The sequence below is a fragment of the Carassius carassius genome, chromosome 10 (assembly GCF_963082965.1).
Source record: "Carassius carassius chromosome 10, fCarCar2.1, whole genome shotgun sequence".
Classification (NCBI taxonomy): domain Eukaryota; kingdom Metazoa; phylum Chordata; class Actinopteri; order Cypriniformes; family Cyprinidae; genus Carassius; species Carassius carassius.
This window is the reverse complement of record NC_081764.1, coordinates 20,599,803-20,671,224: the sequence shown is the minus strand read 5'-3', so window position 1 is coordinate 20,671,224 and position 71,422 is coordinate 20,599,803. Positions and strand designations below refer to the sequence as shown.

The 71,422-nt window shown below is 37.8% G+C and overlaps 4 protein-coding genes and 1 pseudogene across 6 annotated transcripts in view; 4 read left to right on the top strand and 1 right to left on the bottom strand.

Annotated features, from left to right (window-relative positions):
* Window positions 1–7,849, top strand: part of LOC132151957 (protein disulfide-isomerase-like) — a 10,092-nt gene extending 2,243 nt beyond the window's left edge. The window contains exons 3-10 of the mRNA XM_059560528.1: window positions 288–421; window positions 495–632; window positions 2,739–2,843; window positions 3,030–3,155; window positions 4,708–4,908; window positions 5,096–5,216; window positions 5,896–6,077; window positions 7,664–7,849. Of these exons, the coding sequence (XP_059416511.1) occupies window positions 288–421; window positions 495–632; window positions 2,739–2,843; window positions 3,030–3,155; window positions 4,708–4,908; window positions 5,096–5,216; window positions 5,896–6,077; window positions 7,664–7,834 (1,178 nt within the window). The 3' untranslated portion in view covers window positions 7,835–7,849. The remainder of the gene's footprint in view (window positions 1–287; window positions 422–494; window positions 633–2,738; window positions 2,844–3,029; window positions 3,156–4,707; window positions 4,909–5,095; window positions 5,217–5,895; window positions 6,078–7,663) is intronic.
* A 7,470-nt stretch (window positions 7,850–15,319) lies between these two features.
* On the top strand, window positions 15,320–16,989 carry LOC132151322 (protein phosphatase 1 regulatory subunit 27-like; annotated as a pseudogene).
* A 4,210-nt stretch (window positions 16,990–21,199) lies between these two features.
* Window positions 21,200–21,816, bottom strand: anapc11 (APC11 anaphase promoting complex subunit 11 homolog (yeast)). Of its 2 annotated transcripts, XM_059560526.1 has the most exons (3): window positions 21,668–21,816; window positions 21,362–21,503; window positions 21,200–21,247 (listed from the first exon to the last, which is right to left on the bottom strand). In XM_059560526.1, the coding sequence occupies exons 1-3, from the start codon at window positions 21,774–21,776 to the stop codon at window positions 21,232–21,234; spliced, it is 267 nt and encodes an 88-aa protein (XP_059416509.1). In that variant the 5' UTR covers window positions 21,777–21,816; the 3' UTR covers window positions 21,200–21,231. The 2 variants fall into 2 exon arrangements, with proteins under 2 accessions (XP_059416509.1, XP_059416510.1); XM_059560527.1 differs by lacking the exon at window positions 21,200–21,247 and having other exon boundaries at window positions 21,358–21,503.
* Window positions 21,817–22,149: 333 nt separating this feature from the next.
* ccdc40 (coiled-coil domain containing 40) lies at window positions 22,150–45,717 on the top strand. 2 transcript variants are annotated; one of them, XM_059560524.1, is made up of 19 exons: window positions 22,150–22,637; window positions 22,733–22,824; window positions 23,012–23,197; window positions 23,321–23,404; window positions 23,614–23,833; window positions 24,206–24,363; window positions 24,475–24,597; window positions 25,840–25,961; window positions 26,041–26,284; window positions 26,404–26,586; window positions 26,831–27,076; window positions 27,272–27,485; window positions 27,946–28,115; window positions 29,507–29,598; window positions 40,403–40,523; window positions 40,608–40,796; window positions 43,658–43,816; window positions 44,203–44,340; window positions 44,683–45,717. In XM_059560524.1, exons 2-19 carry the CDS (start codon window positions 22,735–22,737, stop codon window positions 44,797–44,799), a joined length of 2,856 nt encoding a protein of 951 aa, XP_059416507.1. In that variant the 5' UTR covers window positions 22,150–22,637; window positions 22,733–22,734; the 3' UTR covers window positions 44,800–45,717. The 2 variants fall into 2 exon arrangements, with proteins under 2 accessions (XP_059416507.1, XP_059416508.1); XM_059560525.1 differs by lacking the exon at window positions 22,733–22,824 and having other exon boundaries at window positions 44,683–45,716.
* An 11,708-nt stretch (window positions 45,718–57,425) lies between these two features.
* Window positions 57,426–71,422, top strand: part of card14 (caspase recruitment domain family, member 14) — a 17,362-nt gene continuing 3,365 nt past the window's right edge. Inside the window, exons 1-16 of the mRNA XM_059560523.1 lie at window positions 57,426–57,858; window positions 59,228–59,365; window positions 59,484–59,690; window positions 60,571–60,689; window positions 61,404–61,556; window positions 61,677–61,796; window positions 62,268–62,393; window positions 63,757–63,906; window positions 64,695–64,829; window positions 65,803–65,903; window positions 66,962–67,011; window positions 67,788–67,860; window positions 67,954–68,170; window positions 68,510–68,636; window positions 70,275–70,512; window positions 70,709–70,772. Of these exons, the coding sequence (XP_059416506.1) occupies window positions 57,648–57,858; window positions 59,228–59,365; window positions 59,484–59,690; window positions 60,571–60,689; window positions 61,404–61,556; window positions 61,677–61,796; window positions 62,268–62,393; window positions 63,757–63,906; window positions 64,695–64,829; window positions 65,803–65,903; window positions 66,962–67,011; window positions 67,788–67,860; window positions 67,954–68,170; window positions 68,510–68,636; window positions 70,275–70,512; window positions 70,709–70,772 (2,229 nt within the window). The 5' untranslated portion in view covers window positions 57,426–57,647. The remainder of the gene's footprint in view (window positions 57,859–59,227; window positions 59,366–59,483; window positions 59,691–60,570; window positions 60,690–61,403; window positions 61,557–61,676; window positions 61,797–62,267; window positions 62,394–63,756; window positions 63,907–64,694; window positions 64,830–65,802; window positions 65,904–66,961; window positions 67,012–67,787; window positions 67,861–67,953; window positions 68,171–68,509; window positions 68,637–70,274; window positions 70,513–70,708; window positions 70,773–71,422) is intronic.

Genomic DNA, 71,422 nt, shown 5'->3' with positions numbered 1-71,422 from the left:
ACTTGTTTAAATGGAACATAAGACTAGCTTTGAAAATGTGACATGTCATTCGCATTGTCAGTCCTGCCCTGATAAATTATCAGAAATGGATGGGGATACATTGAATGAGCACTTGAGTTATATTTATTTATTTTTGTTCATTGTTTAATTAGTATTTCTGTAACTCAAAGAGTAGAACATAATTAGCACACCAAGGTCACATGTTTTTTTATGTACACGTACAAGAGTTTGCTTGGTACCACAAGGTTCTTTTATCTCACTATGACATTTTAATGCTATGTCTACAGCTGGCCGACAGGCTGATGACATTGTCAACTGGCTGAAAAAGCGAACTGGCCCTGCAGCCATTACTTTAAGTGATGTGACACAGGCAGAGTCTCTTATTGCTGATAATGAGGTTGCAGTCATTGGGTTCTTTAAGGTAAATGTCATTTTATTTGGACGGCTAGTTTAGTTTTTTTTTTTTTTTTTAACTTTTTTTTTTTTTTCTGCAGGATGTTGAATCAGAAGATGCCAAGGTCTTCATTAAAACTGCAGAGGCTGTGGATGACATCCCCTTTGGCATCACCTCGGATGATGCAGTCATTTCAAAGTTTGAAGTTGCCAAGGATGGTGTTGTTCTTTTTAAGAAGGTACATATGTTCTCTGTTACTGTGTAACTCTTGACTAAATTTCAGAAGACTTTATTTGCTTTTTAACTTATTAATGGGTAGTAACTTGGAGTGTGACAAGATATCACGCTACAAGGTTTTGTGTTATTAAAACGTAACAATATTTCTCAAGGTGAAAATCTGTTCCAAACAATGCCACAGCAGAACTGTTGTGCATCTCTGATCAACACAGAGGTGTTTCGTTACTGAAGGAATCAAGTGAGCCAATGATTTAGTGAACCATTCATAGCCACTTTCTGAATCAATCCATTTAAGGTTGAATGTGGAAAAAAGGAATTTTCTTTACATTTTATTCAGTGTTGAATCAAAAGATGCTTTTTGTACAATTTAATTCTTGTCTAGCACAATGATTTTAAATTGTATCTTTTGGGCTGTAACTTTTTGATAAGCAAAGCATGCAATTCCACTTTAAAAATTTTAATCGATTGATAGTCCTGTTTGTTAAAATTGTGTAAAAGTATTCTGTTAGAAGCACACTGCTTCAATCAGATTTTAGCTCTTGTATGGTTGATGCACAGTTATTAGTTCTGACAAAACTTGTGAAATCATACAGTAGGAAAGACAATCAGTGCTTGGATACTGGGCTTACTGTAAGTGACTTTCATTATAAGGTAATTTTAAAAATGCGGCAGCATTGTTTTGCATTGTGACTTTCAGACAGATAAAAGAATATTTCTTAAAAATAGTGTTAAATCTTGTCTTGTGAGCTTAGTGTATTGTCAAACCCCTAGTATTAGCAGGGTTCCCGTGTCCCAGGCTCGAATAGTGGCCTGGAAATTTAGTGCGACTCAAAAGTGGAGCCCTCGATGATGGTTCTGTACCAAGCCCAATCATTTTTGAATGCAGCCCTGGGTAGTTGTATTAAAGCGTATAGTACTATTCAAAACAATCACAGGCATTTTTATATCTTTCCTGAATTAAACTTGCAAAGAGGTGACATTGTCAACTCAATATCAGGCTTTTGAGAGGCTATTTGGATTATGTAATCCTTAAGAGTCCAGCATTTTTCATGCCCGACTCTTCAGTGCAGCCATGGTAACATGATCCTGCTGCACTTGTGATAGTCTCATCTGGCAACACAACTGCTGTTGATATTATTGGTCTTTGTTCCACAATGCATTTTGTTTGCTGGTTTAAGCAGACCACAGATTTACCTCTTGACCTTTTGAATGCATTAGATAATGATGGGTTCCCACTGCGTTTGTACCATCGTCGTGTATCTAGTAGATTAAGTATTTGTATCATTGCTTAGGAGTCCTATCAGGATCGAATAAACACACTACGGTTCAAAAGTAACAATATACACTACCGTTCAAATGTTTGTCAGAAAAAAAACTGATTCCAAATGTTTGATTGGTAAAGTATTCAATGGTTCTTCGTTCAGAATGTTAGCAACAGACAGAGCATGGTACTCCTGAGCTAGATGAGCTCCATGATGAAATGAGGTCTTGTGGTAATTCAGATACATGACTCTCTGATCTGATCACAGGCACTACACTTCATGAAAACCTGGATGCATCAGGGAATTTTGAACTGTGTGTTTACCAGACATGAGGAAAGTAATTGGAATTGTTTAAAATATCATGCCTAGTCATTTGTTTAAATACGTAGGAATCCATATTAAAAAGTTTTTGCATAAAGATGAAATCCACATACTTTATAGGAATGGGCCTAAAATAATTCATTCTCAGCAGGGTGGATTGACATGTTTTAAATGTATAATCAACAATGGGCTAAACTTCTCATTGGCCCCTATTCCCTAAAGAGGCTTTGAGGTTCATGTGTTTCACGCCCAGACACACACACACTGAGGCAGTAAGGGCGAAAAGTTTCATACAAGAATGCAGCTGCTCTTTATGCGTTCTATTAATGCCCACTGCATGTCGAATCTAGGATATTAGCTGCCCTATGGCCAACAGCTGTAGCAGTCACGTTTCTATGCTTGATTCATAGTTCCCTAGTTAGCTCTCAATTACAGTGAATTTTGTTGCCATGTACACCGAAATATATTGTATATAATATGTATTGAGGCTGAAAGGAAGTCTTTCTCTTTTATTTTTTATTCAGTTTGATGAGGGTCGCAATACATTCGATGAAGAGATCAGCAAAGAAAAGCTACTGAACTTCATCAAGGCCAACCAACTTCCCCTGGTCATTGAGTTTACAGAGCAGGTAAACTTTAGCAACACATTTGGCTCTTGATGTATATAGATTTTACAGATGTGTGTTTGACCTGTTGCATACAGGGCTCAAGTTGACCTATTTACATTTCCATTGAAAACTTGAATGCATTTAAAAATTGTGAGGGGAAACGATGGCTTTGAGTTTTAATTTTTTTTTTTTTTTTTTTCTTTGCAGACTGCTCCAAAAATCTTTGGAGGTGAAATAAAGTCCCACATCCTAATGTTTGTGCCAAAAACAGCCACGGACTTCCAGGACAAGATGGATCAATTTAAAAAGGCATCTAAGGGCTTTAAAGGCAAGGTGGGTATGTGTGTGTGTGTGTGTGTATATATATATATATATATATATATATATATATATATATATATATGTATGTATATGTTAACTTTTAACAAACAAGATTATTTAAAATTTTAATTGCATTTAATTTGAAAGGTTATGTCTCTGTGACCCATTAAAAATACTAACATTTGTTTCCTGGGCATTAATTCTACATGCGCAAAAAGCATGTAAAGCAAAGAACATGAGGATTCACATTAGTGTTGGACTATATGGTCACTTTTAAAATTGCCATATCGTCAGCCTTTGAGATCGACGATGCACGATATTATTGTGCATGGGTGGAGCAAGCGAGACTCTGTTCTTTAAATAGCATAACTATTCGGTGTTTTAAACCACGCAGGTGCACGAGAGCCTATGGAATCACCAAGAATCGAAAAAATATACTTTCAAACATAATGATGAACTAACGTTAAATATAAAAACTGTATTTAAAACTGCTAATTCATATATAGTTGGATGCAACTGTCATATTGCACGTCCTATGACAAATTTTCTGCATCTGCGCATGGAAATTAACAATCTAAATTTCCTGCAAAGTCAGTCAACGGTGAAAATTAATAGTAGATTTCATGTAAAGTTTCATTTAACACTAATATTGGATGTAAACAAACACGTTAAATATGAAGTATTCAAAACTGGTAAGTTCATATAGTTGGAGTAAAGTTCAATTGAACTGCTGCATCAGTCATGCAGTGCTCCAGACTGTGCGCCCCATGACGAGCCTGACGCACTGCCACAGAAACATTTTTGTTTAATACATTAATAGAAGAATGAGCCTAATATAGTCTTGACTATCGAAAGCGACATCTGCTATAGTCAATACACAATATCATCGTCTGTCGGCACAGCCCTAGTCTTCATAGCACACCACGCACCTGCAGTGCTTGCGTTATATCCGTACCGCTGTAATGTTATGCAAAACATTTTGTTCTATGTGGATATTGAAACGCGAGTGAAGTAGGCTACATAATAAATAATTTGGCATTTAATTACATTGCGAATACGTAAACATTTGATTTTGTCGAATGAGACCAAATTTAGGATTCAGTTTCGTTTTAGCCTAAACTAAGTATTTTTTTAAATGGGTTACTGTTAATTGAAAGGATTTATTGTGGAGTGAGGGGCACTAAAATAGCATTGCTATGTTTACAGTGTTTATTACAATGTTTGTAAACATTTTGCATCGCATTAGGCCTATTTCTGTATGAAATAATAAAATGTGACGTATTAATAGGCTATGTGATGTAGTTTTTTTTTTCTCTCTTTAAAAAAAAATTATACACGTGGTGTAGCCTATTTTAGCAATGCAGCAAACCTTTTTAAATATTTTGATAAATTACTGTTTTTTTTTTTTTTTAAACAGTTTAACTGATTGTATTATCTGGTCAAAATTATTAAAGGTCAGTTAATGGTTAACTGGTTAAAATTAACTTCCTTTTATACTTTTATATACTTACTAAGTGTATGTTTCCTGGATATGTTAGTTTAACACTACTCTCTTTCTCCACAGATTCTCTTCATCTTTATTGACAGTGATGTGGACGATAATCAGCGAATTCTGGAGTTCTTTGGTCTTAAGAAGGAAGAGTGCCCAGCAATCCGCCTCATTACCCTAGAGGAAGAGATGACCAAATACAAACCAGAAACCTCAGAAATCACAGCAGAGAACATCATCACCTTCTGCACAGACTTCACAGAGGGAAAGCTTAAGGTGGCTGAGAACTTTGTTTGTTCGGGTTTAGGTTTAAACAATGTCTGTGTTTGAAATGAGGAAATTAGTCTTTACGGTAGATCTAGTAGTTATTTTAAAATTGGCACTTAAATGACCAAAGAAAAGGTGTTCGGTCTTTTTGGAATGATTGGGGTTTGTGTTTTGAATGATTGTAATGTCTTTTCAGCCTCATTTGATGAGTCAGGACATTCCTGACGACTGGGACAAGAACCCTGTCAAGGTCTTGGTGGGCAAAAACTTTGAAGAGGTTGCCTTCGACCCTGCTAAGAATGTCTTTGTAGAATTTTGTACGTATTTTGTCTCCATATATAATTTTTTTTTTTCTTGGATTCTGTGGTCTTGAATATTGCTTGTTGTTCCATTAGATGTTTGACCTTGTTTTGAGAGATCACTTTGCCTGGTATATTGCCTGATTTTATTTTGAAAGTTGGATTGCCCCTCCCAATAGCCTGGCATTGCAAAACCTACTGCTAATCCTGGAACCCACAGGATACTTACTTGATCTCTTTCCTATATATCCTGAACTTGCTATAATGGGAACGAGTGAGAACCTCACAATCTAGCACTTTTATTTTTTAAATATATTTATTAAATATCACCAGTATCAATGATTACTTGTACCTTTGCTGTTATATTCAAGCTCCAGTGGGGCTTTGTATAGTCGAGTTGTCCGCCCAAGTTTACATTATACAACATGTAATCACATTTTTATGATTATATCCATGTTGCATGTCTCTTCTGTCTTGGAGAGCAAGTGCAACAGCTTCTAGAGATCTTAGTTTAATTAAAACGACAGTTCTGTCATGTACCAAATTATGATTTCTTTCTACGGAGTATAAAATAAATCTGTAATCCAAATGCAAATCTAGTGATTTTATCCAATTAAATGGTTTATTCACTCTATAATTTTGGCCTGTTCATCATACAAAGTGACCGTAACGCATTCCATTTGCTTTTCCTATCCAGATGCCCCATGGTGTGGTCACTGTAAGCAGCTGGCCCCTATCTGGGATCAGTTGGGTGAGAAATTCAAAGACAATGCAAACATTGTTGTGGCCAAGATGGACTCCACAGCCAATGAGATCGAAGATGTCAAAGTGCATAGCTTCCCCACACTGAAGTTCTTCCCTGCTGGCGATGACCGTAAGGTAAGGTCATGAGACAGTTTTTCCCCCTTTTAAAAATTTATATTATGCTAAAAATACACCTAAAACAAACAAAGGAATTTCAATGGTCAGATCATCGATACACATAGGGCTGGTCTGTATGTATGATATTTATATTCAATGCTTTATGATAAAGCATCAATGCAAAAAAAATGCCTATGGGGTTGTTTCAGTATCAACTTTTAGAAAAACATTATCTGACAAAGAATGCAGTGTCTCTCAGCTGAAAGTGTAATTTCTACAGAAATAAAAATAAAGGAGTCCCACAGGGATCTATTTTAGGTTTTATTTATTTATTTTTATTTATTTATCTATTTTTTAGTTTTATTTTCACTTTTTAATGACCTAGGTCAAGAAAAATACAGCATAAAATCCATTTTATATGCTGATGACACTTTATACAGTTGTACGGTCTATGAATCAAGTCAAAGAGATGTTACAAGATTCCTTAGGTTGCTGCAGTTATTTTTAAAACTGAAAATTGTTTTAAATGCTTAAACCAAATATATGGTCTTTACTATGGTGATGTGGTTTATATGCATGCAAACTTGCCCTTACTAAGGAAGTTGGATAGTTTATATCTTGCAGCAGTACAATTTGTGACACATCTTTACGTTCCCATCAAAATAGTACAAAATAGTTGGTTGGTCATCCTTGTACCAAACGAGGAAAATGCATGTTATTATTTACTGCCAAGGCCTTATTAGATAAACTGTCAGCTTATATTTGTAATCTTTTATCGTATTATATTATACTAATTACATTTGACTGTTCCTAGAGTATGCTCGGAGTTTGGCAAAACTGCCTTTCCCTTCTATTGTCCTAGGGTATGGAATGAAATGCAGAGTGTTTTGATGTTAGAAACCATTCCATCTCAGAAATATTTTTAGTTCTACCTGGAAGAAACTTGGGAATGTTTTATGTAATTTTTTTTAAATATGAAGTTGGATTAGATTTTTTTTTTTTTTATGCACGTCTAATCTGTATGTGAAACTTTCTGTGCTGCCATTTTGGCCAAGACTCCCTGGTAAAAGGGAGTTTTTATACTAAAAATTAAATCAATGATCAAGTTCAAATGAACTCCCCACATGATATTTTGTAACTGTTATAAATTGCAACAAAGTAATTAGCTGATAATTAGCCTACAGACTTTGAAATAGTCAGATATAGCTTGCCTCACAACATGTGCAAAGGAAGCAAGACGTTCCCGAACCCAGTGAATTCACTGCTTGTCAAGATCCTGGGAGCTCCTGGGGTGCTGCATGGATCTAAATTTGGATCTAGAAAATAAAACCCCATTGTGTCCAAATTATGCTTTGAGGAAACCGAGCACTTACTAGAAGACGTGTTGACAGATCACCATGTAATTGTTGGTAAACGAGTGATGGGTTAATTATTATTTTTTCTAAATCTAGAAATCTCGAGCACAGTTTTGCAAGGTCACACAGCTATGACCAACACCATAAAAAGTTACTAATGTCTTATCCAGACAACTTTCAAATGCAGCATTTGTTTTGCTAAGTAATAAAAATAAATGGTGTGTGTTTGTTATTTTTCTTCTCTCATAGGTAATTGACTACAATGGTGAGAGAACGCTAGATGGATTCACAAAGTTTTTGGAGAGTGGAGGAAAAGAAGGTGGAGCACCAGCAGGAGATGAGGATGAGGAATCTGTATGTATAACTTGGTTGCAATTATTTTTTTCTTCAGTCGTTTGGTTTAACTTATTGAATTTTTAGTTTTCATACTATAAACATACTATACCATAATCTCAATTAAAGATCGGGCAGCTTTGGCCACAGACAAATCTCTTTCTACTAAGTTGATGCGTTTCTTTACTAATTAAACTTTGGATGTGTTATGCATGTGTGCACATGGGGAAAAAAAAGATCTATGCAGTGTCCTAAAGCTTTACCAATAGTTGGCATAATTAATAATTGTAAACTTGAGTTTGCTTATGGATCTGCAGTTGTTGGCTGTGTGTCTCATGGGCATTCCTGGTTCCGGTCCTCCTCTGCAGAGGGTAAAAGTCCCTGTTGCAAATCTGTCAGTCAGGCACTTTCCAAGAACCCTGAATGAGTGTGGCCCAGTTTCTCCAACTTTGAAGTTTTAACTTGATTCAGGGAGATGTGTGTGAGTGTGTGCACATCAAATGCAAGCATTTACATTATTTTCAGTGGGACTTTTTTTTTTTCAGATTTGATGCTGATTTCCTTAATTTCTGGCACCCCAATGAAATGCCTCAAAAATAACTGCCTACTGCATGGCCCTTTTACTTTTGAAGCTTCAAAGGATAAACCTTTTGACTGTTTTATCATTAGGAAATAATTGGTATTTGTTTTTGCAAGTACAACGATTGTCATTTGCAAACAGTTTGTTCTGCACCAATTAATATTAATCCATAAGGAATGCAGTAGTATAAAACTGGTCCTGGAGTAATTGTTCTCTAGAAACGTGTGTTTTTTTTTTTTTTGATCACACAGTAGTTTGGTCACACAGTATAGACGATAGTATCGTGTATCGACGAAAGTATGAGATATCGACATAAGCAGATTTCTCTGTCAATAATCAAGACGATATTAGGCTCATTTTCCTATTAATGTATTAGATTATAATAATAATAACTATTTTTATTAGGCTGCTTATTAAAATAAAACTGCCCAGCTATTTCATTTCAGCATCGCATTTCACACACACACACACACACAGCGCGTGCGAGCGCAGGATGATTAGAGCCTGTAGTCACTGAAACTGTCCGCCTTGACTCTGATAACTCGTTAAATCCATGAAATGAAAGAGATAGAAAACAAGGAGTTTATGTCCCACACATTTAATGGCTGCTACACGACAACATGCTTTTCTCATACATGACAGATTAACTCTTTCTTGGCGTTACAAATAAAGTAAAGACAAAATATTAACAAGGCGGCAGAGCAAACTTATCATCCATAGTGGTTCTCACGTAGACCTTCTATTAGACTTATCACTTATCATCCATAGTGGTTCTCACATAGTCCTTCTACGTCATCACCACATAGTGAGTGTTATAAGTTTGCTCTGCAGCATTGTTATTTTCATGCACACCGCACTATAATGTGATGCATGCAAAATACAGAGTTTTGGCCGTTACTAAGTCACCATCCACAAACAGACGTACATCGTCTGCAGATATAAGGTGTTTCATTGCACTTTAACAAGTAATCTGAACGGCCTATATATGTGCATTATTTTAAACGAGCCCTCACTGAGTTTAATGCCACCGTTATGTTAGAATGCATCTCATTCTAGTTTCTGTTGCGGTGCGTCGAGCTCGTCATGAGGCGCGCTGTATGACTGCATCAGTTCAATTCAACTTTACTCCAAATATATGAACTTACCTGTTTTAAATACTTTATATTTAACTTGTTCGTTTATGCCCAATATTAGTGTTAAACTGTTGGACTTTAAATGAAATCTAATATTGATTTTCACCGTTGACTGATTATGCAGAACATTTAGACTGATAACTTCCGCACACAGATGTGGCAAATTGTCACAGGACGCACGATATGACAGTTGTGTCCGACTATATGAACGTAGCTGTTTTAAATACAGCATTTTTATATTTAACATTAGTTTATCAGTACGTTTTAAAGTATATTTTTTCAATAATTGGTGATTCCATAGGCTCTCTCACGCACCTGCACGGTTTAAAACACAAGAACAAAGAGTCTCTCTCTTGCTCCACCCATGCACGATAAGATCGTGTATCGTCGATCTCACAGTGTTGGGCGATATGGTCATTTTTCAAATCATCATATCGTCAGCCCATCACACAGTCTGGGTTCTGAAATGGAGAAGCGTTTCCTTCAGTCTCTATTTAAAAGCTTGACGTGAACCTTTCTATGAGGTCTGCTTTTCAAGTAGCATGGGGTGGGGTGGGTGAGATAGATAGTCTATGGATATTAACCATTTTAACAATATATTGCATCAAACAACCAGTTGTCAAAATGCTCATTTAAAACTAAAGTTACATTTCAAAACAATGCATAGTCTTCACTGTAGGAATCAAATATGCATTGATATATTATTGAAGCTACTTAAGTTATTCAGTGAGTTTATTTATTTATTTTTTATTTTTTGAGTAACATTAATGACAAAAACCCTAATGCAAATACCTGCTGCTGTCCAAGACCAATCTTATTGCAAATACTTTCCAAGATCGACATTTTGGAATTTGTGAACATTTATCAGAGATGGAGTGAAACATGGATGATCAAAATACACTTGGACATTCAGGTATGTGCCTAAATGCAGTGCGCATGCAGAAAGCGATTGGGGGAAGGAAATTAATGCCATGTGCCACAATCATTTTATCTTTATCACTTTTCATAATTGTTGGAAACCAAAATTGGGTCCGAAACTACAATTTTATTATTTGCTCAGCCCTACTGCTATCTTACATTGAATTGCATTGATCATGGCGCATAAGAGACGCATGAGATAATTTGGCCAGTCAGCACAGCCATCTAGTTGGCAGTCAGCGCTGTATTTCAAATATTGGGTGTTTGTAGTACTACACAGACCAATTGGTGCCTGACATCACTTATTATGAAGACATAAGAAATCACAATCCCTACAATTCACTTGAAAGGTAGATTGTGGACCTCTTCAAGATATCGCAATATAAAATTGTGAAATCGCCCTCCCCGAAGTTAGAATAGACACTACAGCAATGACTAAATCGCACTAGGTCAATCTTTTAGGTGAAGGGGTTTATTAGTTGGTCACTTTTTCCACTTCCACCCTCCTTTGCTTGCTGACTTCTCTGATGTCCGGATCATATTAGATCAATGGCCAACTTCTATTTTTTTTTTTTTTTTTTAATCATTCAGCTTAAAGTTTCTCAAGTTTATCACACAGTTTAGGCACAATCCAAGACCATATAAAACCATCCAAAGAAATGCTTCTAGGAAGTTTAATTTTAGAATATTTATCATAGCCACTAATGCTCAACACAACTGTTATAGCAGTTTACCTTCCAGTGCCCCCACTATGACCCCTTTTTTTTGCTGAATTGAAGTCATGCTAGTACACATGGCCTTATGGTAGGGATGGCTATGATTTGGTGCGAAAACATTTGTTTTTTCGGTGAGCTGACATGAAAGTTGTTGCCATTGCACTAACATGTGTCTTTACATGTATTCTAAAAAGAGTATTTCTTTCCATAGGATCTTGGCGAAGCAGGGGAGGATGATTCAGATGTGGAACACGATGAGCTATAAGAGTCAGGAGGAAAAGGCGAGACAAACCCCTTCACCAACACCACCGCCTCCACTTTAAACCTCCCCGTCTGTGAACACTAAAGCCTTTCCTAACTAATCCAACAGCCACCGGGCGTTACAGGGTCCTCTGTCAGCCAGTAGTCATTACCAGTCCAACCGAACCATCTGCAGTCCAGAGAAGTGCCTCTCTGCCTACAACTTTCTCTTTGAAGTCTTTTACTGTACAGTTCTTTTTGCTTTCAAGTGTATTTGGTTTTTAGTTATAATTCTAATGGTAATCTGTTGAACTGCTCTTTATACCTGCCCACTGCCTCCTTTTGTGATCCGGGAGCTCAGTGTTAAGATTTAGCAGTTTAATAATGGAAATACTTGTCTGATGAAGGAGGGGGAAAGCCAGTTATTCTGCCTTAATTCTGTGATCTGAGTGAGTGGACATTTCGGGGCAGAGTGGCTATATGTCATGCACCATTGGCTGGACATAAAATGATAATGGCTGCTATTAAAGTGTGAACAAAACTTAGCAGAGACCAAACTGAGGTACCTTCCCCGTTTCAATAGTCAAATCACATTTTCATATTCCTTATTTTCCAAATTAAGTTGCTACTGAATTATTTTTAAAGCTGTAAAAGTGGAGAACTTTTATTTAATTTTATTTTTCAGTTATCTTTTTTTATTTTTTTTAAATATTACATGCAGAAGGGCCCAGGAACGACACCTTTTGTTGAATTACCTGGGGGAGAGTTGGCCCTCTCAGCTTTCTGGTCATCTGAGAGGGTGATTTTGAAACCTTGTTTTGCACTTAATTCAGTGCCATCAGAGATTCCATATCAGTTACTGAAATGAAGATTTATCATCTTTTAAGGACAAGAACTCTCCCATACCCTTCCTGCTTTCCATCGCTTTAGTGGAAGATTTCTTTCAACCCGGAGGTATGCCAGTTGATGACATCTGAGTGGTCAGTGTGACGGGGAGGAGAAAGTGTGCTTGTAACCAACTTAAACAGTCTTTTCCCCTTCTTATGCCAGGGTTCAGGGTTGTGTGTTTGATTTGGTTAACCCTCATGTTGTCTGTCTTTATTTTTCTAGGAGGGGTGAATTTCAGGGGTGGGTTCCTAAACCCTCCCTTAACAGAGAGGGAGGGTTTTGGAATTCTATTGGTAAGGATTTGGGTTTTGAAATTGGTCAACATGTTTGAGACCAAGCATTCCATTGCATTGCATTGAAATTGATTAATGTAAACTGGTGGCCAAATAAACCACAGAATGGTGATAAATGTGTATGGTCTTTTATTTGATTGTTGTTTAGACCCTATCCCAGACCGCTCCTCATCTAGGCCCTGTGAGCAGTCATAATCCAGCAAGATTATTCCAATATTTATGGAGCAATATGCAGTTTCCTGATGTTTGGTGCAGGTTTTCTTATTTTTATTTTTATCATAACCCTAACACAAAATGGTTATCTATTCTCCCCATTCCCAATTTTTTTTTTTCTTCTCCCATATAGACTATCTTCTGGTTGATGATAAATTACTTCCATTGGTTAGCTCACATATTTGTTAAACTTATTTCAGACCGTGCTGCGGTAACGTTTGACCTGGTTTTACGAGGTCTTTCAATGTCATGGTCTCCATGGCATTTTATCTTCTTGCTCAATGATCCTGATTTTATAGCAGTTATTAATGATCGTATTGACCACTGGGCATTTTAACTAAGACTATTTGGGAGGCATGTATTAAGGGAGGAAATGATTTCAGATTCAGCTTGCAAGAAAAAAAAAGCTACTAGTGAAAGGAGCGCTAATCTTTCTAACACTTGGCAGATTTCCAGTCTAAATGTGTTAATTCTACAAACTACAAGACTTAAGTTTCTCACAGAGGCAGGGTTTGATTTACTTGATGCAAACAAAGCAACTGAAGCACTACGTAACTCACTGCAATTATGATTTTGGTGATCAATCAAGTAAACTGCTTGTGTCGGTCTGCTGTCTCGCACCTCATTACTCAAATTTTCACTTCCATTGGGTCATAAGTTAATTCGCTAACTATTAATGTGCTTTGCATTGATCCTGATATTTCCTCAAATTTATTAGCCCCTTTTACATTAGATGAAATTGATTGCTCTTAGTCGAATGCAGAATGGCAAATGCCCAGGGCCTGATGCCTTTCCTGCAGAGTTTTAAGTTTTTTTTTTTTTTTTTTTTTTTTTTAAAGATTTTTAATTATCTATGTCTTTGGCATAACATGTTTAATGTGTCCTACAGATCCGGTATCCTCCCTCACTCTTTACAGCAGGTTTCCCTTATTCTTAAGAAAGATAAAGATCCTTCTCAGTTCAGTAAGTGAATTAATGCCCATCAAAACAGGCTCCTTGGATTATTTATTAACACTCCTGCCTTTCAAACCTTCTTTGCACCGATTTAAATATTTGGGCATATATATGTGACAGTTTTTCAGATTTATTTGACCACAATTTTGTACTGTTCCTTAAGTCTTGCACAGGATTTTAATCATTGGTCTCTCCTTCCTATATCCCTGATAATTATAGGGTTAATTGTATTGAGTGTGTTCCCAATATTTGTTACACTTGATGATAGCTCGATTTCCACTTTTCTCTGGGAAACTTAAAAAAAAAAAAAAAGTCTGCAAAGGCAAAACCATTGGGTGGACTGACTCTTCCTAATTTTCAAATGTTATTTGGCACAGAATATACGCTCCACTCTGTATTGGTTCCATTCAAGCAGCTTTGTCCATTCCCCTTTCTGGCTGCACATTGAGAATGTCTCGTGAGTTATTCTCCCCGGCTGCTCTTTTATGTCTACCATATACATTATCCCAAATGAAAATTTTAAATAATATCATTGTAAAAAAAAAACAGACTTTGGATCCAATTTTTGCAGCATTTTGGCCTACATAATACCCTCTTATTGTCCCCAACACATTCTAACCCTTTGTTTTACTCCTCCATTTTGGACTGTGCTTATGCTTCCTGGAGGGATCTTGGATTGGTTTCTATTGCTAAACTCTATATCAAAAGTGTTTTTGCATTTATTATTATTTATTAATTTTTTATTTTATTTTATCTCTTGATTTTAATATTACTAAAAGCCTTTTTTTTCAGATTTACACATTTGTGACTATGCAAATGTACTTCTCCCTTCAGATTTGGACACCATTCTGGTTGTGGATTGTTGTTTAAAGTGCACTAGTTTATATTCATTAAACTAGTGAATATAATTTTTAATTGGCAATTTTTCTCTAACTTATGCATTGTCTGGTCCCTCTAATTCAAATGCTCTGGCCCTGCCCTGCCATTCTTTTGGATGCAAATTTTTGTCTTGTCAGCCATTACCATTTTGAATATCCCACTGTTTCCAAATACTGGTTTATGAGGTTCTCCCACCTAGCCACTCTTTACCTTCTCATTTCTCAAACTTTAACTTTTTAACTCTTTTGGCTAGGCATTTAATTCTGTTGAACTAGAGGAGCCCTCACCCTCTATCTTACACTCACGGACTAAGAGATATACTCAGAACATTTAGAAACTTCTGGACCTAAGTAATAATAGTGGCTGAGTAATAACTCGGCTCATAAAATAGAAATTCAGGTAGATTTAAAGTAGAAAACACTGTCAGGCCTGCTGTCAGAGATCATGACATATTAATGTGATTAAACAGTCCTCTGCAAATAGAGCAAGAGCATAAACAAAGATAAACGGCAAGCTGTTTATTCAAGTGTTATTTTAAAATTCTAATTGTGACCATCAACATGTCCTTCATGGCCTTCACGTTTGGCAGGCCATACTTATAAACCATTTTTATAGCCCTTTCACTGTGGAGGAGTTGGGGTGGGGGAAAGACTTGCATTAAATGTGGTGTGTGAAAACAAGCTGAGGTTATGGATCTCATTGCTAAGTTGGCTGAGAACTGTAGGGGTGTGACTCCAGATCACAGTCACTCATCCAATTCAGTAATCTGAGCTATGAGATGACAGTCTCTTAATTTAGTCAAGAGGGGGGTATATATAGGGTACACATAGAGCCCTGACATCAGACCAACTTCTGAACGACTGTCTAGGAAGGTACTATACGCCAAGAGACAAACAAACAACCAGACAGACTGCACAACTGCATTTTTCAAGACAAGCACCTTGGAAAAGAAGAAATTCTGAAGACCTCTGATTGTGCTGAACATTGAGAATTGGAATATCTCATCCAATTTTAGGAACAAGAACATCAAAGAATGAAGTACTATCAGTGTCCAGTTTCCCAGAACATGTGCTATGAGGGGTGCAAACCAAATGCCACTAGACCAGTATCACAGCCTTCCATCAAACCTGTTCGCAATGTTCACTTTCCCAACGATATAGTTTTTCAGGATTATGTCCGTCAAGGAGAGCTGGAGTGAATCGGATGCTTCATTAGAACCAAAAGAGTGAATCTGGACACTATCTATCATTCAGGTAGGAAAATCAACTACTTGAGTACTCAACTGGACCAGCTATGGAAAGTAAATCTTTGTTAAGACTCAACTACTCTGCATGCAAGTAATTAAAATGCAGTTATGAACACAAAAGCATTCCCTGGTCACTAATACAGACTATTTGTCCTAATTTGTCCTGTCCATTTTTTGTCTAGGCAGCTCTTGACTATTTGATATCATAATCAAAATTGTCTGAAGCTTTAATCCACTGATAATTAAGCTGTCTGAGCCTGTCCTTTAACATTAACTCCTTGCTGATTGTCCAGGCATGGCAGCCATTCATGAAGCAGTCCTATCTGGAAACCTGGAGTGTGTGAAGCTTCTGGTAAAACTTGGGGCTGACATCACCCAGAGGGACGAGGATGGATGGACTGCCCTCCATATGGCCTGTAGTGATGGCTTTCCAGAAATAGCGAAGTAAGCAGATTTCTTAATTCAATGTATTATTTGGACTTAGGGAAACACAAATTAGACCTGGACATTTAATAAATGATTACTATTTCTAGTAAAGGGAAATAAAGACAAGCCTTGAGTTGTGATTTCTATTTTTAAATAGCTCTCTATCAAAGAAAACCTGAAAGGCAAAGTATTTAATCAAAGAAGAATTATACAGAAAGAAAGAAACAGAACTGTATTCTTTGACCTCTAAAATGTGCATTAGTAGTGGAACCAAATCTGTCAAGAAACTGGTGAAAGATTTAAAGAAAGTTTTGTTGTTGTTTGTTTGTTTCAGGTACTTGCTTTCTTTGGGTGCAGACACTGAGGCTGAAAATGACTGTGGGGAGAAGCCTGCTGACCTCATTGACCCAGAAAGCAAAGAGCTGCTTGAACTCTTCGGTGTCGGCGGTGACTGATCTTGCCTGACACTGAAGTTCTGAATGCTTTCTTCTTTTATGCCATTTGCCACGTTAAAGGGATAAAGCCAGAAAAGGTGTGGAACAGGCACTGTGTATGCAGTGGAGCTGGTAGTTGAGACACCTTGACAGAGTGTCCGGTTATAATTGTCTGGTCCTGCGCATTTGGACCAGGGACAGTGATAGGATGAGAGCTGTACTTGCCTCCGGCAGGAAGGAACTCTTTCAGAGTTGAACATGCAGTGTGTTCTTGCTGTATGCTAATGACAGTCAATTTGTTGCTATTTTGAGACATGATTTTTAATCATGAGTTTGATAGCTCACTGTGATTTTTAAAAAAAAATCCATTTACATGTAAACCTTGACTGTACATAAAGTCTTAATTTTATACATGCCTGGATTAAATGTTTTTATACCTAAATATACATACAAATAATGCTGCCTGTTTTATTTTAGCTGTTGTCTGTGTCCATAGCTCCTCACACAGTAGACCTTAAATAATACATAATGGGCTTCAGACTGGCAAATTTATTATGCATTTGATCTTTCTTTTTTGTTTATTTCCAGCTTTTCAATGTAAAATCAAATATTTGTATGCCACTTGTTTTGAATGAAATACTGTTGTATGACACTTGTTATTGAACGACATAAGTTTTGTAGAAACGTAAAAATCCTTCTGAAAGGCACAAACACGTTTGACAGTTTACCGAGGATGTGCTGTAAACAAATCGCGAATGTACTGTGGGAAGTCGTTTCTACGAATCGGCTCCTTTGAAACACGTGATAAATGAATCCATAAACAGAGTCGGTGATTCTTCTACGGTTACATACGTGATTCAGCTTATTAAAAAACAAAGTCAACAATTTAAGTACTAAATTTACTTTTCGACACATTGAATTTTTTTCGGTAAAATTCCACAAACTTCACTCATTGTATCTCGGGTCAAAGTCAGACATGTCTTCAAGAGACAGTTCCGGGTTAAATGTGGCAATAATTTCATAATAAAGCACACTGGTCCAACCCATAGACTGTATAAAAACAATACAACCATAGATACGTACGTATATATATATATATATATATATATATATATCTCTCTTTGGTTCCAACAATTTCACATGTCGGTGGCGAACCGATTTTGTGATTCATTGAAAAGATCCGATTCAACAGAATGATTCGTTCTCCAATCTGACATCACTGATTGTGCTAGACACCGCTGGACATATCATCGTACGTTGTTTTGACAAGTGTCTTATTTTTGGGCTGGGAAAAAGGATTTCAACGCCACATTGTAAGCCTCAAATGCTCAAAAGTTTTAGTCACATTGATCTTAATATATAAGTCATGTTTGTTTTGATCCCTTGTTTATGCATCGAGTTTTTTTGTGTGTGTGTGGAGGGTTTCTGGGTTTTGACGTTAGCTTGCCAAGCTAGCCGGGTATCATTTGCGAAAATATGTCGTTATGGTATGGGAAAATTTAAAAACACATTTGCTATTTCAGTGCTATTCAACGGCCAGTTAGTATTTGTTTGTGAGACTGACCTTAAACTACGTATGGCATAGTTTAGATTCCGAGCTAGTTGGCTGTTATAGTTTGAACTGAGCAGCTAGTATTAAAAATAGATTATTTATGTAATTAACTAAGATGGTATCACGTTAAAAAACAGACCAGCGCTAAAAGCTAAAACCAGCTACATTTCAGGTTTTAACCAGGTAAAAATAATAATAGTAATAATAATAAACATGTAAATACACATTTTTTTTTGTGCTTTGACACTTAATAGGGAGCACAGCACACAGATAGTCAGGAAATTAACTCTTTAGCTGTCAATTTAACAATAGTAAACTTGGATTTTGACAGTGTTTTTTGGCAGCTCTCCATCTTTAAAAATGGTTCAGAATTACAAACAGACAACTGGAGCCTCTTCCCCAACCAACACTGATGAACTACTCACACCAGCACATGAGGAAAATGTGCGATTCATTCATTACAGTAAGTTGCCTCATAAGAAATATATTCAAATGTCAGACACCCATCAAAATATCCTATTTCTATGAGAAGTTTTTTTGGGGGTGTGAATTATAACATCAACTCTTCCTCCAACAGCTTGGCAGCGCGTCATGAGAGAAATGCAGACTTGCCAGGGAAATGAAAACAATAATCAGGGACCTCAGAAATATGTGGAGAGGACACCAAACCCTGCACTAAGCTGTATGTTCAACTGGTTGATTTATCCTGATGACTGTATTTTGTTGTTGAAGGAACATAAAAGTGATAAATTATATTGGTTGAAATATTTTGGCAAAGCTGTTTGAACAGTTGTTCCTTTATCTTTCCTTATTTTTCTTAAATACCGAATTAATGAAAACTGATTTTTCCATTTTTCCAAAGGCTTACCTGAAATAAGATGTTGAAAGTGCATGCATGCTCTCTAACTGTTTGTTTCTACTCTTCAGCTTTTACACCAGTGGACTTGAATGATATGAAAAGGAAAAACACACAAGACCCCAAAAAGTCTTTATGAAACTATTGGATTTATCCAGCATACAGACTAATACAGCATAAATATCTTGCCTGGTGCACTGATGTTTATTCAGGCCATTTATTTGCCAATCCCTAATATTTTTTAAATGATCAAAGTTGTTCACTGATAACGTCTTTGACCTGTATTTAAGGACAAATGTTGCTGCTTTAAATATGTTCTCATAATCTCCATTGCATTTCATATAGTAAGTTTATTTATATAGCACATTTCGTACACAATGGTAATTTAAAGTGCTTTGCATAAAATAAAGTAAATATAGGGCGAATTCCAAACGGCAGTGAGCATCCCTATGCCCTACTTCCTTAGAAGGGCAGGCCCTTGAAGTGCGTTCTTTGAAGGGTGCAGGACATTACTGTCTAGTATAAGCTTTTAGAACTCCTTTGGCAAAGGAAATGACTGACCAAATGCCAAACCCTGCATGTACTTGTAGCATTCAGCACTTCATCAGTTGTTGCAAATAAATATTTCTTCTTCTTATTATTTTATTCAAATATGTTCTAATTGTGTCTTATTTACTAGTAAACTTTTTCAAACTAAACCTGCTTACACTACCATCTTAAATCATATTTCTATCACTGGCAAAAACATTTAGTATAACATTAAAGACAAATTCAATTCACCCTTTTCCACTTTTGATTGTATGTGAAGTCTCCTAACCGAAGATATCACAAATGGAAATCACTTTTGTGAAGTGACCACTGCATGTTTCCTTCGATAGTGGACTTCTGGAAGGGCCTTTCAATTCAGTTGTTCACTTTTGTTTGGAACGTCCCTACAAATGGAGCCTCCTTCAAAAAAGTGCACTTCAAGGGCACAAAAAAGCCGTTGGGAATTCGCCCATAGAGTGCTACAGATGATGTATTTTTGTAGGTGACAAATGCCTGGATTTATCCATTGCAGAAAACAAGCTCTAAGACTAACTAAAGTTATTACATTAAGTTTTGTTCATAATGATAATTTTCACATATTAACACAATTTAGATGTAGAGTATATTTCCTGTTCCTGTTTCACATTGAGACGTTTAATGACCCCCGAAATCCTCCTTTAGCCATATGTTAGCTCATTAAAAAAAAAATTATTCTAAATTTTCTACAACATAAAATACTGATGATGTATTTTATGTGGTAGAAAAAGTTTGAACCTGGGTTATCCTATTTCAGGCATTTAACCAAATACCCACTGACTTGAGGACAATAGAAACGAGAAACTCATTTTCAGGATTTGGCCTACAAAAATATGTCATCCCTACAGCACTCTTTTTATGCTATTTTAAAAACACATCAAAGTGTACATGTCAAAAAGCATGTTTTTTTTTAATCTATGATTTTTAACATCAAACCAACAAAATAATTAACGAAACAAAATAATAAAAATCTTTTTTTTTTAAGTAGTTATATTACGTTGCAATAAAATGAATAGATTGGAGTAAGATTTGCTCATAGTTAAAGTACTGAACCTCGTATCTTGATACTTTTTTGTATTTCTTTTATGTTAATAAATTTAGGAAGTGGCCAAATAATATCTAGCGGTCTGTGATTAAGGGAAGAGTATGGGGAAATGTGCTATATATTTTAAGTTTTTTATTCCAAGCCTACCATTTGAATGAACCATTTTGATGATATGCAAACACAGAAATGGTAATTCTGGGGCAATTTGAATCAGTGGTTCAACTTTCCTCCAACCTTATTTTAATCCTCTGATATATAAAATGTTATTTTCATGTAGCACCATTCCTCCGAATAAAGTATATATTGTTTCTGAAGTGTCCTGTAACATTCTGTACTGCGTTCATAATTTAAAATGACTGTCCCTTGGACTGCAAAATTCTGTCCTTTTATCTGTAATGTCAGCTTCTTTGTTCAAAATAAATACCATGTATATTTTCATTTTGTGGGATATTTAATCACAAAACTACATTTGTAGGATGTAAAATATACTATTGTATAAAAAACATACAGAAGAATCAATCTGAGAGTGTGAATTTATTTAATCTCCTCAGGAAGTGTCTCCCCTGAAAAAAAAAAGAACATTTATTACTGTGATAGAAGTTGTCCAAAAATCATATTTAAGAATATATACAGAGATCACAGTGAAAATCCAGGTGTTGCCTGATGGGCGAGCTCACTCTTTAAACTTCCACTCCTGACGGCACATTGGGCACTGCTGCTGTACTTGCTGAGAGTTCAGCCACTTCAGGATGCAATGCATGTGGAAACAGTGAGAGCACTGACCCCAAACCAAAGGGCAATCATCTCCTGGGACCTTACCTGTTAAAACCAGAGAGTACATTTCATTTTATTACGCTGAATACGTTTTGTTCAACTACACGGAACAATTTAAAATGAAACAGCAACAGGATTTCAAGACAAAATGGCACACACACAAAAAGGCACAAGTGGCAGTCTAGGTAAAGTTAAATCAGGTTACCCACAATCTGGGCAGCAGCCGTTGAAAGGCGCTCTGCAGATGCCGCAGTTCTCATCGTTGGCTACCCACAACCAGGACGCCACACCATTCCACTGCTTTATTTTAACCTTCATCTCCTGGAAATTCACAAAAAACAAAAGAGACAGGACTCAAATAGTAATTTTTTTATAGGCTTCCTGGATTTGCTGAATGAAGCTCATGTCCATGTACATGGTACTTGAAAGGAATTCTAAATGACTAAAATACTACAGTAACGTTACATGTCATGAAACCGCTTTTGATGGTCATAATACTACGACACATCACTGTACTATTATGGAATTATTATTTTTCATGGTTTTTGTTAGAAGTGATTGACATATCCACTCATGTCAGCTAATCTATGAATGAAACACTGGCCTGTTAACACGAACGTAATACGAATCTAAACGTAGCGTTTCCATGTATGATAGAGAGCATATAATTTAACTGGGTTAAATACTGACCGACAGGAGTGTAATCATTGATCAAGCTCACTATGTTGATTTCCTTGTATCCATTCTTCGTAGTAAGTGCACACTCACTGCCTCTTGAGCTCCGCTTTCTTGGCGCTGTCTAAAGCCAGTTGAAAGCACAACACTGCCACCTACTGTGTGGGAGGTAAATACAGATTCTTCAAAGAAGGTAAACAAACAAGATTACAACGAAGTTATAATAAAGGTAACCCTAATTTAAAAGAACTCTACTATGTTTAATATCTTGCTGTTTGAGATTTTCTTTCCAGACTGATTGTATCATTTATAAAGAGCAACGAATCCGGAAGTGTGGCGTTTCCTGGCAACGGAGACGCAAAAGAAACGATGAAAAAGGTCTCGTACTGCTAAATGGTGATGCCAGAAATTATTGCAAATTGAACGATACATTTTTATAACTTTGAGGACATATTGCTTCACAATAGCTCTCTGCCACTCAGGACTAGGATATAAAAGAAACAGGTGATAATTTAAAATGATCTCAAATGCAATTACTCTGTACTGTCCTGTATTAAGTGTCTGTGTTGAGTTACGGTAATTTATTTTTGATTATGAAGAGATGGAAGGTGGTGGGTGTGATGGAGGTCTGCCGGAGGATCAGATAAACAGACAGAAAGAGGCTCCTGATGAATTTACTGAGCCTCAGGAGGTCTAGATTCATACACGTACCTTACAGTTACTTGAATCAGTTTAACTCTAAACACTAAAGACATATCAGAGTTAAAAACAGCCTTTTGCTTTAGTTTTCCCATTGTACCAGCAATCAAGGCTTGCAGCGTGAACTAAGTTAGTTTTAATGTAGTACAATGAATGTTTGTTAATGATTTTATTCATAGCGGGAATCGATGGAGCGGTCAGACCATTATGACAGAGGCTCTGATCCTGCTGGGACCAGTGGACTTGCAGCTGGGACCAGTGGACAGCACTCCCTCCAGCTGGAGATCAGTGACACTGAGGCAGAAGAGAGAGCCAGAGAGGAAGATGTGGAAGAGGAAGAACTTGTAGTGCTGGATCCTGAGCATGTGTGTAAACTTGATTTTTTTTGTTACATTTTTTGGCCAAAGCAACAAAAAAAAAAAAAGAAAATACCCCTTATTTTATTCTTTACAATTTCTAAAGAATTTATTCTTTACAATCTCCTTCAGCCTTTAATGAAAAGATTCCAGTCTGCATTGAAAAACAACCTCAGTAATCAGCTGGAGAGATTGAACACTGAGCTCCGTGAGAAGGTAATAGAAAAAAAAAAAGAGGAAAAAAAAAAACCTGGTGAATACTCTTGGTACATTCCTCTTTGAATTATTGATATGATCCATTTTTGTATAGCTACACATGTACTCTGGGCAGAAATGACAAATTTCTTCTGTACTTTGGGAAATATATGCATACACTTGTATAAAAACAAGAGCTACGGAAACTAATTGTTACTGCTCTGCTGCAGATAGTAGTGGAGAAGGGAGAGGCTCAGAAACGTCACAAACTTGCTGAAGAAGTATACATGGTGCATGAGATGTTGGCAAGACTCCAGGCCTCTCTGGAGACAAGTCATGAGACCAATGCACAGGCTGCTTCTCAGCGAAGACAGGCCCAAGACCAGTTGGATGGGGTAAAAAATCAGTACCAAGATAATGCCAGTCAGGCCAACAAACAACGTATGCAAGGTGAAAAGAAGATCTATGAACCAGTGTTATTTTTTTTTCTTGTTGTAGTTTTCTCAGAGTTTTTTTTATGCTTTTGTAATTTATTATTATTGTTGTTGTTGTTTAAATATTACTATTCAAGTTTGATTTATTTTATTTTAGTTTTAGTTCAGTTGTAGTTTTTATTTATTTCCAGTTAGTAATTTTAGTTCTTCAACTTAAAACAGTGTTTTGGGGTGGACTACCTGTTGAACAATAGCAGATAGCAAAAATGGTTTGAAAATCATTATTTTACAATTCTTATATTGCAGACTTCATCTTTAGACAATCAACAAGTTAAATTCAATTAAATCTCATTTTGTTTTACCTTAAACATTTGTGCTCTCTTTATAGTCTCGGATTTACAGTCTAAAGTGGACAGCCTGGCCCTGAAGTTGCTCTATATGCAGGAGGCCAATACTGACCTGCACTCAGACATCAAAGCCATAATAAATGCTTCACACAAAGCCCAGAAAGAGAGAAGTCAGGCAGAGGAGCATAAACACCAGCAGGTGGAGTTTTAGAGCACTACTGTGGTCAAATGTTTGCATTTAATGTGTTTTGCTGTCAATCACTTTATGCATTCTCATATAATTATTTAAACCTTTCTTTCTCTCTGTCAGGATCTTTATGTTGAGCGTTTGACCAAGCATGTGGAAAAGCTCTCAGAGCAGATCTCTCTGTATGATGTTCAGAACATCACTCAGACTGAGCAGACAAAAGCTGCAAAGGAAGCTCTTTCTGAGGTTAGACACATCCACAAAAGATCAAGTGAAGCATACACACTTAAAGTTATGATTTTTTTAAGAACTTTTAACACATTTCACTTGAAACATCACAATTTTGGTTATGATCAAATTTAAACATTATTGGGAGCAACAGTACTGACTTACTGACTTTTTGAGTGAATTTCAATACTGGTCCATAATGAGTTCATTTAGTACCATTGGTTCTGGAATTAAAGGGAGCCAGATAAGATTTCATCTCTGATGTCATGACATCGATCAGTAATAAAAAAAAAAGAGAAATGAATTGTTCTTCCACATTAGATAAAGTACAGATATGTATAATTTAATGAAAAGTTTACACTACCACTCAAAAGTTTACGGCTGGTAAATAGTTTTTATTTATTTATTTTTATTTATCTATTTATAAAAAAAATAAGTCTCTTATGCTCACCAATGCTGTTTATTTGATCAGAAAAACAGTAAAAACAGTATTATAGAAATATTAACAGAAATATTACTACAATTTAAAATGTTTTTTTTTTTTCACATATTACATGTAATTTGTTCCTTTACTGGCAAAACAGAATCTTCAGCAGTCTTCTGCATCACATTCTAATATGCTGATCTGGTGCTCCAGAAACATTTTATTATTATAAACGTTCAAAATATAGTTCAGTATTTATTTCAGTATTTTTTGATGAACAGAAAGTTCAAAAGAACAACATTTCTTTGGATTAGAAATATTTTGTAAAATTATATATTTTTTTATTGACAATATGGACCAGTTTAATCCATCTTTGCTAAATAAAAGTATTCAATTTTTCAGATAAAAAATCTCACTGACCCACAGTTTTAAACTGTAGTGTATATTTATTAAGTACAAACTGGTGACATTAAAAACAAAATTGTTTGTTTGTCTGTAAGGCCTGTAAAACCTTTCATTTGAACTCTTATTTAGAAAATGATTTAATGTATTATATTTATTTAAACCTTGCAAATTCCTTTTGGTGTTACATTACAGTTATTTAAATGTAGTTATATATAATTTTAGTTGATTTTAATTGTACTTCCATATATAAAGGATCAGTTCTGCATACTTTTTTTAAATCTCCATTCAAATTAATTTGAGATTCAGAAACTTAATTGAAATTTTAAAACCCTTCTCAGTGAAATTCTGAATGGTTTACAACCTTCCAGGCATATGCTACAAAAAATAACATTTGTAGGTCACCTGTGGCTATGTGTGTGTGTGTGCTATAGGCGCAGCTAGAATTGGACTCTGTGATTGTTGAGCACAGGCAGTTACTCCAGCAATGGAACAGCAGCCTGTTAATGATGAGGAGGAGGGATGAGGCTTACACTGCCATGCAGGAGGAACTGAGGTGAACATAATGCTTAAGATTTCTGTGTGTTTATGATCCAAACAACAGTATTGATTTGTACTGATGGTCCCTCCTCCAGGTTGGCCAATGATCAGGTGCGCTCTCTGGACACAGAGATTGAGGGCTATAAAAAGTCCATCACACAGGAAGAAGAGCAGAATGAGTGTCTCACTCTCCGTCTGAACCGGGCCCAAAATGACTGCACCACCTCACGTAAACTTATCACACATTCCCAGAACCATCAGGAGGTCTTGCAGGCCCAGTACAGCACATATACACGAATGTTGCAGGAGACAGAAAAGATCCTCAGCACACTGCGTGAGGTACTTCATTCATGTCAACCTACAGCTCAAATAACCTGATGTGTGCAGGTTAATGAGCATGGGTCAAAAGCTTTTGTCTTTCTTTAAAGAAATGTTATATCTATCTCTCTTTTTTTTAGGACCACGGGGGTCTTCAGTCTGAGATCAAGGGTCTTAGAAAGCAGATGGAGAAAGAGTCTGAAGTGCGTGTGGATCTGGAAGACCAGATCATGAACAAGATGCAAGAGCAACTTACTCACAAAAATGCAGCAAAGTACTCACGTCGACTGACCGATAAAACCGCAGCGCACAGGAGAGAAAAGGTAGGATGTTGTCAGCTAACCCATAAATGTTCACCATTCGTTTTCCTGTTTGACACTGTAAAGCTGCTTTGACACAATCAGTATTGTATATAATGCTACATAAATATATAGGATACTTGACTTAATGATTAAGATAATCATTTGTAAGTTGTGTGATGATTTAAAAAAAATGATCTTTGGATTTTATGTGTAGTTTGACCTGTATATGTTCAATTCAAACTTTAGCATTTATGTAATTTCTCAGGAGGCTCAGTTAACTAAGTTAGAGAATGACAACAATGCAGTAATTCTGGAGGGGCAAGAGGTGGCGACACATCTGGATTCTCTGGCTGCATTTCAAGCTGAACTTGAGCAAGAAATGAGCCAGCGTCATTTGCTCCTGTCTTCTCGCGAGGCAGAGATTGCTAAACAAGTCACTGATATTGAGCGAAGACAGACCACAATCAGCATCTACAACAAGAAGATCAAGGATATTGTGTCCAGTACTGGGGTTAGAGCTCACATTTCACAATCACTAAATGTTTTAATGTATGTATGTTTTGAATAAGACAAAGACATCTCTCCTCTCTGTTGATGCTAATGATTAATTGCATTTTCAGGTTACTGTATTCAACTCTAATTTCAGTTAATTTTGAAGTTACTATATAAACTGTATATTTAAACTTTCCAATGTGTGTGAGAGTAGCATGAAGACCTAGGTCCTCTGGAGATCCGTGCAGCCACTCTGTCTAAGAAACTGGAAGAAGTTGGTGCTGAGATTAAAGAGCAGCAGCAGTTGTGGCTCTGGCAGCAGGGGGAGCTAGTGAGATTCACCCAGGAAAAACAGGCCCACAGCTCTTCTGTACAGAGCCTACAAACACAACTCACAATACTGCAACAGAGCAAGATCAGGAGAGAGAGTATGCATCGCTTTTCACTGACTCTGTACATTTGGTACATTTAATGTGTAATAATTGGCTCTTTATCATGTTATTCCAAAACTGTAAGATATTTCAAAGAATTGTAAACTGTTTTTGTCTATACAGTTGAAGTCAGTGGGCTCCAAACACAAAACGCTGGACCCCACTGGCTTTCATTGTATGGAGAAAAAAGGCTGATACATTTTAAATGTTTTCCCCTAAATATCTTCATTTGTTAGAAGAAAGTAAAAAAGATTTGGAATGACATGAGAGTGAGAAAATCATGAGTAATTGCTCATTTCCTGTTGAACTATACAGTACCTTAAGTACAATTAATATGGAAAGCTTTTGTTTGCCATTTGTACAAAGAGAACAAACAAACAAAGTACAAAGTAATACAATGAGTCTGAGAAATATATACATTATTGATATCATTCTCTGCATATGTGTGTGTTATCAGGTGAGATGGAGCAGGATCAGCGTGAGCAGGCAGATCTGGAAAAACAGATTAAAGCTCTCATGGCAGACATGGTCAAACTAAACTCCCTAATCAGTAAGAACAGTGATCTGAATCAAGCCCTGCAGCAGAGCAACAGTCTGATGGAGACAGAGTTTAGACAGCGACTCAAGGTACAACACTATGTGCTTTGTAGCTTCAAATTGTGAAAATCAGGCCTTGACCTTATCCATTAATTTATTTGTGTTCTTCTGTTTTTACTCTTTCCATTTTGTCACCTGTAATGCATTAGTTTCCAGAGCTCACAGTGTATAGTAAGAAATAACTAATGTTCCTTTGGGATTACAGTAATTTACTGTGTAACAAATGGCAGTTTTTTTTTATCTTTTAAAGTGTACTAGTAATTACACAAAAGATCAGTAGTAAACACTATACTGCATTTCCTAATCTATAACACAAATAAAACTTGATAGTATACTTAGCAATTAATTTTCTAAAGGCTAAACAATACATTTTTTAGCATCCCATTGTGTTTTAGCAGCTATTTCAGCCATGTACGCACTGCAGTGAAAAATTTGGTTGTCACTGCATCTGTGCTTAATCCTATTCTATACATACAGTTCAGCAATTTAAAGGAGTTATAACAGCATTCTACAACAGAATTAACTCTAAAGTTGCTGTCACCAGCCGTGAAATCTCAAGTCTAGCACAGGGCACAGCTTGCTGCCAATGGTGGTTTAGTTATAACAGGGTCCCTGCTGGTCCTTAAAAAGTCTTACATTTAATTTTAAAGGCTCAGCAGACATGCTGTATAATAGCCAGATTAATGTATGCTACCCATTGGTACCTAATATTACTTTGGTCAAAAATATCGAATTGCACTTTTGGAAATCATGTTTCTCATTCACAGCCGTGATGTTGCAATATGGCAATCATCACAATTTCAGTGTTCCATACACACTTGGAACGATTACTTAGTGGATTCACTTTAAATGTGGTTGTCACTGTTGAAACTTTCCAGTGTGTATGTGGCCTTCAAGTATAATGATAATGTAGAGTGGAAGAATTCTATGCCCCTTAAGGTCCATTGTCCTGCAGAGTTTGAATTGGGTTGAAGCTAAATTCTGCAAGACAGTGGACTTCAGAAGTTGAGAAACCCTGATCTAAACAGACATGTAATATAAGTCACATGACTTTAGTCCTGTTCACACCAAGGACGATAACTATAAAGATAACTATAAAGATAACAATATTAGTTTCCACACCAACCAATGATATCGTCCGTTTATTCTAAACAAATGCGCCTCTGCCGCTTTAAACTCTCGAGCTGGTCACAGCAGGATTGATTCTGATTGGCTGTCAGTGTTTTTATTGTTCATAAGCTGGGGAAAAAATTGGTTCTGAAAGTTAATCATATCTTTCTGCCTTTATTGTTATGAACTCTTTAATATTGAGAAAGATTTTTAGAACTATAGCTTTATCATATCTTGCTTGGTGTGAACAGGCCTTTATTGTGTAAATGATATTTTGAACAGTTTATATTGTATCTATCTTGTGTGTGTAGGAGGCTGAAAGGGATTCGGTTGAGACTCAGTTGAAGTTGGAGGGGTTAAATGAAGAGAAAGAGAGACTTATAAACAGCCTAGTGGAGGCAGAGTGAGTATAACACACTTCACACACACTTTACTAAAAGGTTAAATTTTCTAACATTAGTTAACTACATTATGTAACAAACTAATACATGAACAATGTATGAACCCATAACTTGATTTATTTATTGCGGCCAGCTACAATAGATTTTTCAAAAGGCTTTGACTTAGTTGAATAAAGATGAACACTGCATGTTTCAAAATCAAAACGTAGAGCGGGTGTTTCATATGAGTATATCTTTGAAGGGAACTGATCTTCTGAAATATTTTGATGTCATTTAATCCTTCCTTTAATGCCTTATGAAGTAGCGTTTATGAGCACAGCGTTGCCTTGTTTACAGCCATTACAGGGGAAACCGCTAGTTCTGCTGCTCTAAAAGTGCCTCCTGCTGGCAGAGAGTCAAATTGCATTTTCAATAAGCCCGTCTGCTGTTTTATATTTACATTATATACATATATATTTCCCCCAGGGGAAGTGCCACAACGCATAGTGTTAGTCTGTGGGAAACACTGATATCTCTGGAAAAAAATTAAGAGACTATTTAAAAATGATCAGTTTCTCTGGTTTTACCATTTATAGGTATGGGTTTGAGTAAAAAAAATTTTTTATATAAACTACTGACAACATTTCTACCAGAGTCCAAGTAAACATATTGTCATTAAGAGCATTTATTTGCAAAAAATGTCATCTAGTCAAAATAACAAAAAAAAGAGGCAATGTTTTCAGACCTCAAATAATTAATATTCATTTTTAAACAACACAATACTTATGTTTAAACTTAGAGTTCGTAAATCAGGGTTCCTCAAATCTTGCCCTGAAGGGCCAATCTGCTGCGGAGTTTAGCTAGAACCCTTATCAAACTCACCTACCTGTGATTTTCTAATGATCCCGAAGACATTGATTAGCACGCTCAGGTGTGTTTGATTAGGGTTAGAGCTAAACTATGCAGGAAAGTGGATCTCTTGGGCCAGATTTGAATATCCCTGTCATAAATCAATACATTTTCAATCACAGCTTTCATTGCATGCTCTCCACTAGTTGGGTGACTTTATGCCAATCCTGGCATAAAAATTCATGCAGCTAGGCATCATCCTCTTGATCACATTCTAGAGGTTTTCAGTCAGGTTCATGTCTGGAGATTGAGCTTGCCATGACAGGGTCTTGATCTGGTGGTCCTCCATCCACACCTTGATCGACCTGGCTGTGTGTCACGGAGCATTGTCCTGCTGGAAAAACCAATCCTGGTTGGTTGAACTAGCCCCCAGATCATCACCGGTCCTCCACCTAATTTCACAGTGGGTTCAAGACCGTGTGGCTTGTAGGCCTCTCCAGGTCTCTGTCTAACCATTAGATGCCCAGGTGTTGGGTAAAGTTGAAAATTGGGCTCATCAGATAAAGTCCAATCTTTATGGTCTTTTGCAAGCCTCAACCTTCTTTGCTTCTGTAACATGGAGTCAGAGACGTTTGTATCCATATGCAGTGGTTCAATAAAGAGAATGGTCAAACAGGCAATGATCAGAGAAAACAGTGTCAGGTATGTCAGGGATATCCAGAATCAGCAACAGTAACAAACAGAGGTCGGGGCAGGCAGCAGAGAATCAAAGTCAGTATAAACAATCCAAAGTCAGACATGGGAGGAACAAACACAAGGAGAAACGCTCAGAATTGACAGACTAGGCTAGAACAAGACTTCGCACTTTATGAGAGTCAAAACACAGTTTATATAGGGGAGTGGTAATGGGGAACACCTGGTGGTGAATAGTCCTAAGCGTGGGATTCTGGGGAATGGAGTTGGAAACGAAAATACAAAATGCCAGAGTCCTGAGTGGAGTGCCCTCTATAGGGGTTCATGGGCACTTCAGCTGATTATCGTGACAGCTTCTCATGAAGGATTTTTTTTTAGCTTTGCTAATCAGTACTTCATTAAGCAGAATGACGTGTACCTGTGTAGGAATTTAACAGACACTGGAATGGAATGGCTGTGACACATTTAGAGATTTCACTTATTTCAGCTTTCAGGCATTAACGGTGCATTACAACACGGACTAGAAGATTTAAGGACAGTTACTTTACCAGAGCCAAGATTATGAACTTCAATATGCATTGACCTCATAAATATTCTCAATCTAAATGTCGGTTTGTATAATACAATTTGTGTATACAATATAACTCTGTAATTATTTATTTATTTGTGTTGAATGTAAGTCTTAGTGCAACTGAACTTTTTAATGTTCTGCTGTATGTGTATTATGTGATGTACGTTAAAGAGAAGCTATTCTACTTTAATTGTACATGGCATAATGTAATTAAAAGGAATTCATTCATTCATATGCTGATTTGAGAAAAAATTGGATTGGTCTCTTAATTTTTCCCAGCACTTTACTTCTAGCAGTCAGTAATCTTAGTTATTGTTAATTTCACTATTTACTAATAGATTATTACAATCAAAAGTTGTATCTGTTAATGTTTTTAATGGACTTGAGCTAATATAAATTAACAATGAACAGATGTTAGTAACACTTTACAATGAGATTCCATTAGTTCATTTTAGTTTATGTATTAACTAACATGAACAAATGATTAATAATACATTTATTACAGTATTTAATGATTTTTGATAATTTTAATGAAAATACAGTCGTTCTTTGTTAGTGTTACGGCTGGCTCATATACCGCAACATAAAAGAGGCAAACAACCAAATGCTTTAACAAAAAAACAAATTTATTAACAAATCAAGCAAAACCAGTATTAAACAATAAAAAAAAAAAAACGACGTCTAGGGGAAAAACACACACGTGTGGTTACTAAAACAATACCTGGCACTAGAAATAAATATGGAAAAACAAAGACACAAAGGAAATAAGTGAGAGAAAAAACAGACCTCTCACTCCAAGTCACAGGTCTTTATACCTATGGTGAGTTAATTAGGGATGGAATACACCTGTTGCCCAACTAACGTCTGCACTGTGTAGCAGAGCCAGTAGGGGTAAACAGGCAGGCGTAACACCTCCCCCACAAAATGTATTCCTCTAAGGAATGCAAAAAACCCCCAAAAAAACAGCAGCATTCTCCACGATTTATCCCACTCCACTTGGTTCCTAATTCCTGCTTCCTGGGCCCTAGGAAACAGGATAGAAAGAGAAGAGAGAAAAGGAAAAAGGAGAAACACCAAAAGATATATCCTCATGCGCGAGATAGGGCATCAGCGATGACATTTTCACTGCCCCGGATGTGTTTAATGTACAGGGAAAATTGTTGTAAGAAGAGACTCCACCGCATTAACCTCTGATTACGATCCTTCATTCGGTGTAAAAACACCAGAGGATTATGGTCAGTATAAACCACGATTGGACTTGCAGACGATCCCAGATAGATTTCAAAATGTTGGATGGCCAAAACAAGAGCAAGTGTCTCCTTTTCCACAACAGAGTAAACCCGCTGATGGGAATTGAATTTTTTTGAAAAATAACTGACTGGATGTTCTACTCCATCCTGACTTCTCTGTAGGAGAACAGCTCCAGCTCCAGTATCACTGGCGTCGACAGCTAAACAAAAAGGCTGAGAAAAATCTGGCGCAACGAGCACAGGAGCACTAGCCAACAGTGCTTTGGCTCCCTCAAATGCCTGTTGGGTAATAGTGGTCCAATTAAAGGATACTTTCGTACTTATAAGATCGGTCAAGGGTGCTACAATAGAGGCAAAGTTTGGGCAAAACCCACGATAATATCCGGCCATTCCTAGAAACCTATGCAATTCTTTGCGATTTGTAGGCACTGGAAAAGCACAGATGGACTCAATCTTGGCTTCAATGGGGCGAACATGTCCATTTCCTACTATTTTACCTAAATAGGTAACAGTAGCTTTTCCAAATTCGCATTTTGCCAAATTTAAAGTTAAAGAAGCCTCAGTCAAACGAACAAATAACTCCCTTATTTGGACTAGGTGATCAGACCAAGATGAACTATACAAAACCACATCGTCCAAATAAGCATCACAGTCAGATAAACCAGACAACACCTTATTTATAAGGCGCTGGAAGGTGGCTGGAGCATTTCGAACCCCAAATGGCATAACACTGTACTGGAGAAAGTCGTCAGGTGTCACAAATGCAGACAGTTCCTTTGCTCTAACAGTCAGTGGAACCTGCCAGTACCCTTTTAAAAGGTCAAATTTGCTCACAAACTTCGCAGACCCCACTCTATCCACACAATCATCTATTCGGGGTAAAGGATAACAGTCAGGCTTAGTGATAGAATTAAGCTTGCGATAGTCTGTACAAAATCTGTAGGATCCATCTGGCTTATTTACAAGGAGACAAGGTGAACTCCAAGCACTAAAGCTGGACTCAGCCAAATTATGATCTAATAAGTAAGTCACCTCCTTTTTCAACAAGTCCCGTTTCCTAGGGTTTACCCTATACGCATGCTGCTTAATTGGTAAAGCAGAACCCACATCAATGTCATGTTCAATCACTGTAGTGCAAGTAGGCACATCAGAAAATAAGTGAGGAAAGGACTCCACTAACTGAAGAATGTCGTTTTTCTCAGAGGGAGATAGATGGGGTAAATGATGGGCCAATTTTGAATACATCTCAGAGTTATTCAATCGTCCTTCGACAACTCCTCGAGAAGGAAAATTAACGCAATCATCCCCCATACAATTCAAGGAGGAACTCTCTGAAAAAGAAGTTCCCTCCCCACTCAAATGTGAAGAATCATCTGACACAGTGGTTACTAACCCCACAAAAGATGCAGGAGGAAAATAAGGCTTCAAAAGATTTATGTGGCAAACCTGTACTCCCTTGCGTCGTTCTGGGGTTTTCAAAAGATAATTCTGTCCAGAAAGGCATTTGAGGACTGGATAAGGACCCGCAAAACGGGCTTGAAAAGGATTACTTACAAGTGGCAACAAAGCTAGTACTTGGTCTCCAACCTGAAATTTCCGAGCCACTGCTTGTTTGTTAAACAACCTCTCCATCTTACTCTGTGACTTTCCCAGTTTCCTCTGAGCAATTGCTCGAGCCTCATGCAGCCGATATCGAAAACCACTCACAAAGTCCAAAACATTTTGGGAGGGTTCAGAAGGAATCCAGTTATCAGCTAAAACCGCAGTAGGACCACGAACTTCATGACCAAATACCAGATCATTTGGACTAAATCCAATGCTCTCCTGAGTAACCTCTCTAACTCCCATAAGCAGCCAAGGCAGCCCATCCTCCCAATCGGAACCAAGCTCTACACAGTATGACCGTAGCAATGACTTCAGGGTCTGATGAAATCTTTCGAGGGCCCCTTGACTCTGAGGGTGATATGCACTGGAAATATTATGACTGATTTTCAATTGTCGCAAAGCCTTAGCAAACTGACGGCTCATAAAATTTGAGCCTTGGTCAGACTGGATAACTCTAGGAATGCCAAATGTTGACATGAAAGAGGTTAAAGCTTTTAGAATTGATTTTGTAGTAATGGACCTGACAGGATATGCAGCTGGATACCGGGTAGATAAACACAACTGTGAGTAGATACAAATGACCAGTCTTGGATCTAGGTAAAGGACCTACGCAATCAACCAGCAAATACTCAAATGGTTTTGATATAGCTGGAATAGGTTGGAGAGGAGCCACAGGGATTTTCTGGTTTGGCTTACCAGTGAGTTGGCACACATGACAAGTTATAATAAACTTTGCCACGTCTCTTTTTAAACCAGGCCAGAAAAACTTGCGTTGCAATCGATCATACGTTTTCCTCACTCCCATATGTCCAGCCACTCCATCATGTGCTAACCCGATCACAGACTGCCTAAATTTAAGAGGAACTACCACTTGAACATAAACCTTAGTAATGGGTTCAGATTCACTGACCCACCGTCTAAGCAACATTTCATCTTTCAGGAAGTAGCAAGAGGGTAGCTGAGTCTCAATATCCACCTCGATACAAACCATTGAGAACAAAGGTTTAAGAGTTACATCAACTAACTGTTCTTCAATCAAGTCCTCTCTAGAGACATGAAAAACAGAGGATAAAAGATCCTCTGATACTGCTTTCTCCTGAGAGACAGACTCCTCAGAAAAGAAATCAGATGAATCAGAAATGTTATCTGCCAAAGTCATACCAAGTGGTTCCCCTTCAACTGTCTCACCAACCACCTGTTTTGAGGGAACAAAACTAGACCCATCTACATCATCCTCCAAATGAACGGGTAACCCTTTTTCCATAGTTACCTCAGGATGTAAAGAAACTTCACCTTCACACAGTCGGTCGGTTTTAAGTTGTTTTCCTCTGGCTCGGGTGACAGCACAGGAAGGAAACACGTGGGGAAATTTCAGACCACATTCATCAGGAACATCGGCAGACATAGGTGAGGAGACTACAACAGTAGATGGTACAGGTTTTGATGCTCCCCAGACATTTCCCTGAGCAAGATCGTTCCCCAAGATGAAAGAAACCCCTGGCACAGGAAGGGAAGCCCGTACTCCCACAATCACATCACCAGTTACAAGATCAGAGATAAGATGTACCTTATGTAAGGGAACTTTTAAGAAAGTCATTTCTTCACCCTAATCAATACATCCTTCCCAGTCGCAGTCCGACCTGAGAGTGGAAGAACTCCCTCTAGCAAGAATGATTGAGAAGCTCCGGTGTCTCTCAGGATCCTCAAAGAAACTTTTTCTTCTTGTCCTGGCAAAGACACAAAGCCGTTAGTAATAAATGGAGCATACTCAGTATAATTATCCCCGACATCTACCGGTTTCGAGATCCCCTTCCTAATCTCAGAATTCTGTTGGTGAGCATGAATCTCCAGCGGTTCAAGTCCAACCAATCCGACTGGCTTGGCAGACTTCTTTAAAGCATTACATTCAGATATTTTATGCCCTACTTTGTGACAGTAAAAGCAGATCACCTTACCCTTCTTATCTGATGAAAAATTCTGACTAACAGGGGGCACACTTGCCACGGTGTTCGATGTACTCACTGGAGGCGTCCAACGATTCCGAAATAACTTTCTACTCTGATCACTTGAACCTCTATCAGGAAAAGAAACTCTGTGAGTCAGAACAAATTCATCAGCCAACACAGCCGCATTAGCTAATGTAAGAGCCTTCTGCTCATTCAAATAAGTAGACACAGACCCTGGTACACAGTTTTTAAATTCTTCCACAAGAATTAACTCCCTTAATTGGTTCAAGGTTTCTACTTTCTGAGACTGACACCACCTTGTAAACGCAACCTCTTTTTCCCGAGCAAATTCAACATATGTTTGTCTTTCAGGTTTTTTATAACCACGAAATCGTTGGCGATAAGCCTCTGGTACTAACTCATACGCTCTCAAAATGGCTGTTTTGACTTGTTTGAAATCTACACTTTCCTCTTCAGAAAGAGAAGAAAACACTTCCTGAGCCTTCCCTGTCAGAACACACTGCAGAAGTAGAGTCCAGACTTCTTCTGGCCATTTTAGAGAAGCAACTCTTTCAAAATGGGCAAAGTACTTGTCTACATCACGTTCACAAAATGGGGGCACCATCTTAATGTTTCGACCAACATCAAATGAAGAATGCACAACCTGAACGGATTTTGAAACTTCCGCTTTTTTTACTTCCAGTTCAAGTTCTAACTTCCTCATCTCATACTGCCTATGTTCACGTTCACTCTCACGTGCATACTCTAACTTTCTCAGCTCAAATTGTGTACGCTCACGCTCCTGTTCAAACTCTAATTTTTTTAACTGAATACGTTTTTCCCCATTCCCTATCTTCTGATGCTTGAGTACCTTCAAACGATAGTCTCTCAGTTTCAAACTGGGTTTGTTTCTCTATGGAAATTAAATCTCTCCCAACCAGTGGATATGCTGCCTTACCAAGACCAGCTTCATCTCCTACAACCAGAATTCCCTTGGCTATCAACTGGCTTTTAACAGCTCCTAACAAATCCTCTTTGCGCTTCTTATCAGTTCCCGTCAAAATGATTGCATGACTCTCTGCGATTTCTAAAAGTTGTTCTTTGGTGCACCTATCTAGAAACTTCTCAGAAAGTTCTACACTCAATCCCTGAATGGAAGTCATTTTGGACTTAACATACAATTCACACAATGAAGACTTGACCACAACAAATCCAAAATAATTTAATAAAAACTCCAAAAAACAAAAGTGCCAGAAAACAGCCTAAGCCCAAATGATGTAAATGTAAATCAATGCTCAATTACAATAGGAAAAACCCTGCATAACCACTCAATGCAGTGTTAATTTACTCACAGTAAATAACAATCGGTCATACTCAGGCTACACTAGCTGTGACAAACTTATTTACTCATCTATCAACTCTATTGTCCCCAACGCAAGATCTTCGTGTAACCGAATCAAATTTGATATTTTAACCGTTCTACACAAACATCAACTTCCTATATAAATTGGCAAACCTAGCACATAACCACACGCGAAAACATGCTCTCTTTATAATCAGACTAAACAAACACCAGGGAGAAATATAAAGTACTCACCAGGATTTCCATTGGCTTTTCATCTCCGATATGCCTGCCTGTTGAAACTAACTATCCTAACTAGTCTTCAAAGGACTGCCGGGCTCGAGGCGACTTGAAACGCTGAACCTCGTAACAACCGTTCTCCAAATGAGTTCAGCTGCGCGAGAAGCGTACCCCCACCCAGGATTTCCTTCCAAACTCCAAATAAAATACAAAACAAAATCAACAAAACAACAAACAGCGTTCCGATGGAAGGACCGCTCACGAGCAGCCCAGCTGAAACACTCTAACTAACCGGAGTGAAAGCCGATCATTACAAGAAATCCTGAAGAGACAATAAAATACTCCCTCAAAAACAAACACTCAAAAATCTCGACGAGGCCCCATTTTTATGTTACGGCTGGCTCATATACCGCAACATAAAAGAGGCAAACAACCAAATGCTTTAACAAAAAAACAATTTATTAACAAATCAAGCAAAACCAGTATTAAACAATAAAAAAAAACGACGTCTAGGGGAAAAACACACACGTGTGGTTACTAAATAAACAATACCTGGCACTAGAAATAAATATGGAAAAACAAAGACACAAAGGAAATAAGTGAGAGAAAAAACAGACCTCTCACTCCAAGTCACAGGTCTTTATACCTATGGTGAGTTAATTAGGGATGGAATACACCTGTTGCCCAACTAACGTCTGCACTGTGTAGCAGAGCCAGTAGGGGTAAACAGGCAGGCGTAACAGTTAGTTCATGTTAATTCTCAGTCCATTAACTAATGTTAAGAAGCACAGCTTTTGATTTTAATAATGCATTAGTAAATGTTAACATCAGCTAAGATTAATGAATACTGTAGAAGTATTGTTCATGCTTAGTTCATGTTAACTAAATTTTTTAACTAATTTTAACTAATTAAATTTATTGTAAAGTGTTAACCAGTTGTTGTTGTTAACCACTCTAGTGGTTAGAAATAAAAAAACATTTTTTTTTAAAACTGCTACCTAATGACATTGTACTGTAACTCTTTACCTGTTTTATGGAATGATGTTGAATCACAGTCCATTTGATTTCAAAATGAACCCTTCTTTTGCTTTTTAAATGGCTTATTTGGTAACTTTGATAAATGATTGAATGCTCCTTTTCCCTGTCCTTTCTATTGTTTTTTAGTGATTTTTGCATTCTTTGGCTACAGCAGTTAACAGTTTACTTCTGTTTTTTGTTGCTGTTCCATCTGCAGCTGTTGTTCTAATGTCTTGCCATTGGATACAGTACATTCTTGGTTCGATTAGCATAATTATGTTCAGCCACTCTAAATATCAGCTTCTGTCTAGGACCTTTATAAAAATGACCACATTCTAACTTATAAATCATGTAAGAACAATATCAATTGTAAAAGGACTTATTATTAAATTGATTTTAAACTGCAAATCTATATAATGTAAGTTTATGTAAGGACCATCACCTCAACCTTGCCAAGACAGAACTGCTTGTGGTTCCAGCAAACCCATTGTTTCATCAAAATTTCACCATCCATTTAGGCACATCAACACAACTTCTTCAAAAACAGCCAGAAACCTCGGAGTTATGATTGATGATCAGCCAACTTTCTCAGATCACATTGCTAAAACTGTACGATCCTGCAGATTTGCTTTATTCAACACTAAGAAGATCAGGCCCTTTCTTTCGGAACATGCTGCACAACTCCTTGTTCAAGCTCTTGTTCTGTCCAGGCAGGACTGTTGCAATGCTCTCTTGGCAGGTCTTCCAGCCAGTTCTAAAAATAAAATCTAACTAGCTTTCTAATCTTTTTGTATTCTATCTGTTTCCTTTTCATTTATCATACAATTAACAAAAGCAGGGGAAAAAAAACCTCTAACACCAGCTTTCTCTATTAATTTTTTATTCTATTTGTTTTCTTTTTATTTATTATATTATTTAAAAGCCCTTGCTACGTGTACTGTGTTTAAGCTAACTGAGACTTGTTATAGCACTTGTGTATCATTGCTCTTTTGTTGCCTTTGATTGCTTCCACTGTCCTCATTTGTAAGTTGCTTTGGATAAAAGCATCTGCTAAATGACTAAATGTAAATGTAAAATGTAAATGTTTACCAAATCCAAATTAAATGCCTACCTAGGGAACATTTTTGGGCATTATTGGGGATGAGTAAGCAGCTGACTAAAATGCCTTTGGCCCCAAAATGCTGTTACGATCACTAGGTCACTAGGTTAGAGGTATGACTACACATACAGCCACAATGTATAGAATCAGTATAATAACAGACCTACAGAATCAACACTATATTGATGTTTCCTCTGTTTTGTGTGTGTGTGAAGGCGTCAGATCATGCTGTGGGAGAAGAGAACTCAGCTGATGCGAGAGACTCGCTCTGCTGTAGATTCAGACACTGGACAGGGAGACATAAGAACCATGAGAGCAGAGATTCACCGCATGGAGGTGTGTGCATAACTTTGTATTTGTGAAAGTAACTTTGAAGTGTGGTTTCAATTTGAATGGAGGTTAGGTACTGTATGTGTCCAGGTTCGTTATGCTCAACTGATGAAGCAGCAGGAGAAGTTGTTGAGAGACATGGAGTCAGTGGTGGCCAGACGCGAGACAATAGCTATTCGGAGTGAGGCTCAGGCACGTTCTGACCACAAGCAGCTCACACACAGTGACTATCACAACACTCTCCAGAGCCTCCGCAGAAAGATTCTTCAAGCAAAAAAGGTGTGTCTGTATCAAGACATTTTATATTAGTTTATATTAGTTAGTAAAATATATTATTTATTCATTCATTTAGTTTTTTTGATACTTTCCACTTTATACATTATTAATTGTACTTTTAGCTTTTTCTACTTCCAGTGTACTTTTTTCTATACTTACTTTCTAGTAGAATTACTAACATTAACAATTTCTGAAAAATCAGTTCTGGGATACTTGAGTGTGATTGGTCAGTGGTGGTGGCAATCGAAATATTACAAAATATTTTTGCATAATAATAACTGATAAACTATATAATTGACCATAATCTCAGGCAGCTGACTTTATTTGTAGCTATATGCTAGCTTTGGGTTTTGAACTCAAATCAGTATTTACTATAATAATAAGCAACAATAATTTATGTAATCAATGGGATTGGGATCATTTCATATACACTGGGGGAAAATAAGTATTTAGTCAACCACCAATTGTGCAAGTTCTCCCATTTAAAAAGATGAGAGAGGCCTGTAATTTTCATCATAGGTACAGTTCAACTATGAGAGACAAAATGTAAAAAAAAATCCAGAAAATCACATTGTAGGATTTGTAATGAATTTATTTGCAAATAATGGTGGAAAATAAGTATTTGGTCACCTACAAACAAGCAAGATTTCTGGCTCTCACAGACCTGTAACAAGTTCTTAAAGAGGCTCCTCTGTCCTCCACTTGTTATCAGTATAAAAGACACCTGTCCACAACCTTAAACAGTCACACTCCAAACTCCACTAAGGCCGAGACCAAAGAGCTGTCAAAGGACACCAGAAACAAAATTGTAGACCTGCACCAGGTTGGGAAGACTGAATCTGCAATAGGTAAGCAGCTTGGTGTGAAGAAATCAACTGTGGGAGCAATTATTAGGAAATGGAAGACATACAAGACCAATGATAATCTCCCTCGATCTGGGGCTCCACACAAGATCTCACCCCGTGGGGTCAAAATGACCACAAGAACGGTGAGCAAAAATCTCAGAACCACACAGGGGGACCTAATGAATGACCCGCAGAGAGCTGGGACCAAAGTGACAAAGGCTACCATCAGTAACACACTACGCGTGCCAGACGTGTCTCCCTGCTTAAGCCAGTACATGTCTGAAGTTTGCTAGAGAGCATTTGGATGATCCAGAAGAGGACTGGGACAATGTCATATGGTCAGATGAAACCAAAATAGAACTTTTTGGTAAAAACTCAACTTGTCGTGTTTGGAGGAGAAAGAATGCTGAGTTGCAAAGAACACCATACCTACTGTGAAGCATGAGGGTGGAAACATGATGCTTTGGGGCTGTTTTTCTGCAAAGGGACCTGGACGACTGATCCGTGTAAAGGAAAGAATGAATGGGGCCATGTATCGTGAGATTTTGAGTGGAAACCTCCTTCCATCAGCAAGGGCCATGAAGATGAAACATGGCTGGCTCTTTCAGCATGACAATGATCCCAAACACACTGCCTGGGTAATGAAGAAGTGGCTTTGTAAGAAGCATTTCAAGGTCCTGGAGTGGCCTAGCCAGTCTCCAGATCTCAACTCCATAGAAAATCTTTGGAGGGAGTTGAAAGTCTGTGTTGTCCAAAAACATCACTGCTCTAGAGGAGATCTGCATGGAGGAATGGGCAAAATACCAGCAACAGTGTGTGAAAACCTTGTGAAGACTTACAGAAAATGTTTGACCTCTGTCATCGCCAACAAAGGGTATATATCAAAGTATTGAGATAAACTTTTGTTATTGACCAAATACTTATTTTCCACCTTAATTTGAAAAAGAAATTCATAAAAAATCCTAGAATGTGATTTTCTGGATTTTTTTTACATTTTGTCTCTCATAGTTGAAGTGTACCTATGATGAAAATTACAGGCCTCTCTCATCTTTTTAATTGGGAGAACTTGCACAATTGGTGGCTGACTAAATACTTATTTTCCCCACTGTATATTCAAAAACAAAAAACTAAGGTTTTAGATATTTTCATGAATATTTTTAGTTATCTTTGAGCCATGAAGGTGTATTTTTGTTTAGTTTTCTTAGCTTTTTCTCTGAAACATATTTTAGTTTATATTTTTTATTTTAATTAATTAAATGGTTTTTTCTTTTTTTTTTTTTTTAGCTTTTTTAGTGTTCAGTTTACTTTTATTTAAAGGGGTCATGTACTGCCTTTTATATTATATTTTTTACTGTTCTCTTAGGTCCACTTATGATGTTATCAAGATTTTTACATAAAAAAAGAAGTACTAGGATATTTTCTGTCCTGTTTTGAACCCCCTCAAAACAGCAGGGTCTGTTTGAAATGCTCTGTTTGAATAGGTGTGGCGGATTGTAGACTCGGAAGTAAACACCCACTGGTATGATTTGCTAGTAGCTGTGCATTTTTGACAGCCTACATCCTTAATAGACATATGCTGTTGTGATTAAGGTCAAAAACGCATAATAAGTGCATATCAAACAATCTGTAACAACAGGCAAAGCAATAGTGACCACGTAATAAAAACCGCACTCACACTTGTGTGGTGTGATATTACTGTTGGATCCAATATAGTCAGCACAGCATCCTTTTTAGTTTCATCCATTCTTTCCTAATGTTGGTATCAGAAGGAAGGCAATGCAAAGATAAATTTTGGTTTCTGGGTAGCTTAGACCTGTGTTTGCCTGTCTCATTATTGACCGTGCATTACTGCATCGGTGGGTGGCGCTAAACAGCCAGTGATCTAGAAGCAGATCACACTATAACGTCATAAAATGGCACATTCCACAATCTGTTGTTTTCATTGACAAAATGAATTTAGAGACTGTTTTATCTGTTATTAATACTAGCTTATGCCTTGTTTACTATTTGTGTGTTCAGCAAGCAGAAGAATGTGATGGTGTTATAGCTCAGCTTGAGGAAAAGCAGGGTTCTGTGACCACCAGCCTCCGAGACAAACGTCTGCATCTCAATGAACTGCAGAACAGCAGAGCGGTTCTCACCCAGGACCTCAGCGCACTACAAGAAACCAAAGAGAGAGTCAGTGCATCCACCAACAGAATATGTCATGCACTTGCATACTGGACATCCAGTGGTGCCTACTGAACCAGTGATATTATATTTAAATCAAACTATGTAGGATGATTTTACTCCACATGCAAGTCACATCAGAGCAGCAAGTGTACTGTGTGTTTGCTTAGACTTTTATTTCCACAAGAACCACAATCGCAGGAAATAACATTTTGCACTTTTGAATGTTTATTCAATCTAAACACTTTTTAAAGACATCAACACTAGTGGGCATGGTTTGCAAGGGGGATTTTGATGTACTGTAGGTTCTAAACATTTAAGTTTAATTTATGTTACGTAACTGTGTGCCGATTATGTGCCATCACCAAAGGTTTTCTGCCCTTTTTTTTTTTCAGAACTTGTCTCGTCTGCCCGTGCTGCAGGGTCGGGCGAAACTCTTGCAGGCTGTTAAGGATGGACAGTACACTCCAGTGGCCAGTGGAGACACGGCATTGGAGCTGGCAACACAGAAACAGGAAGAGCGTTTGAAAATGGTTAGTGTAAAATCCACTGAACATTATCTGATAAAGTAAATTAGGAAAATCCTTGGTACATCTCATGTGATATGGTCTAGCATGCAAAGCTAGTTGTAGACCCAAAATTCACTCAATGATTTTAATGATGTTATCAAGTTAATAATGATGATGATGGGGCTTAAAGAGCATGCACATGGATGCAATGACTTCTAAGAAGCTCAAAACAACCTTAAACGTTTTGTGTTATTATCAGTAGCTGAAGTGGAACCAGTGTGGCAAAGTGAAGAACAGCAGAAGCTAGTGATTTCACAAACCAATAAACAATACTAATATTAATTCCTTTCTGCACTCTTATCACAGATCAGCTCCATTCTCCAGCATTTGGCTGAAGAGTATTCTCAGCATCACAGCACCCTCCACAGGATCAACCTCACAATGGCAGAACACCTACACAGCAAACTTCAGGACAGCCAGTGATCACAGAAATATGTAATGCATAAAATAAAATGCATGTATGTACATACATGTTTGACAGTTGTTGGCCTGGTCAGTATGAGGTCTGGTTTATTATGACAAATGTAGAGTCAATGTCAGAGAAACAGAAACTGAATGTCTGTTATTGTAAGCACCCTTTTATGAAACTTTTATGTCTTTAGCTATAGCAAAAAAATATTTTAAAGTAACTTTACTGTAACAGTGAACACAGTTGCAACTATATTCTCTATAAAGGAATTGTGATGGAGTGTCTTAAATTATCTTTCTAAACGTTTTCTTTTAATAAATCAAATTCATAGTATACATAGAAATATAGTAAGCTTTGGTTTTTTCACAAGGTATCTGGAAGATTTGTTTAATTTTTCTGTGTCAGTGATGTGTGTAGCTAATTAACTATACTTTAAATACAAATTTGTCCCTAGAAATGAGCTAAATCTGACAAAAACTCTCCTTAGGGACATTTAAAGATATACTTTACTACATTAGTTACTTTACTTAATAACATTAATAAGTTATTAATGTGAATATAAGTAATTTTATTAAAACAACATACATGAAGTGGCAATGTGAAATTCCATTTATGTGAACAATTGTGTACATGTGTATAATAACACTTGTACAGTCAAGTTTTCAGATGCATAATAGCAGCAAAAGTTTCATTTACAGCTTTAATAAAACACGAGTCTTGTTTCCCTTCATTCAGGCGTGCGCTATGACTGTCTAATATATTCATATAGGGTTTGTTACATGTGTTTTGATTTAGAGATGGCAGATAACGTACAATATACATTGATTAATTATGTTAGTTCAGTTTAAAACCGATCATATTGTACATTAAGTGGCTCTTAAAATATACTTGTTAAAATGTTTGGCAAATGTTTAATTTACTAGACTTTCCATGTGAGATACTGCACATAGTCATACACTGAATACCCAAAGTTGCCATTTCAAAAACAAAAAACATACTCTGCTAAAAAGATTAATAACTAAGAAGAACATCCTGGAGGGTTTATGTTGGTTAATGGTCTACCAATCAACCAGACAAAGCCATGCAAAAATGTACAATAAATCAGATGGTCAACCAGGATGATCATTCTGGTAATCCTGGTAGAATAAGGTTAGTTACCAAGTAAAGCAGCCTAGTGGGAACATCAGCATCCAAAATACAACCTAGAGTGGCCTCAAAAAGTATTTGGTCATTTGACCTTCTAGTCCTCCTTACTTGTAGAACACCTGAAATTATTTTTTATTTTTATTTTTAAAAAATCTTTTAAAATTTTTTGAGATAATTTATTGTAATATTTATGAAATAATTATGATCCACTAAAAATAATGCAATGTTTATTTATTATTATTATTTTTTTTTATGAATGCAGTATTTCAAGTTAAAATATAGGCTAGGCCTTTGAAAACACAATTTTTAAGGCTCTCTGGTGAAAAAGAAAAACATATGTAATGCCATAGTGTAACCACTAGATAAGTGTATACTGACACCTGTGTATTCCTTAGTTGTTTTTATACATTATAACTTACTTTTATTAGATTGTGGATTTGAATATATATTGACCCCATTAAGGATATTATTTGTCAATGATTTTATATTAGTTTATGTTTGAAATGATTTGAATTGGTGATTTGAAGTGTCAGGTTTTGCATAATTATAGTCAAACCTGAACATTGTGTTCCCTTTCAGTCAGTCTCTCTCGACGCCACGTCGGTGACCGACGAATATGGGATATCGCTTCGATAGACCAATCTACTTTGAGTGTAAACTAAACGAGCCAATGCACATTGGCATGCAATTATTGCATCCAGCTGCCGCTGATCACTGCGTGAGTATAAGAAGGCAGCAGGTGCAATGCATTCCAGCTTTTTGCTTCGGAGCCGAGCGTTAGTATCGCTCTGCTCAACTGTGTCTGCTGTGAACTACGAGTTCAGCACGCTCTCGGAAGCTTCGTGTGTTGGCGAGACGGCGCTTCAGCAGCAGTCGTTTCTGTGTCGAGTGGATTGCACACTTCAGGCTGCACTACCCCTGTCGTGTTGCAAGCGGCCAATTCCCCTGTGAGTCTCAGCACTAAAAGAGCATTTCCTAAAGAGCAAATTTCTCTAAAAGAGCTTCACAGGTGCGTCTTTGTAAAGACGACGGATCGTCCTTATAAGGATGCCGTTTCACCCGTGCGTTTCTGGGGTCGTTACCTGGCAACGGGTGATGGTCATGATCGCTGCTTCACGTGTCTGGGCGTCGAGCACGCTGAGGTGGCTTTCGTGGATGAGTCATGTTCTCACTGCGGGAATATGACCATCTCGGAGCTGCGAACCAGGCTCCGCTACCTTCAGGGGGCGGAGTCCCGTTGCCGCGGCCGTGATCTGGGGCTCGTTCTGGCGGCCGACAGTTGAGAACCACTTCCGGCAGTAGCGTGAGTGGTTTGAGGGTCACAGAGGTGGCAAGCCCTGCAGGGAACCAACCCTCTGGGGACCACCACTCCTCTTGCACCTCCGATCCAGTGGAGCAACCCACGGAATGCGCTGGGCCCTCTTCAAGGAGCGTACCAGCGGTATCCAGTGGGACTCCCCCTGACCAGATGTCGATCTCAGCATCGGAGGGAGAGCTGTCGGATGACGATTCGGCTGCGCTACCGCCCTCTGGGACCTGAGTCGGATCCCGAAGTGGCAGCTATGCTTTCCCGGGCCGCCGAGAGGGTAGGGCTCGAGTGGAACCCTACCGTGTCCCGAACCCTCGTGGCTGGATGATTGGTTTCTCGGGGTGGCGCGCGCTGGTTCTCAGCGCCCCACCCCAGTGCCTTTCTTTTCGGAAGTGCATGACAAGCTCACCAAGTCGTGGACAGCACCTTTTACTGCCAGAAACCGGCCGGGTCTGGCAGACATGAAGGACACCGACAAGGTCCGGTTTCTCAATGCCCCTGTGTCCCAGACCGGCCTCTTCAGAGACGCAGTCGAGAACTTGGCCCAGCAAGTCTCGGCTGCCCAGAAGCAGACTGATGCGATCCGACACATCCTGCCGCTGCAGCTGCTGCCTCCACATGCCCGCCGCACGCAGTGCCCCAGCCTGCTCGTCGCTGAGGGCAGCCCCCTGCATCCGCCCCTGCTCACGCGCCGCATCTGCAGCAGCCTCCAAGTGGAGCTGGGCGCAGACAGGCTGCCCCTCCCGTCCCGGCCCCCGTCAAACTTGGCGGTGAGCAGAAGAGCAAGAGGCCCCGGGACAGGTGACCCAGAGAGAGGTAGCTGCTTTCTGGGGAATGGTGAAGGCACCTCTCCCTCCCCTGGAGGAGGGCCAGGCGGAGAATCTGGAAATCTCGACAGGAGAGCAGTTTTCTCCCTCTCTGGGTCCCAGGAGGGCACGGAGAGTTGTGGACGGCCAAGCTCCGGACCTCACTCATCCTCCTCCTTAGCCAGATGGCAGCAGCGGGCGGTTCGAGAGCGTCAACAAAGGCCCTACTCACACACCCTTTGCCAACCCGTGGAACCTGCGCGGTCGGTGCTAGCCTGCTTGAATACGTTCAAGAGCAGGACAGCGGTCCAACTGAAACTCTTTCAGAGGCTCCTGGGGCATATGGCAATTGCCTAGAGTTGTTAGCAGCGCACCTTGCCTTGAACCGTCTCAAAGGTCTCTTACGAGGCAAGCATTTGCTGGTCCGAATGGACAACACTGCGACTGTTGCGTACATCAACCGACAAGGTGGTCTGCGCTCTCGTCGCATTTGGAGTCAGAAGGTTCTGAGGTCACTTCGTGCCATTCACATTCCAGGCCTGCTCAGTCGTACAGCCGACGAGCTGTCTCGAGCAATGCTCCCGGTAGAATGGCGACTCCATCCCCTGACGGTCCAGCTGATTTGGAGGCGGTCCAGAGCCACTCAGGTACACCTGTTTGCTTCTCCATAGACCTCTCACTGCCAGTTGTTCTACTCCCTGACCGAGGGAACTCTCGGCACGGACGTACTGGCACACAGCTGGCTGCGGGACCTACGCAAGTATGCGTTTCCCCCAGTGAGCCTTCTCGCACAGACACTGTGGAGGACGAGGAGCAAGTCTTGCTAGTAGCGCCTTATTGGCCCACGAGGACCTGGTTCCCCGAACTATTGCTCCTTGCGACAGCCCCTCCTTGGCCAATTCCTCTGACGAAGGATCTACTGACTCAGAGATGGGGCACCATTTGGCACCCGCGTCCAGACCTTTGAAAACTCCATGTCTGGTCCCTGGATGGGACGCGGAGGTTCTAGGTGACCTACCCCAAGAGGTAGCGAACACCATCACTTCGGCAAGAGCACCGTCTACGAGACACGCTTACGCCTTGAAGTGGAACCTGTTCATCGAGTGGTGTTCTTCTTGCTGAGAAGACCCCAGAGGATGTCCCCGATTGCGGTCGTGCTGTCATTTCTGCAGCAAGGGCTGGAGCGAAGGCTGTCTCCCTCCACCCTCAAAGTCCAGGTTGCTGCTTTTGCTGCATACCATGACCCCGTGAATGGGAAGTCTTTGGGTAAGCATGACCTCATCGTCAGGTTCCTTAGAGGTGCCAGGAGGTTAAATCCATCCCGGCCCCCCTGTATACCCTCTTGGGACCTGTCTCTAGTGCTTAAATCACTACAGCAGAGCCCATTCGAGCCTTTGCATTCAGTTGAGCTAAAGTTTCTTTCATTGAAAACTCTGCTCCTGCTTGCACTGGCCTCCATCAAGAGGGTAGGGGACCTGCTTGCATTTTCGGTCGACGATTCGTGCCTAGAGTTCGGGCCGGCTGACTCCCAGGTAATCCTGAGGCCCCGGCCTGGCTACGTGCCCAAGGTTCCCACTACACCCTTCAAAGACCAAGTGGTGAACCTGCAAGCGCTGCCCCTGGAGGAGGCAGACCCAGCCCTGGCTTTGCTTTGTCCCATCTGAGCATTAAGGTGCTACGTAGACTGGACACAAAGCTTCAGGACCTCAGACCAGCTCTTTTTCTGTTACGGAGGCCGGCAGAAGGGGAGTGCCGTCTCTAAGCAGAGGATGGCACACTGGATTGTGGAGGCCATAACCCTGGTTTATCAGGCTCAGGATGTGCCCTGCCCGTTCAGGTTGCAAGCTCACTCAACTAGAAGTGTTGCATCCTCCTGGGCGCTGGCTCGTGGCGCCTCGCTGACAGATATTTGTAGAGCTGCGGGCTGGGCGACCCCTAACACGTTTGCTGGGTTCTATAGCCTTCATGTAGAGCCGATATCCTCCTGTGTTCTCACCTCAAACGGGTAGGGGCACTGAGAGGCCCCGGTTAGTGTCGGCTTGCTTAAACTGCTCCAGAGTGTCCGTACTGTAGACCCTGTTGAGATCCTCCATCACCCTAAGCAGCTGGACGCGGCGGAACATCCGGCGCCAGACCTTCATGATGTATCCGTAAGAACCATGGAAGGGTGGGTTCCATATTGAGACCTAAGCGGTACTCGTATGTGTATAGTCCACGGTATAGCCTTAGAGCCCGTGTTTCCCCGCCAGACTTCTGCCTTCCCAAGAGGGTTTTTAATCACCTCAAATTTCTCCGTATACTCCTAAACGGATGCTGTATGTGTATTTGCCTCCAAGACCTCCTTCCGGAAGGATGGGGCTTCCGCAGCGTCCCGGTTCCAAGCGGACTGGGTACGTTTTCCCAGTGTTATCCAGTCTCACCCAGTGAGTTGTTAGCAGCGCACCTTGCCTTGAACCGTCTCAAAGGTCTCTTACGAGGCAAGCATTTGCTGGTCCGAATGGACAACACTGCGACTGTTGCGTACATCAACCGACAAGGTGGTCTGCGCTCTCGTCGCATGTCGCAACTCGCCCCCGCCACCTCCTCCTTTGGAGTCAGAAGGTTCTGAGGTCACTTCGTGCCATTCACATTCCAGGCCTGCTCAGTCGTACAGCCGACGAGCTGTCTCGAGCAATGCTCCCGGTAGAATGGCGACTCCATCCCCTGACGGTCCAGCTGATTTGGAGGCAGTCCAGAGCCACTCAGGTACACCTGTTTGCTTCTCCATAGACCTCTCACTGCCAGTTGTTCTACTCCCTGACCGAGGGAACTCTCGGCACGGACGTACTGGCACACAGCTGGCTGCGGGACCTACGCAAGTATGCGTTTCCCCCAGTGAGCCTTCTCGCACAGACACTGTGGAGGACGAGGAGCAAGTCTTGCTAGTAGCGCCTTATTGGCCCACGAGGACCTGGTTCCCCGAACTATTGCTCCTTGCGACAGCCCCTCCTTGGCCAATTCCTCTGACGAAGGATCTACTGACTCAGAGATGGGGCACCATTTGGCACCCGCGTCCAGACCTTTGAAAACTCCATGTCTGGTCCCTGGATGGGACGCGGAGGTTCTAGGTGACCTACCCCAAGAGGTAGCGAACACCATCACTTCGGCAAGAGCACCGTCTACGAGACACGCTTACGCCTTGAAGTGGAACCTGTTCATCGAGTGGTGTTCTTCTTGCTGAGAAGACCCCAGAGGATGTCCCCGATTGCGGTCGTGCTGTCATTTCTGCAGCAAGGGCTGGAGCGAAGGCTGTCTCCCTCCACCCTCAAAGTCCAGGTTGCTGCTTTTGCTGCATACCATGACCCCGTGAATGGGAAGTCTTTGGGTAAGCATGACCTCATCGTCAGGTTCCTTAGAGGTGCCAGGAGGTTAAATCCATCCCGGCCCCCCTGTATACCCTCTTGGGACCTGTCTCTAGTGCTTAAATCACTACAGCAGAGCCCATTCGAGCCTTTGCATTCAGTTGAGCTAAAGTTTCTTTCATTGAAAACTCTGCTCCTGCTTGCACTGGCCTCCATCAAGAGGGTAGGGGACCTGCTTGCATTTTCGGTCGACGATTCGTGCCTAGAGTTCGGGCCGGCTGACTCCCAGGTAATCCTGAGGCCCCGGCCTGGCTACGTGCCCAAGGTTCCCACTACACCCTTCAAAGACCAAGTGGTGAACCTGCAAGCGCTGCCCCTGGAGGAGGCAGACCCAGCCCTGGCTTTGCTTTGTCCCATCTGAGCATTAAGGTGCTACGTAGACTGGACACAAAGCTTCAGGACCTCAGACCAGCTCTTTTTCTGTTACGGAGGCCGGCAGAAGGGGAGTGCCGTCTCTAAGCAGAGGATGGCACACTGGATTGTGGAGGCCATAACCCTGGTTTATCAGGCTCAGGATGTGCCCTGCCCGTTCAGGTTGCAAGCTCACTCAACTAGAAGTGTTGCATCCTCCTGGGCGCTGGCTCGTGGCGCCTCGCTGACAGATATTTGTAGAGCTGCGGGCTGGGCGACCCCTAACACGTTTGCTGGGTTCTATAGCCTTCATGTAGAGCCGATATCCTCCTGTGTTCTCACCTCAAACGGGTAGGGGCACTGAGAGGCCCCGGTTAGTGTCGGCTTGCTTAAACTGCTCCAGAGTGTCCGTACTGTAGACCCTGTTGAGATCCTCCATCACCCTAAGCAGCTGGACGCGGCGGAACATCCGGCGCCAGACCTTCATGATGTATCCGTAAGAACCATGGAAGGGTGGGTTCCATATTGAGACCTAAGCGGTACTTGTATGTGTATAGTCCACGGTATAGCCTTAGAGCCCGTGTTTCCCCGCCAGACTTCTGCCTTCCCAAGAGGGTTTTTAATCACCTCAAATTTCTCTGTATACTCCTAAACGGATGCTATATGTGTATTTGCCTCCAAGACCTCCTTCCGGAAGGATGGGGCTTCCGCAGCGTCCCGGTTCCAAGCGGACTGGGTACGTTTTCCCAGTGTTATCCAGTCTCACCCAGTGAGGTAGTGCTTTGACAACGGTGAGTGTAGCTACTTGTTCTGAGCCCTGGCCTACACCTAATAGGGGCGCAGGCAGCTCGCACAGGCCACTGGAAGGGGCAGCACCCATGGCGCTTTGATAGGGATCCCATATTCGTCGGTCACCGACGTGGCGTCAAGAGTGACCGACTGAAAGGGAACATCTCGGTTACGTATGGTAACCCTCGTTCCCTGAAGGAGGGAACGGAGACGCCACGTCCTGTCGCCATGGTTGCTGTACCGCCGCTGAGCTGCCGGGTCCCCGGCTCGGCTCCTCAGCAAAAAACTGGAATTCATTGCACCTGCTGCCTTCTTATACTCACGTAGTGATCAGCGGCAGCTGGATGCAATAACTGCATGCCAATGTGCATTGGCTCGTTTAGTTTACACTCGAAGTAGATTGGTTTATCGAAGCGATATCCCATATTCGTCGGTCACCGACGTGGCGTCTCCATTCCCTCCTTCAGGGAACGAGTGTTACCATACATAACCAAGACGTTATAAAAAGAACACACTGAAAACATTTTCTTACAAATTAAATTTGATTCAAAATGTTATAAAAATGCAATCATTCAATCATAGCACTTTATATTATAACATTTTTGAAATTAATTATTTAAAAAGGTAGGTTTGTTTGTTTATGTTTAGTTATTTATTTTTGATCAAAATTGAATGAAGAACACCAGAGGGTTAAGCCACACTTAAAATTATAATCAATATAATCATTATTAAATTATAATTGAAGTTCCACCTATAAACAAATGATGCTAGACCTTTTTTATAAATACTACAATTAATTTTGGCTGGGCAGATTATGATTTTATTGGAATTGTAAAGGTATTTTCATTACTGAAATGTTATGCATTTTTAATTGGTGTACGTTTAAAAACATTATTGGGAGCCATGACGTGCTGGTGACAAGTGTTGGGCAGTAACTATTTACTAGTAATTTAATAACTGTAATAATATTACTTTTTGCAATAACTAGTAATGTAAATAATTACTAATACGGTTTTAGTAATAATATTACAGTTACCATCCATAAAACAGCTTAGTTACTTAGTTACTTTTGATGCCTCAACCTCCCTGATTTAAAATTAACAATCAAATAATCAACTGTCCTTACATTCCAACAGATATAATTTCACGTATGCATACCTAATTTTTTTTTTTACAAATATTAATAATGGTGCATCATATCTAAATAATGTTTGAAGTTTTAAGCAACAATAGTATAGTTTTTTTTTTTTGAAAATAGGTCATAAACAGAGTTGACTCTTTAAGTAACAGAATTGTGAAGTAACAGAATAGATATAATTATCCGGTGGACTGTCAATTCTGTTACACTATTGTCAGCATTGTTTCTCTACTTTGGTAACAGAGTTTGACAGTAACAGAATTGACCATTTTATTTTTGCCCAAAACTTAACTTGCTAGAATAAATGCTAAGAGCACATGACACTAATGAAATCATGGTTAAAATGCGTTTAAATAACCCAATTTGTGATCAGTAATAATTTTTGTTTTCTTTTTGATATTGTGTTAACCAGGGGTTAAATCAAGATTTATTATGTGGGGGGTGGGGGGTGGTATTCTGAAGCAATATTCTCTTTTCTATTAGCTTGTGACCTATAAATCTGCATATATATATATATATATATATATATATATATATATATATATATATATATATATATATATATATATATCCAAGGGCATTTTTCTTTTCTTTTTGTTTTACCTTTGTAGAGGGCCTTTTCTCACTAATTTCATTAAATACTTTCATTTCAAATTCTTACATTTGATCTATAAATTCAAATATAATAGTTTTATGATCTATACATAAATCATTTACACTGAAAAATACAACTGTATTAAATAATATTATGAGATTTTTTAAAATATTTTTGACAAACAAGAAATTAGGGGGGAAATGATACTTTTCAACGAAATTAAAACGCCAGTAGGTGCCAGTAGTGAGCGTTTTATGAGCGAGTCATTGAGTCGTTCATTCAAACGATTCGTTCAAACGGCAGATTCATCAGATGTTTATGCATGGACTAATGAAACTTTGACTCAGCCGATTCGTTCAAAACACGGAATCAGTCAGCAATGAATCGTCTGGATGCTGTGAGACTGTTTTCCGCATAAAATGTACAGTAAGTGACATAATATTATTTTACTTGCTTATTTAAATGTTTATTGAACTATTAAATAGTAGCTATAGTGAATACATTGTGTGATGTTGCCTAATTAACTGTATATAAAAATTTTCCATTTTGATTTTTTTTTTTACCTCGGTTGAGTTGAGTTTCATAAAGTGCGCGTTTTGATTTCTCTTTTTGATACAAATAACCGTTCGCCACTTACTCTAAATGTAATCAAATCAGAATAATACTTACGTTTTGGTGTTTACATAGTTATTTTTGGTTAATGACGTTTTAATCATGTTACTTGTCTGGCTTTAATGAAGCGTTAATGTCGAGCCATGTTGTCTAATGTGCGAGCGTGATTTCACCAAGTACAACATGTTCCTGGAACAACATCCTTGTTGATCCTGGAACAACTTTCTTTGCTGATCTTGGAACAACATTTCAATCAACCAATCAGATTTGAGATATAACTTCTCAGAAAATATCTGTTTTTGGCTTACAACCAGAGTTAGGTGCTTCTACAGCTTTCATTTCCCACTGATTTTAGGAATAAATTATGGGTAAGGTTAGGTTTAAGGGTAGGGATTGGGTTAAATCTGTATTATTGGACAATATTGCTGATCCAGGATCATCAGAAGCTGTTGATCCAGGTACATGTCTTACTTGGCAAAGATCTTTTTAGATTAAAATATTTTCTCAGAGAGAGCACACATAGTTTTCACTGCTTCAGATCTTATCAGTGAGGGAAAGTATCATCATTTCCTGTATCTTACATTGTTGTGGGAGATAATTCCACCAATTTAAAGACAAAATATGGTACAGGAATAGAGTTGACGCAAGATTTATGGACACACATTTTTATAAGAAACAAAAGTTATTTTTAAACAATTTAAGGTTGTAGAAGTAAGTAAATTAGTATTTAGGGCTTTTATAAATAAAATGAACAAAATATAAAAAAAAAAGAAAAGTACAATAAAATGTTTTGATTACACAATGATACATGATGGAAAAAATGCACTAATTCAGACTACAAGAAATCATTATTTTGAGCTATTTAAGACACTTTTTACACAAATTATTATATTGTTGTTGGCTGTAAAATCTGGTAATCCATAAAAATAAGTAACAAATTATTAAAATAATTAAAAATATAGCCATTTGAAGAAAAAAAGCAGAAAAAAATAATGACTTCGGACACCAAATGTTCCTGCAATTATAGAATCACCCCCGTGCATGCAATGTCCACACTGCAGCAGGCAAGCTTGGAATGTGGAAAAGTTTACATTCAGCAAATAGAAATATTGAACTGTATTGATTTTGACAGGGAACTACTTTTGAGTGTTTGTAATAACTTCAAACTGCTATCCAATGTGGATTTTGGTCAAACGATGAGGCAGAAATATGTTGTTAGTAACATTCTAGAAGAATTTTATGTGGAAGAAAAAGTAATGTAACTTGTAGTGCAACTAATTACTGTTGCCAGAAAGTAATAAGTAAAGTAACAATATTACTTTTGAAAGGAGTAACTAGTATCTACTTAAGGTGAATGTGTTGCTTTGAGTAAGACTGGGAGTCAAATTCAAAAATAATTCTAGAGAAATTCTAATCAGGGGTATCGACTCCACTCAAAAGCCCTGGCAGCATTTAACATGATTTATTTAGGACCCAAAACAACTGATAGCAGTTATTTTGATTTATTTAAGGGACTCAAATTACATTCATCAAATTGATTCATTTATATTCGTTCCAGTACCAGGTGGCAACCGGTGAGTGACTTGCTGATTTATTCAAAAACACTTAAATCGTACACAGCCATGACAGTGCTACAGATTTTAAAAGCAGGTAGCTAATAGAACATATTTTACTAAACATAAAAATTGCAACTTTGGAACAAGGGGAATATGATCAATTGAGCATCATCATTTAAAGCAACGAAAAAGGTAAAGACAAAGTGTACTCGTTTTAAACAATGCTTCATTGCGAAAACCACTGATGCTTTTCCAAGATATAGCCTGTTGTGTGCTTAGCGCTTACTAAGTATAAGCATAGATTTATTTCAATAGGAAATGTTTGTACAGTACGACTCATCATTGAAACTAGTCATAGAAGTGTAAATTACTTCATATTGCCATTATTATCCACTGGAACTCTATTAGTCATCAGCAAGCTGCTTGTCATAGTTTGATGTAGATGATTGCATATTTGTGTTTGTTTGTTTGTTTGCATGGGTTTCCAGGGTTCCACATGTGTATTTGTTACTGTATGTTAAAGAGAAGAAACTCAAAGAATGCGGATGCATGTGCGTGTTTCTTCTTAATGCTGGAATGTTGTGCACGTCACCATGAAGGGATTAACATTGTCATTGTGCTAAACCAGTCTGGGGTTTTTATCTAGTAATGTGTAGTTCCTTTTTTTTTATTAACAGTTTGACAGTAAAAAATAAATTCATATGACAGTGAAACGCCAGAAGCAGACTGTTTTAGTTAAAGTGACATAAACAGACTTTGCATTTTAAAACCATCATTGCCTAGAAAAGGCAGATTATCATCAGCAAAGGATGTGACGTAATTTCTCGTAAACCTAGAAACGCTCTTTCATTTCCTTTTTTTTCCTGCTGGACTTTGTACCTGTGTATGCTGTGTTCTTCTGTGTATATAAGGGGAAATCCACACCTGTTCTCTCTGTGTGTGTGTTGTCTGGAAAACTCTCCTTGTCTTTCAGGTTTCCTCACACACCCGTGGGTGTGAAGAGGGTGGAGATTTAACTCCTCTTTACAATCTCACTGCTTCACATGTCTCATTTCATTTCTGTTGTGTTTATGCCTGCACTGGCCTTGTTAATTTTTTACTTTTATAAAGTCCTCTATATTTTTGTGTTTGGCAAAGAGGCTGATTTAGCTAATTCAGCATGGCTGAGAGTGTCCTAAATTCTCCGGACCTGAAGGATCTGGAGGAAGAAGAATTGTGGGATCTTATCAACGATAACCGCCATGCCATCTCTCTTGGTGTCCGTCCCTGTGTTCTCATCCCTTACCTGCGACAGGCACGGGTCCTCACAGACTTGGATGAGGATGAGATTCTCACCTGTCTCAATTTTACCAACCGCGGCATGAAGACAAGTAAGATCCTCTGAAATATACCAGAGCATTGGAAAAGAAAAACTAAGTACATCTAATTTTTTTTTTCACACTAAAAATATTTTATTTTTTTCTTAAATATATATATATATTTAATGGAAATGGAAATTTGGATATTTTTGTTCCTCCAGGATTGAAGATCTGTTTTGGATTAGAGCGGTTAAAGTGAAAATGACTGGTTACTGGAATATTTGGGTGGATTCTTTCAGAAAGTGAGCAAGCTTATAGGACACATGGGGAAATATAGATTAGCTACAGATAGATAGGTCAGCTAGATCAGAGATTATGCTGATAAAATTCCAAGAAGGCCTTTCGTTTTTGAAAAGGCAAGAGCAAGAGAAACGGAAAGAGGAACATGTAAATTAAAGGAACAATTTGCCATAAATGAAAATCATTTGTCATTATTTATTTACCCGTAAGTTGTTCCAAACCTGCTGTATGCTGCTGTATGTAATTTTTCAGTGCAATACAATACTAAACGATTATTGACATTCAGTGTAATTTCGTAGTGACCAAAGCCTGCCACAGCTTCCAAAAAAATAAAAAATAAATAAAAATAAACATTAAAAGTAATTAATAGACTATTTCAAATATTTTAAAGTCATATGTTTGGTGTGATTGATATCATTTCTAGCCTGCTTGTATTCAGAGTTACAAACATGGCTCATGGTGTACACATGTGAGATGCAATATTAGAATCAGTAATGTCAACACACATTTTTTAACCAGGATGAAAAAAAAATCCATACGGGTTTGGAATTGAATGAGGGCAAGTGAATAATTTCCATTTTTGTTGGAACTATTCCCTTAAGGAATACTTGACAGTTGGTTGATCATATTGGAAATAAACATTTCTAATGCTCACCACATCAAAATACAGTACAGAATAACTGTAAATTATTATTGCAATTTAAAATATCTGTTTTCTATTTTAATATATATATATATATATATATATATATATATATATATATATATATATATATATATATATATATAATGAATTAATGTAATTTATTCCTGTGATGATAAAGCTTAATTTTCAGCAACCATTCTAATATGAGAATATTTATGTGGAAACCATGATATATATTTTTAAATAAAAAAAAATGAAAAGAACAATGAAAATATTTGAAATATATATTTGTAACAATATCTTTACTGTCACTTTATCAATTTGAAGTGTCCTTTCTGAATTAAAATATTAATATTTTATATTAATATTAATGTTAGCCTGAATGCACTGTAAGTCGCTTTTGATAAAAGCGTCTGCTAAATGCATAAATGAAAATAAATGAAATGAAAATAATGAAAATGATCTAATGTCTGAAATGTAAATCTTTTTATACAGGTCACATGATTGACTTGTTACATGTAAAGGGTCATAATGGTGCAATGGCTCTGCTTGAAGGTCTGATGATTCATTATCCTGCTCTCTACACACGGATTACCGGCCGCCAGCCCAGCATTGAGCCTTCAGGCTTCAGTGGTCAGTCAGTGCACTTTTATCTTAGGTTCTGATCATGCAAACAAGCATACCCAAATACCCTGGTGTTTGTCACCATATTCAAGGCTCATTTGTAAAACCTTGCTTCTGTGCTTGCCAGGCCTGATAAATTACACTGAGTTGACAGAGTACCTGGTTCGTGCAGTGAGCAGTATGCAGACAGAGCTACATGTGGCACGGAATGAGGCTGCGCGACTGCAAGCCAGATGTTGTGAGCTGCAGGGGAAACTGGAACAGGCCCAGCAAAATAATAAAGAGCTCAGCCAGATGCAGGGAGAGCATGCACGACTGCGTAGTCACCTGGATGGTGTGCAATTAACATAGTTTCACATCAGTAGCAAACATATACTGTATAATACAATTTATGTACATTCAAATCTGAATATATTTTAAAAATAAAAATGAGGTTTTATGAAATTAAATTAATTACTCACCCTTCAATCCCATAAAACCTTCATTTATCTTCGGAACACGAGTTACAAGATATTTTTTGAAATCCGAGAGCAACAGAACTACCACATTCAAGGACCAGAAAGGTAGTAAGGACTTTGTTAAAATAGTTTATGTGACATCAGTGGATCAACCTTAATTTTATGAAGCTACAAGAATACTTTTTTTGTGCAAAGAAAATAAAAATAACAATTTAATTCAACAATTTCTTCTCTTCCGTGTCAGTCTTGCGAATGCTTTTGGTCCTGCTGATGCAAGAGCTGAAGTTCTGAAGTAGAACCCAGATGCGTCGCGTCTTGTTTGCAAGCAGAGGAATGCACACGCATGTGTCGTGTTATTGTCGTGAATTCATGTTGAAGTCTAACACAGAAGAAAAGAAACTATTGAATTAGGTTGGTTTTCTTTGAGCACAAAAAGTAGCTTCATAAAATTAAGGTTAACCATTGATGTCACAATGTCCTTACTACCTTTCTGGGCCTTGAATGTGGTAGTTCAGTTTCTGTCTATGCAAGGTCAGAAAGCTCTCAGATTTCCACAAAAATATCTATAAATATAAATATATCTATAAAAATATTTCTCTAACATAAATATAAAAATTATGTTCAGATGATGAAAGATTAACTATCCCTTTAAGTGTTAACATTTTTACATTGTTGCATTTTAAATATGCACTTTCAGAAATTCAGTGTTTTTTGTCTGTGTCAAGACTATTTAATGTCTGGTTGTCTTCTGTGCAGGTTTAAACAGGGAACTGTTAAAACTGAAAGATGAGAAATGTGATATCTATGTCAGATATACCACAGCTCTTGAGGAGAAGTCTGCAACTATAGTACGCAATAGAGACCTGCAACTGGAGGTAAAGAGCAAGATAGTATGTGTTTGTATGATTGCTTTCTACTTGGACTCTAGGTACCATTTAGTACATTGATTATCTCATCCATATTACATGTGTTTGTTTGCCTGACAGACAACAGAATTCCATAAGCAGTTTAGAGGAAGTGGTTTGTGTGTATAGCATTTTCTAAATTCGGTAACGTGTCTTATAAATGAAAACAAATCAAATGCTGGTTTTTACTTGTTGAAAAACATATTTGATCATCTCTCCATCATTACTTATAAAAATATATAAATAATCCTGATGTTATTATTATTTTTTTACATTTCCTTTCAATAATGTAAATTCCAGACAAGTGTTTTAAATGCTAGCATTATTAAACAGATAAGGAACATAGCGTTAGTTTAGTTTAGTATTTCATAGCATGCATATTCTTATATTAATAGTGGAGATCAGTTTGGTTCTATTTGGTTTAATCTGACCAAATGTGTTTTGAGTTTTACAGGGTAATGAAGTTTTAGCTATTCATTTCCAAGAAAACTGAACATTAACACTGAACATTTTGCTACATTAAAGTGAACATGACTACTTGTCAGGGAGCCAGGGTAAAAATAAAAAAATAAAAAAATAAAAAATGACAACAGTATAATCAATACAACAAAAACAGTAATGATGGAGTGTTTTGCAAAAAACTCCAGGGCATGCTGAAATCTCTTCTCCTCTCCTCTTCTCCAGATTTCCCAGCTGCAGCATGAGTTAAAGAAGGCACAGAAAGTGACAGACTTTGAGAGGCAGCGTTCCTTGAAGAATCCCAGTGACACACAGAAGCTCAGAGATGAGCTCAACGCTGTACGCACAAAGTTACTGGAGACTGAGATGTTGCTCCCAGTAAATGAGAGACTCATTTCCATAGCAATATAACAAGTCAACAAATTTTGGGACTGATTAAATTTTGTATCTGATAAACTTTTCATAGTAAATCTCTCTGTCTCTGTCTATTTCAATCAGGTACAACAGGATATACTGGCCCATGATTTAAAGGAGGTTGAGAACAGAAGTTCAGAACTTGCTGTAGAAGTCAGCAGGCTGAGTGAGGAGAATATACGACTCCAGCAAGAGAAAGAGGAGGTAAAATGGTTTGTTGAAAAACCTTATGTTGTTTTTTTATTTCAAAATGTTATACAGTACTTTGTATAAAACTTCTATATTATAATGTTTTCATATTATTTTTTTTTATTAGTTTATAAGTTCACTTATCTCATAACAGTTAACACATTGATTTGAACACTTTTTAATTGAACAGATTTTAAAACATTCTCAAATGTTTTTGTTATAATTCTACAATAAAATGCAGTTTCATTTTGCAGTAAAATTGAACAGTTTGGTAAAAATGTTTTTAGGCTGTGTTAATTGTTTTGAAAGCAATTACATTACTTTGGAGAAATGTCAAATCGATTGAGAAACACTTTTTGTTGTTGTTGTTATGTATCTAATGTCTCTGTCCCTTTACCTCTTCTCCTTAGATTTTTTTTTCTTTCAAATGTCCATATTCTTTCTATCACCCTTCTTCTCACCATGCTTCCCTTTCACCTTTTTTAGCTCCTAGAAGAGAAGGACTGTTTAGCCCTGGAGGTGGAGAAGTTGACTGTGGACTGTGAGATGTATCAGCACAGGAGTACACTGTTCCATAGTCAGCTAGAAGAGGTGCAGACAGAGAGAGACAAGGTCAGTACAACCAGTGCCTAGAATGAACAAATATCATACTCATTAGGCCATTAAGTCCTAAATCAGTTTTTAGATTCAACAATGACATCAGTTTATACAGTTCAATAAACTATCAGCTCCCTTTCAAAGGACCAGGACCAGAGTCTGATGCACCTGTAGAAACTTTACATGGAATGGCTGTGCATATAAAAGGGCGCCTGTATTACACATCATCAGTTTGTTGTCTTTAGGAGACCATTTTGTGTGTACCGTTTGAAGATAATTTATAGGCTATAGGCTAAAAGCTTGCAGCAAAGCCCCAGCAAAAGTAATTACCATGAATGTGTCGGGGGGAAATAGTAAGGAAATATTTGAATTGTTCATTAATAAATTAGTGTTTTCTGAGTCCATGTGGCAAAGATAAAGATGACGATCCTGACTCGCCATCTCCTCATTGGACGTGCCTTTAGAGATAAATCTTTATGGATTCTAAAAAATCAATAAAAAGAGTTTTTGTTTTTTATTTTAATTGTATTAATTGTATTGTTTTAAAGTAGTAATTTAAAGCTTTCTATAGATATATTTAGCAAGTTTGTGAGGCAAGTGTTTGCTGAGTTTTGGTTCATCATTGTGAAGCGTCCCTGGCCGAAATTGCAGAAAGCACATCCTGTATGTATCTTTTATTTTATAAAAGCACAACGTTTTGTTCATATTATGAGTGCACACAAATAAAAGTAGACCCTTTACAGTTTAGAGTGATGTATTACTCTTACCTTTTAAAGAAAAATGACGAAATATTTTAAGTTGTTTTCAATGCAGGTGATCACGTGATCACGCAGGTGATACAATAAAGTTGATGTGTAATGCAGGCACTTTTTATTATGCGGAGGTACTCCATGCGGCATCATAGCATCATGCCGTATGCCAATAGAATTTGGCATGTTTCTACACATTCATACACTGGTCACGCTTGAGAGCTGTCAACACTATAACGCAGCATCTTGTTCCCATCACAGGGAACTGGGTTATATACATTACCCTAAGACATTTAGTCTATAAACTACTATATATATATATATCTATATATATATATCTTTGAATCTTGGGATCAAAATCTTATTTACATTGATAAATAAAAAGAAAGTTTTTTTTAATGCAAAAGAAAACAACTGCAAAGAAAATAAATGTTTTATATATAATTTATTAATAATATCTATAAATAACTACTTTTAGTGATAAACCAAATAAGAGAATCTTAGACAAAAGATGCTTTCAGGTCCTTTCTTGCTGGAAAACATGCACCATAAGCTTTTGCACAAACATGTGGAGTTCTTGAGTGGCAAATTAAAATTTAATTACAGATAACTGCTGATGTTTTTTTCAGGCATATTTGTCTCGAGATGAGGCCCAGGCTCAGATTGCACGTAGTCTCGCAGAGAAGGACGTGCTAAGAGGCCAACTCATGGAGCTACAGGCGAGGGTTTTTGCCATGAAAGCCTGTAGCAAGCAAAGAGAAAGAAGAGAAAATTCCAGGGTAACAAAGACCCAACATACAGTAGTTTATTTAAATAATTGCATCTGTAACCTAAACACAAGCACACATTACTTTATTTTTAAAGGGGTCATGAACTGAGAAATTTAAATTTCCTTGGTCCCTTGACATATAAGATGTCATTGTACTATAAAAACATCCTGTAAGTTTCAGAACTCAAACTTTCTCATTAGTCTAAAACAGCTAAAAACAGCCAGTCTGCCAAAAAGTTAGGTTGTGGAATGTTCCACTTTATGTCTAATAGTATGGCTAAACACCGCCTCCAGTGAAGAAGATAAACGCCTACTTCTAGATCACTGCCTGTTTAGCCCTGCCCACTGTTTGCGCATGTATTGTAAATAACGAGAGAGGCAAAGTTCCAGACCTCGTCAGTAAGAACTTGGTCCTTCGTTGTTTTACTATGTGATCGCTATTGCTTTGTATGTTATTACTATTCATTTGATATGTAATGAGTATTTATGCGTTTTTGACCTAAATCACAGCAGTGTCCATCTATGAAGAATGTAGGATGTCAAAAATGAACAACTATTAGCCATTCAAACCGGTGGGTGTTTACTTCCAAATCTACAATCCACCACACCTATTCAAACAGAGCATTCCGATGAGGGGATCAAAACAGCACAAAAAATAGCCTATTACTTCTAAATTATTATGTTATTTTCTTTTGATGTAAAAATCTTGATAACATTATAAGAACCTCAGAGAACAGTACAAAATAATAAAAAGAGGCAGTTCATGACCCCTTTAATATAATTTCTTTGAATAAGTAGGACAGGAAGTTCAGTTGCGACAACAGAAGAGGTTCTTGCGGTGAGTTCCCTACTTCCAGCCCTCCCCCTAGAAGACAGCTATGCCGCTTGAATGCAGTTCTTCCTGAGAGTTTCAACTCGTTTGATGCCTGCGAGGTACATTTATACTGTAAATGTTCTTCTAATCTATCTAATCCTAGTGTGAATTAGCCTTTAGCCCCCCCCCCCCCCCACAAAGTTCTTTATGATTAACAAGCTGGTTTACTGTGAAAAAATGGATGTAATTATGCAGCAGAGGGCAATTTCATGCCATTGTTGAATGCCCTGAAGTTTGCCTAATCTCTTCTGCTACACACTCAAAAGTAAAAGTACTTTCTCTTAACAAAAATAATACATTTGGGCATAATTTAAGGAGGCAAATTGGAAAGCAACAAATGTCATGTTTACCAGATACCTAGTTGAGTGCTTTTGAAAATAAAATTATGAAATTTTGAAAAGTTAGTGACATCTAATCTTGACAGTGAAAGATATTCAGAGTTTTGCTTGAGACTTCATTTATTTCCAAACAGTGTGTTTTATATATATATATATATATATATATATATATATATATATATATATATATATATATATATATTTATATATAGCCCTACACCTAAATGGCACATACGTACATAACAAACTGTGATTCATAACTTTGGATGTCAGTCTAAGCAACATGCAGTTCCAACACCTTTTGTGTGATACACGTAGGTATTACTGGAATGCACTTTCATAGTGTCAGTGCAAACAAGAGTGAAAAGCACATATGGATTGTAGAACAATAATTATAACTTAAAGCTTAAAAATTAAAAAATCAAATTTAAATTTAATAGCAAAATCAACACTTGATCAAATACATTTTTTTTCTCCAGCTGATAAAGAACCCATCAAAATCCATCTTTCAAAGTGCTTAGTAGAAACAGTCATTTATTGTTCATTGGTGTGGATGCTAATACGGTTATCATTATTGTTATCATTCTTACTTTGAATGAGCCTTTACTCTTAAAGTGCATCTATGCCAAATAAATGAGACAACTGTGCAGTGTTGGTAACAATATCTTGATAATGTGAGAATGCTTTTTTACAGTTCAATGATGAAGCAACCAACAATCAAGTGGAGCCCCCCTGCTCTGAATCTCCCCGCAGACGAGACTTGCCCTCCAGAAGTGACATGGAAGACATTTACAGGTGAGCTGCTCATCTGGTCTGTTGCAGTGAACTTTAATGCCACTGTAAAGCCTGCAGTATGTAAGTGAAAATAGCAGTTTGGCTACATTCTTGAGTTACTGCTTTTAATTGACATCATAACAACAATTATACATTATAAAACTTACTTATTTGAGGTTATAACTTTTATGAGTATGATTATTTATAAGACACAATAAACACCATGTTAAATCCGCTTAATTTATAATGAATAATAAGTCTCTTGGTAATAACTATCTTGACATCATTTATTTAAGATCTGTACAATATCTTATCATCTTACTGATATTACAGTATAGTTAAAATCAAATGTGCCGTATTACACATTCATCTGATCAGATATCTGCTCTTATGGCTGTTTAAGAAAAATATTATTATTGTTGTTGTTGTCATTATTCATAAGAGGTCTTTGTCTGCCTTAAGTAAAGTCACAAGTTAACCATTGCAAGATATGAGACCTATAGTACATTATAACTATGGGATATTTAATATACTGTAAATTAAGTGGATGTATTGTGTTAATTGTGTGTTATAAATCATCATACTCTTAAAAGCTATAACCAGATGATACAACATATAAGGTTTTTATTACATTATGCATTCATTATAATGCCTTAAGAAAACTCTTATAATAATGTATTATAAATATGGACTTAAAAAAATATATATATTTTTTTGTCTTCCACAGTATAATTAGATCATTCTTTTTTTACTTTTATTAGTTTCCTGTTTCCTTGTCTCTGTGATACTAATTGCATTCCTAGTTGCATTGTATGTGCCCCTGACTCACTATCATAAAACTAACTCATAAACCAACAGATCAGTGTTTCCACATGTACAATCACCATGTGGTGGAGATAAAGATGTCATATAATAGGCCTAAAAATCTAATCTAAAAATAAAGGTAATCTAAAAATAACTTTAGAATTCAGAGAAAGGAAGTTTGCACGTGTTTTAGCAAATGGAATTCTTCAGAGAACTACTAATATTTAGAAATAATAATACTACTACTAATAAAAACCTCTTTGTTTCATTTTCAGAAGTCAGGATTCTCTCAACTTTGACCATGATTATGTTTTCATTTCTAAAGGTACAGTTACTTTTGTACCTTTGTGTAAATTGTGTAAATAAGCTGAAATTTAATTTAGTCACTAAAGTTTGTGCATTCAGTTACTTGAAGTAACCTAATAAGTATTTGGACACTTCAGCCACATTAGAAAATTTCAAACAAATTTAATTTTGTAGAAAGATAACAGGAGCACAATTTTCAAGAAAAACATGAATAAAGGTTTTAGGTTAGTGAAACATGTTCTTAGTTCACGTGATTAACAGCACCTTTGATGGAAAAGTGTTTCTCAAGCTTTTTTGACTTATGTATCACACATTATGTAAAGCTCCAGTACCCCTTCATCAACAAACAATAATTTTACTATTAAATATACTAAAGTGTTTTCTTTATGCTAAACAGTGTGTACAATGTATCATTCTTGCCTAGTTCCCAAAACCCCACATTTAATTCAGAAGATTTTATCCACAGATAATGCTCTTATTTAATCTAATTTAGCATTATCTTTTATTAGTAAAGTTACATAAAAAAACAAAAACAAAAAAAAAAACTATTCTCTGAGTAAAAAACAAACACCAAATGATACATTTATTGTGCTAGTCTGTGTCATCCACACAGATGTATAAAAATGTGCATATATTATGCATTGCGTATTATTTTGTTTTCGGTCCTTAAAAACGTTCAGTGTGCTGTAAATGTTGAAAAGTGTCCATATACTTTTTAGAGCTACTGCATATCCATGGCTATTAGAATGGATCACAATGGCAAATACACTACTTTTTTAATTTCCATTCTGATAGGAGATAGTTTTGATGAGTCTAAATCACCAACATCACTTCCCTGTTCTACTAGCAGAAAGAGCCCTAATGACAGGTAAATTAAAAACTGAAAGTAAAACACAATAATCACATTTATTTATTTATTTAAAATGTTCATATGGCTAAACGTTATTTTGCATAAATCTAGTGACTCAAGAGCATCAGCTCCGCCCTTCCTAATGCGATCCAGACCTCAGGCCCTGCGTATCACTGGTCGCGTACACACTGTGTTTTTCCAGGGAGAAATGATATTGAACCAAATACAGGTCATCGGGGGCAATAAGACCGGTGTGTTTGTGCATCATGTGGCCGAAGGATCATCTGCTCATAACACTGGCATTTGCCCTGGATCTCAGATAATTCAGGTCAGAATTTCTGGATTTTGAAATGAACTTTCCTTTTTGTTAGGAAAGATTTGGGGATTTCAGAATTCTGAAAAATGTCTTTCATTAAAAGGTCAAAGAGCTGAAATGCCCTTTAAAATCCATAAAGTAAAAAAAAAACCTTTAAAAGTAAAGAAATTCCTCAGAAAAACTAAGTGGGAAGAGACATAAAGAGTATTAAATTCCTCCTGATTCTTTCAAAGATAAGACAGAAAAGGAAAAAAAATATTTTGAATCTTTATCCCTAGAGGGACATTCAGGTTTTTCAGCAGCAGTTGAATGGTGTGGGAACTAATCAAAACCAAAATTGTGTATTTGTAGCTGAAATATGAGCGAGAGCAGAGAGCTGTACGAATGGTTCTAGAAGACACCACTATGGAAGAGGCCCTGTGGGCTCTGGGGCAAGTCCAAGGACCATGCCACATTACACTGAGACCTAGCCAAGATGGTAAGAGCAAAGAACCACAATCGAACAATTAAACACACTACATATATATAAAAAAAAAAAAGTATTGTATTTTTAAAGCAACCACTTATGCATAAATTATAGTAGAGCATGGGTTTGAGAAGTATAGTCATGGATTTGATTCCTAGGGAATGCATAAACAGATGAAATGTATATCTTGAATACAGTGTACAGTAAGTGGCTTTGGATAAAGTGTCTGCCAAATGCATATATTATAAACAAATGTGATCTGTTTTTTGTTTTTACACTGATAGACTATTTATTTATAATCACTTAATAGTGGCATTTCAACAATTAAAAAATTACTTTGTATTGATGATACAGAGATGCAGTCACCATATGACTCTAGAGCAGTGTTTCTCAACTGGTGGGTCGTGACCCAAAGTGAGTCGCAAGACCGTTCTGAGTTATTTTTGTAACTTGTTATGAAATAAAAATTCTCTTACCTATCCTGTCCTGTCAGTTATACTGTGCTTGTAGCATGCACTCTTCAATTGCAAGCGTAAATGTGGCGTTTGCATAAAGTGGGTCGCGGCTTGATGGCCAAACCTGTTGAGAAGCACTGCTTCAGAGAAGCTCTTTTAGAGCGGTTGGTTTTTTTAAACAGTGATTAGTAGGTCTGTTTGTAAAATCTATTGACCAATCATTGTTGCATTTTGTGCCAATGGTGACCATTCAAAAATGGGCAAAGAGCACATTTCAAGTATTTTTCTCCAAATATTGCAGGCCTGTAACTCAAAAAGTATTAAATATACCTTAATGCCCTTTTAGATATTGGGTCTTAACAAACTTCTCTTTTGGCATCTTCATTTTTAAGGCCCTATAAACTACCATTCCAAAGATAATGTTATTTCAATATGATACAATCATTGAATTGTAATTTTTTTCAGTGGTTGAAAACCAAATGTGGGTTACATTGCTAAAGCATGATAATACTTTTCTTTTAAAGAGGAATGTCTGAAGATCAAATAATGTTGAAACTGGAAATGTGTCATTGAGATCCCCCATATCTCTGGAACGGAATGATATAGGGCCTTGAAATTCCTTTTTTTTTTTTTTAAAGGAGCTAGAATACTGTATAAAATCCTATTGCAATATATTTAATACTTATTGAGTTGCATGCAAAAATTTGAAAAAGAATCTTTATGGCACTTAGACAGGTATGTTCAATGTAGTTTTTTTGACAGAATCGAGATACATTTCTAGGTTAAACATTATTTGTTCTTCAGACATTCCTTTTCCATTACAATTTAACGATTTACTCCTGAAGCCATGTTGAAATTCCATTACCTCTGGAACTGAGCTATTTAGGGTCTTAAGAGTGCATTAAGTTATCTTTAATAATTTTTTTAGTTACAGGCCTGCAAACTTTGGAGAAAAACCTTGAAAAATGCTCATTCCCCACTTTTGAATGGTCACCACTGGCACATAATGCAACAAAAATAGCTAAAGTCAACAGATTTTACTACACAACCTTTCCCTAATTGTTCATTAATTTAACCAAAACACTTTGTAATGTAGAATTTTTAATGATTAATGTAAATTGTAAATGTTTAAGTTAAGGTCTGAGTATTATTAAACCAAATTTTCATGATTACTGAAAATGTGATTTCCTCCTAGCCTATGAGAGCCTGCTACAGCAGCTAAAGAATGGTGAGGTGAAGTCGGGTGATTCCTTCTACATCCGTGTGAACATGACAATGCAGGAGGATGCAGCTGGAACTCTCGCAGTCAGGTGTAACGACATTGTCCATGTGACTGACACTCACCAATCCATTGATGGCTCCTGGTGGGCCAGTCACGTGCACCCTTGTCACTTGGAAGACCTGAAGAGTGGGAGTCTGCCCAACTACTACAGGTACACAACAACATTATTTCTCAAAATCCTTTTTATTATTAGAAAAGCTGACATCTTGGCATGTTTTGTTTTTATATTATACAGTGAATGTAAAATGTTCTTGTTTGTAGTTCCTAAGATTTAAAAGAAAAGCACTTGTTTTTCTATTATGCTTTTGTGTAATAAATACATCTATAAGTGTTAACTCATTTTTCAGTGCACAAAGGCTCTTAATCGGGGCTCTAGAGGATATGACCTATCCACGTAAAGCACAAAGAAAGGTGAGAGTCCATCAGTAAATTTACACGTTATTTTAGGCATTACAGAAATTATTTCTCTATTTTCATTTAACTTTCTTCATAATTATGATTTATGAATTGTATAGTAATATAGCAATAAATCTAACAGATCATTTTGCTTAAAACAATTGAATGCAATAGAGTGCTGCACAATGCTTAATACAGTGATTTAAAACGTAACTATATTGTTTTAGCTGGCCTGTTGACATGACAAGTTAAAAGATTAGTCATCATGGACTGCATAGGTTAGTCATAATGTTAGTCATAGTCCATGTTTTAGATGAAATAGTTGTGAAATATCTAACAAATTCTGCTCTAGGTTTGTATCGAATTACGGAAATGTTTGCTAACTATGAGTATGGTATAAGGTTCTTTGGTGAGGGAATAATGATGTTTAATTTATAACTCTGAAACTAGCATAGACAGAAAACAGTCAGACTACTGTAATTAAAGAAAAATTTGTCACGCATTCTTCTCAGTAGGAGGGCAACCTTTTATTGTCCTGTCTCTTGAAGATTAATGAGTCAGAGAGACAGAGACGTACACAATTATTTTAGACTTGCAATGCTAGATTCTTTTGAGATGTGTTATGAAAAATCACTTTGAGCACAGGTTGTAGAGTCTGTTACATT

Coding starts and splice junctions, on each gene's coding strand:
- anapc11 (XM_059560526.1), bottom strand. CDS start 21,776: ATGAAGGTTAAAATAAAGCAGTGGAATGGTGTGGCGTCCTGGTTGTGG. Junction 21,504..21,667: donor CAACGGCTGCTGCCCAGATT/GTGGGTAACCTG, acceptor TGGTTTTAACAG/GTAAGGTCCCAGGAGATGAT.
- ccdc40 (XM_059560524.1), top strand. CDS start 22,735: ATGGAAGGTGGTGGGTGTGATGGAGGTCTGCCGGAGGATCAGATAAAC. Junction 23,405..23,613: donor ACACTGAGCTCCGTGAGAAG/GTAATAGAAAAA, acceptor GCTCTGCTGCAG/ATAGTAGTGGAGAAGGGAGA. Junction 26,587..26,830: donor CAGCGCACAGGAGAGAAAAG/GTAGGATGTTGT, acceptor GTAATTTCTCAG/GAGGCTCAGTTAACTAAGTT.